At 33.5% G+C, this 72089-nt stretch overlaps 3 protein-coding genes and 1 long non-coding RNA gene across 5 annotated transcripts; 2 read left to right on the forward strand and 2 right to left on the reverse strand.

Moving 5' to 3' along the window:
- Positions 1–3125: 3125 nt before the first annotated feature.
- Positions 3126–4149, reverse strand: LOC129802011 (uncharacterized). Its single transcript, XM_055847544.1, has one exon. The coding sequence runs from the start codon at positions 4090–4092 to the stop codon at positions 3298–3300; it is 795 nt and encodes a 264-aa protein (XP_055703519.1). The 5' UTR covers positions 4093–4149; the 3' UTR covers positions 3126–3297.
- Positions 4150–25392: 21243 nt separating this feature from the next.
- Positions 25393–32257, reverse strand: LOC129802635 (uncharacterized). Its single transcript, XR_008751812.1, has 2 exons — positions 31945–32257; positions 25393–25708 (listed from the first exon to the last, which is right to left on the reverse strand). It is a non-coding gene; the product is annotated as an uncharacterized LOC129802635 (long non-coding RNA).
- A 507-nt stretch (positions 32258–32764) lies between these two features.
- On the forward strand, positions 32765–37074 carry LOC129802337 (protein Fer3). Of its 2 annotated transcripts, none has more exons than XM_055848073.1 (3): positions 32765–33166; positions 33231–33363; positions 36689–37074. In XM_055848073.1, the coding sequence occupies exons 1-3, from the start codon at positions 32878–32880 to the stop codon at positions 36930–36932; spliced, it is 666 nt and encodes a 221-aa protein (XP_055704048.1). In that variant the 5' UTR covers positions 32765–32877; the 3' UTR covers positions 36933–37074. The 2 variants fall into 2 exon arrangements, with proteins under 2 accessions (XP_055704048.1, XP_055704047.1); XM_055848072.1 differs by having other exon boundaries at positions 32792–33166; positions 33228–33363.
- An 8434-nt stretch (positions 37075–45508) lies between these two features.
- Positions 45509–52232, forward strand: LOC129802330 (inhibin beta B chain). The gene is made up of 4 exons (XM_055848064.1): positions 45509–45923; positions 49994–50572; positions 50696–51288; positions 51828–52232. Exons 2-4 carry the CDS (start codon positions 50161–50163, stop codon positions 51990–51992), a joined length of 1170 nt encoding a protein of 389 aa, XP_055704039.1. The 5' UTR covers positions 45509–45923; positions 49994–50160; the 3' UTR covers positions 51993–52232.
- Positions 52233–72089: the final 19857 nt, after the last annotated feature.

Genomic DNA, 72089 nt, shown 5'->3' on the forward strand with positions numbered 1-72089 from the left:
GAAGTGGAAATTTTCTTTTAAAATTGTGGTGGGCGAGAAAAATCTTTCGGGTGGTATGAAATAGCTTACAAAATTGTCAATTTTAAATGCAAAAGTCCTGGAAATAATTTCACTTTTCATACACTTCTCAGGTAATTTGAGAAAAAAAATATTTCCGGAACAAAAAGAGCTTGAAATTGATTGAACACCAAGAAATCAGAGGGAATGTTTTATAAATTTTAGACGATTGGATTAAGGTACAGAAACCCCATATTTCATGTTCAATTGTTTTTAATTAAGATTTTTGAGTGCACTTTTCACAAAATTTCTTAGATGGATTTACCGGTTTAAGAATCAGGAAACATCTGGCAGCAAAACAGAGTTAGTTAGTCAAAAATTAAAATTTTGACTAACTACATACTGAGATGCAAGGGATCCCTTCAACTTCAAGTCAGTCATAGAGAACCCAGATAACTTTCAGCTACCGGTTCATCACTGTCATTGTCATTAGATCGAAAAATAATGATCACTGTGTTATAAAACGTATAAGGTTCTAGTCGAGGAAATTCCTCTAGATCCTAAACCTGAAGCTTCGGCACATAAAGTACCTGCAACAATAACGAGGGCTAGGATTGTGTAGGAAGAAGACAACCATTAAAAAAAGCAAACTGGAAGTTCTTAGAAAAAGTCTAGCCGGACTCATTCAAATAAAAACAGAACGCCAGGCATAGAGAAGAGAAAGTGTGATGATTGAATGAGAAAAGCTTGGGAACTCCTTTGTGAACCCTACCTTTAACAACTTCTAAAAATAAGAAATGGATACATAAGGGTACAAAGGATCATTTCTCGCTAATACCAACGATTTTAACTGCTTGAACTCCAAGAGAGAGCAGTTTCCACAATCTTTGTTGAATTATAATATTTAGTGAATAAATTCAGTTCGGATTTCTAATTCATCAAAATTTTACCTTCTTCTAAAATAGTACATCTTTTCGAAGTATGACTGAATATAAGTATTTTTTGTAGAAATAAAAAAAAAATAAAGTTGTATTTATTGTGTTCCTAATGTATTAGCGTATTACCCTCGTTATACTGCCTCTGCATCCTTAAATTTTCTAATAAATTAAAAGATTTTCCATAGCTTTAATGCTTTTCAAACGAGTTTCAAAACGCAAATAAAGATTTCAAAGCACCTCGAGACCACCTTTGAAATCTTTATGAAAAATAAAGAATATTGAGGTTAGAATCACCTTGAATTTCTTGATGGGCGAAGAGCACTATAGCCAACGGCCGCAGCGATTCCACTGGATTTCCAGCAGCTTTTTCTGCCATGTCCGCTGATTTTACCGCTAAAAATCCGCGTGGAATTCCCTGGATTTTACCGCTCCAAATCCGCGTAAGTTTCCGAGATGGAATTTGACGCTAAATTTCTTCCTAGCGTTCCATGGATGTTTGCGGAACTTTGTATAGGACCGTCTAATAAGAAATGTCCGCGAGTTTCCATGGACTTTTCTCTGACGAATATTTCCACGGCTTTTCCTATGGATTATTAGCGTATAATCGGCAGTCAGCCCTTTAAAAATTTGGAAAAAATCCTCTTTATTTCCACGAAATTCTCCGTGGAAATTTCCATGCAACAGCCTTAGAGGCTTCCGTGGTTCAATATTCCGCAATTCCACGACTTTTCCAGTGGATTTTTTAAATATATTTTTCTTCAAAATAATTCCAAAAATTGATTAAAAATTTCGTGGAACTTTCATAGAGAATTTCCAGAAAAAAAAAACATCCAAAAATATGGACGATCAGTGCCAATTGGCAGCTTAGAACTTGGAGAGTGTTTCTCCAATTATTATACGAATACTCAATTATTCTGCTTTTGAATTGAAAATATTGCAACCATATCGTTCATTTGAGTATGTCTAGCTCGCAAGAATTATAGCGTTAGGGCGAAAAATAATTGCAGAATTTTCGCTCTTACTTTCATGGAGTCTTGGTCGGAAAAATATCAGAAAATATACTCAGAATATTCAATGGAAATTTTGAATCAATTTCCAGGGAATGCTCTCAGATATGTTGTAAGAAAATTCCTGGGACTTTTTTTTCCAGGAAATCCGCCCGTCAAATAATTTCGTCAGATATCTTTAAATTTTCTGTAGAAAATATCTACACCTCTGCCGAAAATCTGCCGAGAAATCTGTAGATATTCCTACGAATTTTATTTGGGCTTGGGACTAAATTCGTCAGAAATTTTTGCAGATTTTCTGACGAATCCTAGTGCATACTCTGACGAATTCTTGTAGATATTTTGCCGATTTTCTGTAGATTTTTCTACATTCCAGACTTTCCAAACAGCTGTGTCAGAAAAGATGGAATATTTTTCACTGAAGTTTGCAAAATTCTATAGAGTTATTCTTAGTGATATCACAGTGTTTATATAAAATAAAGAATTCTGCGACGTCGTGTTATAAGTCCAGAATAGTGAAGTGAAAACTTTAAGCAGAATGTCAACCTAAATTTCGTGTTTTTGTATCATTCAATTGGCGATTTTTAAGAAATTATTATTTTTGCTCGCAACTTTTTACTTATCTAAAATGTGTACTCGATAATGCTTGTTAAGCAGAGCATACCATTTTCTTTATAACTTCTACACAATATACCGTTAAAATTCAAAAAACCTCCGAGTAAAATCGGCAGATAGAGCAATGATTTGATGGGCACGCAAAAAAAAGCTGATAACTCCGCAGAATTCCAAGCAGAATATTAGCGTTAATTTCCACGGAAACTCTCGCGGAAAAATTGGAGAAAAAATTCCATGGATATTTCCGTTACTGTGAAACTTTGCGGCCGATCGGCTACAGTGTATACCAAAGCTTGAATTATTTTTATCCAAGCTAAAAATAAAGATATTTGACAGCTTTATTTTGAAATCTTATTTGCAGAATTCCAAATCTTTATATTTATCTTTATTTCTTTATATTTATCTTTATCTTTATTCGCAGAATAGAACCCATAGTGTGTGTAAAAGAAAATTGACATAATCTTTTGCTCCTTTTTATAATTTATAATCGTAAAGAAACAAAGCGATTGGTGTATGTAAAATATATTTTGTAATAAGGGACAAAATGAAGAGAAGAAAAACCATGTGCTTCAATTGTTACACAAATAAGATTTATTTTAGAAAATAAAATTATAAGGGAAAGAACATGATAATTTATGTAACAAATTTCATCACTTTTCTTCATCTGCCACTTGAGATCTTTTTGGTTTTTAGCAATGCTGCAGCTAAAAGTTTGAAAAAAAAAAATAAACATTTAGAATTTAGAGATACATGCCATTTACGAGGAAATCAGCATCATGGGCATATTGACTCTTTCCACCGCGTCGAATTCTTCGGCCAACAACGCGCATCCTGCAGCCCACAAGGATAGCAAGGGCTGCCATAACGATGATGCCCAATGTGAGGGACAGGACTGCACCACCCGGACGTTCGGCTTCACCATCGTGATCCACAAATTCCATCTCCAAATCATTGTGAATCATTTTGAGTTGCTCATGGAGTGGTTTATCGACATCTGTGACCTTGGTTGTCTTCTCTTTGGGGCCTTCTTTTGGCTTTTTATGCTTTCTATTCTTCTTTCTTGGGGCTGCTGTTGTTGTTCTCATTTCCACATCATCGTCTGACTCATCTTGATATTCACTGCCAGGGGCCTCTTCGCTATCATCCACTGTCTTGCTTTTTGGTTCTGTCCTCACTGGTTGCTTTGGACTCTCTTCTGGGTGATTTTTGGGCGGTTGTACCGGCATTAGTGGCACAATTGGCCAATCTGGACGCTGCTGCTGGAGCTCCACTTGAGTGGCTGTCAGTTGGGGCGATTGGGGAATTTGGGGTGCTGCTGGTGCCAAAATTGCAGGTGGCTGTTGAAGAACAGGTCCCTGATCCACAGATTGCTGTGGCCAGTCCATTGAATTTGCAGACATTTTCCCTCCATATCGATCTGGGAGCCAGGATTGCTGCTGTTGCATTTGTCCTCTTGCATAGGAATCGGGAATTTGAGGCCTCATAAAAGGCTCCTGAGGTGCTCCCCATTTGATATCCGCCTCCGGATAATGCATTGTTCCCCTGAACTTGAAGTCCACCTTTATGATTGAAGATTCTGCTATCACTATCTGCAAAAATAATTTAAAAGTCTATTTTAGAACAAAATTACTTCTTGATCTTTCAGATTTTTAAAATATTTGATTTTATAAATGCCTGCAAATTCGATTTAGAGTTCTAAGTAATTCAGTGTTGGATACAATTAAAATATCGCTCTTTGGAAATTACATGAGTATCAAATCAATCTTATGCCTGCTTCAGACAGGAGGTTTAGCCCAGTTTCCGAAGTAGTTAAGCCAGATAGATAAGCTTTAGTTCTGAAGCCCGTATTAGTATTTTTTAAGGAGAGAGTATCAAAGAACTTTATTTCTCTTCTATTTGTTACGGCGTTATCACACTTGCACATTAAAATTTTAATGTGAATCGCACATTAATTGTCGCTTGTGAGCGTCCAAATATGTTATTTGTGTCTTTGACTCACTTAATATTTGGGGTTTTTCTATTTATTGATAAAGAAGTGGACTTGGCCTGCAAAAATAAGTTTAAATTTGTCTAAAGCATAAATATTTTTCATATTAAAAAATTAAAGAGAAAATCGCATTAATTTTTCGCATTAATGCTATAATTCAATTCATGTCAAATTTTGCGAACCAAGTCTACCTTTTTATCAACAAATAGATCAAATTTTGAATATAAAATGATTCAAACACACAAATTACACATTTGGACTCTTACCAGCGACAATTAATATGAATCATATTAAAATTTTAATGTACAAGTGTGATAACACAGTTAGAGCACTAAACATCGAAACTATTTCATTTTTTTATGTCTTTTTCTACAAAAAGGCAAAATTTCCTTTAATGTCAAATAATAGCCCAATCTTTTTGCAATAAGAATAGCACAGGATCACTTCTAATTACTTAGTTCCTTGTTTCACAAAAATACCCACAGCAAAAGTATTTTTTTGCATCTTGAAAATTATTGCAGAAGCATGCATAAAAAGTGTTAAATTTTGGAAAGCAATTCATTGAGGAATATTGGAAAAATTTAAAGAAAAAAATTTATTAAATTCTATGTACATTAAATTCACAAAATGAAAAAAACTGTATGGGAAAGTGCTCTCCCTTCGTACGTTCATGCCTTCGAATGTGATTTTTTTTTTATTTTTCTTAAGAAACTTACACATAATTATCACGTAATTATCAATAATGGATCATAAACTAACTAATATTTATTAGGAATGTGTAGGTAAGTCTCTCATGAAAAATAAAAGAAAATTCACATTATTCGAAGGTATGAACCTTCGAAGAGAGAGAGTACTTTCCCCTATTGGTTTCCTGTAATTTCCAAAGACTAATATGTAGGCAGTGTAGGCATATAATGTATATTCCGTTTTAAGGACGATTCTACTTTATTTTCTAATTAATAAAATTTAATTCTATTGATTTACAGATAGAATAATTATAAGCAACGAGAACTCTTTCACTTTTTTTTTTTAATAAATTGCAGTTTTTGGTATTTAGAAATTTTAATTTGACCAATTATTTAAGATCCGCCTGCAAATAACTTCAGATCACGCCTCGTTATAATCCATAACGAAATAAAAAAAAGGAGTGTACAATCAGAAAAGTCCGATATTCTATTTTTTATTAAACTATTGGACCCTAGGTCATACACCAAACTTAAGAAAATAAAAATTAATCAATTTTATTTCGTCGAAAATACTTTAAAAAGTGTTGAATATTTTTTTATAAGGTACAGGCAAATTAACTATACATAATTCAAAGAAAAAGAGTGTACATTTTGAAGGATCTAACGGGACGAATTCGGTTCATTTCGAGTTCCTGACTGAAGTAGTGGAAAAGCTAGTGATATGCCTAGATCAGCTTATTGTAGGTGAGTTTCGTAACGTGAACTAACTCGGAATGCATGCAAATTCGATTTAGTGCCAAAGTTAGGGGACGCCATTCAGTTAATCTTGAATCAAATTCGTAAAATTATGCAAATTTTGTATTTAACAATTATGCCGAAATAATCATCAAAATCGGTTGAGCAAAAATCGAGATAATTGAGTTTATGTAACATGAAAATTGGTTTTTCGATTATGGCGCCCCTAGAGTTCAAACGAAGTTCAAATGTCCTAGAAAGTTGTAGCGTCAAATAGCTCAGGTCAGGGTTTATCGAGCGACTTAAAACATACTAAAACTTGAGCCCGATGCACAATGGAGTTTTTGATTTATTTCACTTAGAAAAATTGAAAAATTTTGTTTGTTAATAATGGTAATAATAGCGTCTCTAGCGATGCTTTTCCGAACTTCCAATGTCAAAAGAGGAGTGGCATTTCATGAGAGAAAATTGGAACCGGAGTTATGGCCATTTTAAGAAATTTTTGGACCCTTATAGCTCGGGTCAGGGGAGTCAGAGGATCTTAAGTTTGGTATTGATCGAAAGCTTTAAAGCCCAGCTGTAACATACTAAAATTTGAGCCCGATCAGTGCCATAGGGGCGGAGCCATTGAGAAAGCAAAAAAAGGAGGGTATTCAAAATGGGGATTGGGAAACCTCGTATTTTACATTTCGTATTTTACATCTTCGTATTGCACATTTCGTATTGCGGAAACTTCGTATTTCAGCACATTTCGTATTTTACCATTTCGTATTTTCACATTTCGTCTTTCATACATTTTGTACAAAAATTGAACATTTCGTCTGCCATACATTTCATACAAGCATATCAACCAATAAAATAATAGAATTGTAGTTTTATAAGGTCAAGGGCGCTATGCGCCTCGGGTCTAAGTTTGAAGTCGAACATCATACTTTTTAATTATTCATTTATTTAAAATTTTTATGTAAATTTCCAACTGTTTCAGCAAATATTTCAAATTTTACCACCAAGTCTGAGAAATATTGGTAAATGTTTACAATATGCTCTTAAAACCCATTTGAGCCTTTTATTCATAACTTTATCAAGACATTAGATGGAGATTTTATAAAAGGGGAAACGTGACCATTAAAATGGATTTTATAATAATTCCTTAAGTTTTTTTTTTGTAGATATATCTTGTGTAGCCGGGCTTTTGCCCTGAAAGATTCTTTATGGAGACCAAAGCTTTTCGCGGGCCAATTGCCCAGCACCGCCCAGGCTCTGTGCCTCCATCCGATCTCTTCCAGGCCATGTTACCGACTGACTGACAGTTATCTCTTGTCTTATCTCCTGTTATCCTGTTAACCAAGGCCAAGCTCACAGACGACGAGCAACCGAACCAGTAAAAGGCCTTGCTTGGAGCGGGAGGCGGGAAATATGAAGTTGCTGCGAACAGGGAAGGGATAGCCGAGCCATTGCCGCTCTGTATTATTATTAATGGATATGAGATGGAGGTAGTCCAAGTGAACATTTCGTCCTTTGACACCGTGTATTTTGATTTCGTTAAAACTATTAAAAATTGACTAGATTTCGAGCAAAAATCACTGAAGACTAATTGGACATGAATCACAGAACCAAGTTTTACCAATTTCGAAGCCCCATTTAATAACTTTGGCCCCATTTTCGAAGCAAAATATCGGAGTCCATTTGACATTTCGAAATTTAGGTTATGTTTCGTTCTTTTAGCGATTTTAATCATTTCTTGGACTGTTTTCACTAGTTTTTCATCACTATATGTTAAAAAATTACTTGTTTTAAGGAATTTGTGTGGTAGTTCCCCCGACACCTAAAGCTTAAAATCTCCCGCTTGTGGCATTCTTCCGTTTCGTGATGTTATCATCGCCGGCTAGCGCCGCTTGCTCGGTTCGATCCTCGCTCACCCTCAGTGTTAGTCGATCACTAGACAGCGAGAGAAGAAGACATTCTCTCCAAAAGTTCGAGAAAGGAGTTATCTTACTGCCCATTCAGTCAGATTAGTTTCGGGAACAAGCGAAGAGGGGTTGCGAGCAAGTGAGAGCAAGCCCCAGTTCTGCCTACACGGCGGGCAAAAGTGGATTTTACCTCCACATTTGAATGTTATTTTTTCACCAAAACTTAAGAAATTATCGAAAAACTAAGAAAATGTGGGAGCATTTCGCATGCAAACAACTGAGCATTCTCAAAGTCGCACACTAACGCAGCTATCATCAGCAGGCTGTCATACACGCTCACTTACCTATCCTTATTCAGAGCGGCAATGGCCGAGCTCAATTTCGCTATCAGGAGGAAAGTTTCTCTAACACTTAAAAATTTCTATTTTTTATCACATAAAACTGCAGCCTATTTATATATTACGTTTTTTTTGCCAAACATTTTTTTTAATGAAATCCGTACAAGAAAAAGTATGCGGCTGTCGAAAATTGCATTAAAGTAGTCGTAAACGACTATTCGAACCGATCTATAATTAAATTTTTGCGCGGAATTTCTCAAAATTTTCAGTTTTCACTATCTTAGCAATAAGATTTTTCTATATAAAGTAAAATTTACGAATTTTATTTTCTTTCAACTTCGTCGTATTCCACATTCAGATATGAAAAAAACCAAAGGCACGGAAACAAAAATATAGGAAAACAAAACGAAAGAACTAAAAAGAATATAAAATAAAAAAAAATAAAAACGACACGTCTGACACAGGGTAAGGGGACCAAGCATTGAGCCATTAATTAACGCCCTGGTTTAGGAACTATTTCAGCCCTAATCGGCAAGGTCTGAGCGGCCCCAGCAACGAAAGAGTTCCCTGTTCGACATTTCCCGACGGTCACGGCCTCCCAAATGTTCAGAAAGTGGTGGCCACCAAGGAGAACTATTGCTTCAACCGCGTTCGTTTTTTCCCACGCCGCCGCCGTAAGGATTTACATTGAAGCGAACCCTGTTCCGAACGCGTTTGCTGAATGGTGTTCAAACAGGGAACTTTCGTTGCTGGGGGTAGGCCCGAATTAAGGGCAATGGCTCGGCTATCCCTTCCCTGTTCGCAGCAACTTCATATTTCCCGCCTCCCGCTCCAAGCAAGGCCTTTTACTGGTTCGGTTGCTCGTCGTCTGTGAGCTTGGCCTTGGTTAACAGGATAACAGGAGATAAGACAAGAGATAACTGTCAGTCAGTCGGTAACATGGCCTGGAAGAGATCGGATGGAGGCACAGAGCCTGGGCGGTGAAAAAAGGGCGCGAAAAGCTTTGGTCTCCATAAAGAATCTTTCAGGGCAAAAGCCCGGCTACACAAGATATATCTACAAAAAAACTTAAGGAATTATTATAAAATCCATTTTAATGGTCACGTTTCCCTTTTATAAAATCTCCATCTAATGTCTTGATAAAGTTATGAATAAAAGGCTCAAATGGGTTTTAAGAGCATATTGTAAACATTTACCAATATTTCTCAGACTTGGTGGTAAAATTTGAAATATTTGCTGAAGCAGTTGGAAACTTACATAAAAATTTTAAATAAATGAATAATTAAAAAGCATGATGTTCGACTTCAAACTTAGACCCGAGGCGCATAGCGCCCTTGACCTTATAAAACTACAATTCTATTATTTTATTGGTTGATATGCTTGTATGAAATGTATGGCAGACGAAATGTTCAATTTTTGTACAAAATGTATGAAAGACGGAATGTGAAATACGAAATGGTAAAATACGAAATGTGCTGAAATACGAAGTTTCCGCAATACGAAATGTGCAATACGAAGATGTAAAATACGAAATGTAAAATACGAGGTTTCCGCGAACCAGTGCAGTAGTGGGCCAAAAAGTAAACTCTGACCAGTAGGAGGAAGTGGGGCTCTTTCAAAGTGGGGTCCTTTCAAAGTGGGACACCATTGAAATTGCGATTTTTCACTAATTTTTAAATAAAAATGAACCTTATCGTGATATAATTTAGCTGCACAAACAGATCGAGAATCTAAATTACGTTATGATATGGCTCAATTTAATTTAGAAACAGGAGAAAAATTCCAATTTCAAAGGTGCCTTACTTTCAAAGGTGCCCCACTTCCCTCTATACTGAACAACTAGAGCGAAGGAAGTCATCGTTTAAAGCGACCAAAATTTGTAAATAAAGAAAAAAAAGTTTGATCAGAACAATACCAGATCATATCTGTTGATCCATTAGATCTAAGGCTATTTCCTACCACCGGGAAAAAATATTTTTAACATACAAAAATGGTTCTTGATTTCTTAATTTTCTCTTTGCCTAGTATTCCACTACTTGGCATTTTTACCAATCTACTGCAGCTCTTCACATTTATTGGAATGATAGTCTACGAATTACGAACTTTTGCAAGGGGTTACTCAAAATCGAAAATTTGTGTCCATATTCCGTTTATTCCATGGCATTCCAATGTGATTCTAATGACTCCAAATGTGTGATTCTCTTAATAAATTCAATTCGGTACTCTGTGATTCTCAATTATTCCATTGTGTGATTCTATTTATCCCCGATATCTTTGACTTTATCGAATTTCAGATGTTGCTAAAAACGATCAAGATAATTTTTGAACAAAAGAAAGAGCTACAATGTCGCTATGGAACAGGTTTAGGAAATATGTAGCTAGAAAGCTTTTCACATCAGGCCTCAAAATAATCAAAATAGGGTTAGAATTTAATTTTTGAAAGAAAGTTATTGAAACTCTAAAAACAACATTATCGGTTCATTGTTGATCAAAATTTCCCGCCATTTTCTTCAAGGAAAAGCCTTAATTAAATTCTTGATTTTAAACACGTAAAAATATTTTTTTATCAGAATTTCCACTCGATTTTTTTGTGGAGTGTTTTCGTCTTTGAAAATAAGTTGATATCATAAAAAAAACGACTTGAAAATTAATTTATTGTGAACTTTTAACAGAAAGCTTGTCTAAATATTCTTAAGAAATTAAAAAAAACGGAAGGTGTTTTTAATCCTTTTTTCCTTAAAACATAAAAGCTATTATTTATTTTTAGAAATCAATTAAATCTGATTACGTGCTATCTGAACCACTTAAAATCATCAAAATCGGATTAAAATAAGATTGATTTTGATTTACAAGTATATAATGTTTAAAAGCTTTTTTGGTCTCTAAGAACATCGTTTTGGGATCCTCAAACTTAAAATGCAATTTCCTGGAACGGAAGGTTACTCAGATACATGAAAAAGCTTTTGTACCTTTTGTTTCAATCCTCCAAAATCGCTTAAATCGGCACAGTGATTTTCTCGAAAAACAGATTGTAAATGGATTCCCTTTTCCTTTTATTGATTTTTAATTAGGCTCAAAGTATAATAATTAAGCTTTTTTTTAAATTTTTACAGGATACTTTTGTTCTTGATATTGTTCTTGCGTTCGAAAAAAAAAACGATTTCTTTTGGGGATAGTTGTCCAATTACTACCTCGTCTTGTTGAAATCCTGACCGCATCCTTGACTCCAAATAGTGCCTCTTATCAGTCCTAAATAATAGGCACCTCAATCTATACAAAAGGGACAGATAATCCTAACCGGCTTATGTAGGTGAGATTCTTAACGTGATCTAACTCGGGGTGCATGCAAATTCGATTTGGAGCTGAAGTTGGGAGACGCCATTCAGTTATCTTGAATCAAATTCGTGAAATTATACAAATTTTGTATTTAAACCAAAATATCAAGTATTTGGATGAACTGACAGAAAAGTGTTATATGGGTGAAATGTAGACCAGAATGTTCTCTATAATTTTGCCGTAGAACTTGAACTCATCGATTACTCAGAAGCCAAGATAAGCGAGGTTTTTTGTTTCTTAACTCGTTTTTTCATCAAGAGTGCCCCAAGTAGTCATTTGTTGAACTTCAACTATATCAAAGAATTGTTGTATTTTGCGGGACTTTCCATTTAAACCCCTATTTTAAGTGTCTTGGTGGAGTAGAGGCAGTCAAATTGGCATCTGAGTGATTTCAAAGCGTTATTATTGGAAAAATCAATTTTTTCACACTTAAACGGCAAAATCGGAGTGATAGCGTAGTCTGAGTGGAAAATGATGTATGGACGAAATGTAGAGACAAATGTGCTCTACAATTATGTTGAAGTAATCATCAAAATCGGTTCAGCGACAGTCGAGATAATTGAGGTTATGTGATATTGAAATTAGTTTTTCGACTGTGGCGCCCCTGGTGTTGGTCCCACGAAGTTCAAATATTCTAGAAAGTTGTAGCATTTGGTGAGATCTTTCGTTTAAGCCCTCATTCATCAAAATCGGTCACATAGAACCGGAGATATGATTTTTTGAATTTCGTGAACTTTGACCCCTCATATCTCCGGTTCTATTGAAACCACAGCGCACATACACACCATTTTGGAAACGTCCTAGACTGGACTACAACATACTAAAATTTCATTAACTTGCACAATGGTGACTTTTTGAACTTCCATCTGAAAGTGCTCATTGAGACGAAACCAAAAAGGTAAAATTTAGGTCGCTATGTTAATTAGAACCGGAGATAGAGGCCGGTCAATGTTCGAACTTTGACCCCTTATAGCTCGGGTCAGGGGTTATGGATCGTCTTAAGGTTTTTTTTGTTTGATAGGTATAATCAACGGCTACAACATACTAAATTTTCAGCCCGATGCACAATGGAATTTTTGAGTTATTTAACTTTTAAGATTTAAAAATTTTCTTTTTAATAATAGCGCCCCTAGCGGTGATTTTATGAACTTGCGATGTTAGAAGGGGAAGTGGCATTTCACGAAAGCTTTCCAAAAAGCCCTCACTTTTTAAATTCTGACAATTAGAACCGGAGTTATGGCCATTTTAAGAAATATTTTTTGGACCCTTATAGCTCGGGTCAGGGGGGTCGGGGGACCTTAAGTTTGGTATTGATGGAAAGCTCTAAGGCCCAGCTATAACATACTAAAATTTGAGCCCGCTCGATGCCATAGGGGCGGAGCTATTGAGAAAACAAAAAAAGGTGGGTCTTCAAAATGGCGGAAGGAGGGGTGGGGGGTGGGGGGTCTATGCACCAAGTTGCAATTTTCACCCGATATATAACCTTTGCCGAAAACCGCAAGTCGATATCTTTTTTAGTTTAGGAGCTATTAAGCTCCAAAGAGCGGCCGGCCGGCCGGCCGGCCGGGAACGTAACTTAGCCACATATATATTCGTGATCAGGAAGTGCTGAAACACATTTTGGCCAAATTTGAGGTCGATCGGACGACATGAAATTTTGTTAGGATTATAGTAGGTGAGATTGTTAAGAATCTCACCTAATATTGAATATAGGACAAAATGTAGTGCCTCACAATTCACTATTTTGTTCTTGGTATACCGGGGGTCCCTCTTAATCACATTTGCTAACTGGGACTTTTACCATGTATCCGCCACGGGAGAAATCGTATTTCTTTTCTAATAAGACATATTCTACAATTGTTTTTTTTAGTTCAAAATGTGAAAAAATGTCCATTTATTAATCTTCTTTGAAAAATTAAAAAAAAATCCATAGAAATCTGTAATGTACTATGGCTTATCATTATCTATCGTGGAGTATTGATTAAGAATGAATATGTAATTTCATTTGATTCGAGTGATTCTTGAAGGAATATCATTTCAGATTCTATTAGAATCTTACGAATGATTCTGTGGATTCTATAGATTCGAACGAAAAAATGTGTCGGTATTCCAAATGTGAGTAACCCCTTGAACTTTTGGTTTGCTTTTAAATATAATATTTGTTATTGTAACGAGGACATTTTTTTTAAATACTAATTTTTTTAAAAACATTTAATGTCCCAAGAACAACACTGCACAACAAATTAACCGGCAAATAACCGGTTAATTGTCGGGTCTTCAGCATCATCCAGAGCTCAGCAAGCGCAAACAAAAGTCCTTCTCATTGGAAAGATCTACTGTTACTGCTAAAGACCTCACGGAATAGTTTCAGAATTGTCTTGGATATTCACAGAACACAATTGCATTAAACTTTTCCTTAAAATGAGCATCCAAGTTTGATCGAATTCAACGGAGTTAGAAAAAAGCATCGCAGTGAGGTTCTTGCGCATATATTAATATTACCGTAATTTTATTAATTTTCTTCAATATTATTGCTAAAATTCTTTTTCTATCATGATTCTAAATGAAACAGAGAATAATTCTATTGACTTAAAATGGGGAAAAATATTTCATCAGTCCAAAAACAAGCGTTAAAGTCGCACTCTAAAAGCATCGGGATTGCCTCTCTTTACTATACTTATCCTCTAAAAGACAATTAGGTCACCATTAACCCCTAAAAAGAAAATTCCAACGGCTGTCAAAAATTCAGAAAAAAATATATTTTACTGGCCCTTTAAGGACCATATCGTTCTTAAAGGGTTAAAAAAAATGCTCACAATCTACGTGCTGGATGCGTCTAAATTTATCGTCCATTTATATCCTTTTATTGCTCAAATCAGGGATTCAAATTCAAAAGCCATAGCGAATTCAAAATTGCCAAAATTGGTACAAAAACATATCCTCTACCTACAGTCACATTATTATTGTTTGACTTTGAAAATGTTTGAAATGTACGGTTTGAGGGTATTGTCGAAAAAAAAATAGAATATTTATTTCTGTATAATTCAAAAGGTGAATGTTTACCTACTTAAATAAATAGGGGATAGTAAAAAACAATTTCGACATGAATAATTGTTCTTTAGCATAAATGAAGTATTGATTTTGTTCAGTAATAGCCTTTTGAATAGGAAAAGCCACTCCAAAGCCAAGTCAAATTTATTCGAATATCAAGTCAAAAGTAGTTAAATTTCAATAAAATAAATGTTTCCTATGAACTTTGTTCACTTGCGCAACTCTTCGGTTTAGATTTTCTAACTTTTAACGGATTTTGGATAAGTTCTCTCTGATATGCCCTCGAATCGGTGCAGTAGAAACTGCAGCCGGAAAGAGCTCTCAAATCCGGAAGGTTAGTACTGAACGTAAGGATTCAGTGACATTTATCCAAAAAAATCCAGGAGAACAGAAGAATTATCCCTAGTAAGACGCAATACTTCTGGACAGTCCTCCGAAAAATGATAACAACATATTATACGTAAATAGTGAGTAAATAGTAAAATTTTGAAGTAAAGCTCAGTTTATTCTGTAAGAATGACAAAATATTGTTTATTTGAATAGTATTTCTAAAAAACAAAGTTATAATATTATTTAGCATAAATCTTAGATATCCTATTCAAAAGTACAAATATGTCCAAATCGGTAAAAATCCAAATAAGTCTCTGTAATACTGGATAAAAGATAAAGCATATTTTGTGAGCTTTCTATAGAGTTTGTTGTTTTAAAGTACAAAAAGTTTTAATTTGAAATTCAAAGTGTAAAATCTCATCCTCAGATGTTGTATCAAATTTCCATAATTTCTGGTTGGGCATAAAACTTTCAAAAACATTGTTTCTCTTTCAACTTCGAATACAACAAATTGGGAATTAGTAACTTTGCAAATTAGCACAAGATATCTGAAGCTTCTAGTAGATTTTACAAAAATTATGCAAATGTATAATTATCAAGCTGTAATATTATTTTGACTTGCTCTCATTCCTAATTATACTTTTATTTTGCCAATTTCCTAGTGTAATCCTTCAAAACAAGAAAATCCGACAAAAACAGAAAATATCGTTAACACTTGAATAATTGACATGAAAATGGATCAGTTTTTATGCTCCATTGAAACTATATGCAGAAAAAGTTTATCGACAAGTTTGTGTGACTCATTCATTGCATTAAACATGAAAAGATGAATCACCATGTATTTTATCCTTGTTCTGTGTTGAAGTTTGAAAAGTGATGCTGAAAAACTGCTGGCAATGGAGAGACATTTAGGGTGTATGTAGAGTCCTTTTATCAGCTGAAAAATGTCAAACTTTGTTGTCGTTCTTCTAAATTTCCTCAGCTATTATTGCCCTTTGATTCTCCAATCCATCGTCTCAGCATTTTTCCTTTTCATTGGCTCGCAATCAATAGCAGTGAATGGCTGAATGAAAGGAAAATGAACACAGGAAGTTGCACCCAGGATGAATGGGGATGAACGATGAGATGAATGAATGTGGTTAACTGTTGCTCTCCATCTTTTTCCTCCTGTGTGAACCCCCGTGATTAAAGGGGTTCTCTTCTGGACCGTCTTTTCCTCAGAATGAGATAGAAGGACCCAGTTGTACTGTACAATTAGTTCAGGATTGTATTGTCTGTTAAAAACTCCAAACAGTTAAGAACAGCGTGACTTGGAACTTAATTTTTTCTCGTCCGTACCCCACCCCTACAAAATCAATTTTTTTGGGATTGTTCGAAATCGCTGAAAGATTTATATTAATTCAATTAAATATTCTCTAATTAGTCAACATGTGTAACAGAGTATTATAATACATATCGATCTAAAAAAAATAACAAGAATTTAATATTAAAAGGAAAGTAATCTTAAAATAATTTAATTGATGTAAGGAAATCGTTGACAATTTCGTCTTTGACATTTTTAAAATTGTTAATTCCACTAATTTTGTGGTGTTCGGAAGGAAGAGACTTCCTCATCAGAATAGTCAGGATGGTTGCTGTACTAAAGAAGTCCTCAAGTATACACAGATGGAATATCTTCCGGAAAATTTAAGAAAAAATGTTCTTCCAAAAGCTGAGTTGAATTCCACTAAGAACATCACCTGTAGAAAAGCACTCCACATTTTGCTGTTTTAGAAATTTTCTATAAAAATCCAAAATCCAAATGCAAAAGGATCAATTTGAACCAGTGAATGCTCATAGTGTAAGCCCTGATGGGGCTCACCTAAACAAAAGTACAAACTTAGTGGGAAATGGAGAACTGAAGGTATCACCCATTTTTCACTTCATGAGAGTGAACCATCCATGGCGACTGATGCTTACTCACTGAAGACTGAGGACAATTATCTAAGAATAAAAGCCCCAAAGCAACCTTTCAGCACCCATAAGGATGGTAGGGGTTGGGCGGGTCAAAGGAATAAAGGATCAGGATTGGTAGGTTATGGCCGTCGACTGGGTTGACATGTGTCGAACAAGCCACGCGCTCTACAATAGTGTAGACACGTCTTATTGACTGAAAATTCTTATAGTTGCGATATGAAATAAAATAATTGAATTTTTGTGAGAAAATTTTGTTGTTGATAAGAAATTCAAATACATCATTTCTGGATAACGGTATATTTCATGGGTCCCGGTCAAAATCCCGAAAGCCAAAATCCCAAATTCTAAAAAGTGTCATAGTTACTCCCACGATTGCACCCGAGCTTGCTGGAGGCAAAGGGAAATCTTCTGTGTCTCGTAAGGATATTGGCTTTCGGGATTTTGGCTGCCACCGATATTTTATGATCCTATGGCGCTTAGGAGAATATTTCGAAGGATTTGAAAGAAGGAAAAATTTTTGAAGGATATTTAGAGATTTATGATGAAAATCTGGAAAATGAATTGATAGGGATATGGTTTGTTCCAGGAAAATTGTCCTTTAGTCCCAGAACTTTATGCATCCTTGAGTTATCCTGTAATACGAACGTTCTAGGATGTACTTTTATTGAGATTAGCCAAGTTTTTGTTTTTTAATATTACTATCAATTTCTTAAAGATCTACAAATTAAGATATTTCAGAAATTTGACGTGATGAACCATAACTTATGTCCATCATCATTAACCATATGTGTTTTCGTTCGGAGTATTTTAAAAATTCATCGTTCTTGGCAATTAAAAAATCTTTTCAAGAAAGTTATCATATTCCACGTCATTTTTAACATGTTTTTACATCAATTAAGGACAAAAATAAAAAAATAGTCAACAAAGATAATCTGGTAAATATAATCCTTTATGCTACGCTTTCCGTAAAGCTTTAGAATATAGAATAATTGGTAATTTTTGCATAACATCGTTTTATAAAATCTACACAAAAGTCTTGCATAATTAAATCAGGACTAGGAAATTTTTGCCTTAAATTTTTAATTTGGTACACTGAGAAAAAAAGGGGGTGCGATTAACTTTAACATTCAAACTTTAACACTTTTTAGGTGTAAAAATATATCAACATTTTTAATGTTAATTTTACACTTTTTTAAGTGTAAAATTAACTTAAATTAAAATTTTAAGAATATGTAAGTTAATTTTACACTTTTTTAAGTGTAAAATTAACATGAAAAAGAGTTAATTTAATCCCTAATACACCTAAAATGGGTAATATTTACACCGATTTCGGATCAATAATGCAGGGTAAAATTAACATTACCGGAATGTTATTTCAACTTTCTCGGATTTCTCTCAGTGTACACTGAGAAAAAAAAGAGGCTGCGATTAACTTTTTTTCGTCATAACTTCAACACTTTTTGGGTGTAAAAATATATCAACATTTTTAATGTTAATTTTACACCTTTTAAGGGTAAAATCAACATGAAAGAAGGGTACCTTTAACCCCTAATACACATAAAAAGGGTACTATTTACACCGTTTTCGGATCAATACTGCAGGGTAAAACTAACATTTCCGGAATGTTATTTTAACTTTTTCGGATTTCTCTCAGTACAGTAAAGGAATATCCTCTTTGTTTAGTGAATTATTATTTCTTTTATAAAAAATTATGTTCCAGTTTATGGTTTATCGAAACGAGGAATTATCCACCCCTAAATCAAACCCACAGGACAATAAACTCTACTCACATAAGTATATTTTCTTAGTTAATGTGTAGGAACAGTTCAGTTACTTCTTCCTGTATTCGTGGAAGGGAGATAGGAAAACTTTTTCTTCCGCATCGCTGAATTCAGTGTTTTCTGTGGTGACCTGAAGGAAATATTTATTAGATTCTCCTGTTCAGCCTTATTTGACGGAGAATACGGCTTCTAAATTAAATCACCCCACATTTAATTTATCTTCCTTCTCCACCTTCGCATCGTGGAGCCAAGTCTCCCTCAAGCCTGATAGAATGGGTCTCAGGGCTGACTCTTTGGGGAATTTATTACCGGGTAACGTATTGCTTTGTGCATTTCACCAAACTCAATTCAAACTATTCATTTCTCAATTAATTCCACACGAAGGAGCTCTGGGAATTTTTGAATATCTTTTCCACGAAGATACTGTTTCAAATAGTTTCTGAATGGCAATTAAATATTATTGGATTCTTTTATAGTCTTGAGAAAATTTTCTTAAGTCTCAACAGTGATGATATTTTCCCCAGTGCTCGAGGAAATTCTTCCTGGTTTTTCTCATAAAAGAAATTGACGTTATTACCCAGAAAATTGAACCTTCAATAGTCTCTATATAGTTTGAAGATTAGATAGTATAAAACAGCTGAATTAATACCGGGATATGTCTCATCCCACAAAGTTTGTTGGCTGGATCAGGAATGAGAACCACTCTCTATGTGTATAAGAAATTTTCCTAGTCTTTATGTAAAGCAAAGTATAATCCGTTTTGTTGAACATCACACAGTTTACTTGACGTACCATGACGAGCCATCAGCAGGAGTGTTTCTATCCTCACAACTGCTACGTCATTTAAATTATACGGAAGCCGACAATACGTTGCGCCAAATAATTCCCAAGGAGGAAATCTTCACTACCTCCATCCTACCCCATAGATAAACATCTCAGCATGCATTATGTATTAGATTTTAAAGCATGGATGACACAGAGGAGTGATACAGTGCAGATTGGAAGTGTTGGAGAGGTAGGACAAGTGTCATTTAATACCCTTCACACTCTTTCAGCTACTCCTCTAGTCCTGCTGTCTCGCGGATAAATAACGCATACACCGGGGGTGGTTTGGTACCCATTTCATAGAATTTAAATTGAAAATTTAACATCCTCGTAGCAATCAGTGGTGAATATTTAATGCATTCCTTACGATGCGCTTTCGCAAATTAAACTTGCATAAGATAAGAAATTTCTCAATATACTCAAACAAGAATTTTGGTTTTTTTTTTCATTTTTTTATGTAAATTAGTCGAGATAGTTTGCCAAATTAATCTTTAAATACACTATAAAATTTTAAACAACCTTAAATTTTGAATTTCGCCTCAATGAAAATGAAAACAATTATTCCATCAATGTAGTTAATATATAATTTATCAAAATTCATTGATAAAAGAGTTTATATATTTTATATTACTGGGAGCCTCAGTGAATCAATAGATAGAGTAGTATCTCTATAACTGCAAGGTTGCGAGTTCGCGTCTAGGCAACTGCAGATTTTTCAGCTGTTGTATTAATCTCGAATTCGTCCAGTGAATGAATGGAAAAGTAATGACAATGCATGGACAATGAATCGCCCAAAACAGCGAGGTTGGTACAAAAACGAGTTTCAACATGCAGAGTTCAGTTGAATACAAAATACTTATTCACTGCCTAGATCTACAATCCGAGGTAGGTCTACCGTGATATAAAGCGATACTGGGTGTATTAGAATGTACAGCGAGCAGGTTTTAGAGCGAGCAGATTTACCGCCTTAGGGGTTAAGTAGAATAAGAGAATGGAGAGTGCACAATAGGCCTAAATAAGTTGTCTGGGTGCAGTTGTTCCGGAAAGAAGCAATTTTATCCGTAAAAAAATCCTTAAAAATTTACAATTTAATTTCTTTAAAAATAAAAATTGGTAAATAGTGAAAAATTAGGGGAGAATTAAGAATTTGTGAACCGTAGATGCGATTAGGTTAAAGAAAGGTCAAACAAAAGTTTACGTATAGCAGAGAACAAAGTCACATCTAGAAGTGAAAAAATCCCTCTCGGCTACGAAACCATTTTATCTTTTACTGACCAATTTTAATTTTTTTTTCATTTACCAAATGTTCTAATTATTGACAAAAAAGTCTCTTTCTTTTATTAGGGGAAGTGCTCATAATTTTGGACAGTCTGCTTATAAGCATCGATATCCCAAGTTTGAAGTGCGATATTTTCAATACTAATTGACATTTCTTGTTACTCTCTTTTCAGAAGGATTGTTTAGAAACTTAGCAAGCTATTTATCGTCTTATTTTTATTAAAATTAGTTTTAATACGTTTAAAAATGAATTGATATGTAGAGGTGAATTTGACTCTTATTTTGGACAACTTGGTTATTAATTTTTACAACTTGTCTGTAAATTTGGACAGCTAATCCGCCTCAACAGGATGCCCATTGTTCTTCATTTCATGAACCAATCTTACCAAGTCCTCTTCCTGTTCATGTAAAAGAAACGTAGAATGTCACAAGAAGCCCAGAAACTTTCCATATCATTCATTAAAGTGAGTTGACTTCGGTACACCAAGTACGTGTGGATTCGCTCATTCCCTGACTTTTCCGGGAGCCTTTCAAGGCATTTCTCGCTACATCTCTTTCGTAGAGATGATGCTGCTTTGTTTCTCCAGGCATTTGTCCAACCTAGTCATCACAAAAGCTAAAACTTCACGAAATTTCGTGAGAAAAACACCTGTCCAAAATAAGAATCATCACCTCACTGGTGAATGTCTTAAAAAATTTCCCATTTTTCACACGAAAAATATAATTCACAAGGCAAATCTCACTTCAGGTCAAATGTACAAATCATCAGTAACGTGAATCAACACAATATTCAATGAATATTCAATAATATCACTCAAAAACAGCGAACAATCTTTGTTAGTACTTCACCAAAACTAAATAAGACTGAAGTAAGCCACGAAGTTCTGTCATATTTCTCGTAAGCAATTGCTCATACTGAATTTTCAACAAAGCAATTTCAACTCAAATCATATTCAAATTTTAACGTATTTAGTGTTAAAATCTTCCAAAAAGAACAAATATTTAGATAGAATTCATTATTCATCAAATATTGGAATAAAAATCCATCATTTTAATCAATTTATTTTTAGTGTCCAATGTTATCCTCAAAGTGTCCAAAATAAGAAACTGGACAAAATTATGAGCATTTCCCCTATAGCTTTTTATTAAAGAAAATATCATATTTTCCAAGAAAATGAGGTAAGCAGGTAAGCTCAGTGATTAAGCTCCGCCGAAGATTAACTTTACACTGAGAAAAACACAATGTGCGATTAACTTTTTTTCCTGATAACTTTAACACTTTTTAGGTGTAAAAATATACCAACATTTTTTAATGTTAATTTTACACCTTTTAAGGGTAAAATTAACATGAAAAAGGGTAACTTTAACCCATAATACACCTAAAAAGGGTAATATTTACACCGATTTGGGATCAATACTGCAGGGTAAAATTAACATTTCCGAAGTGTTATTTTAACTTTTTCGGATTTCTCTCAGTGTAGGTATTGTGCCTAATATTTGTTATTTTCTATATTTTTTGAATATGGGGAAAGCGCGCTATCTTCGGACGACTCAAGCTTCGAATAATTCATGGTTTTTGATATTTTTTTTAATGAATTTGACCCATTGTGTCAAAAACATCCCAGATACCTTCGTTGGTCAGAGGATTCTTCGTGCTTCCTCCAGAAATCACATAACTTTTGGGATTTTCTTGCATAGTTAGGGGAATTCTGTAATTTTTGCGTCATTGTCATAAGTCAATTCGAAATCTGACAAGAAATCAGAATTGCTAAAACTTTGTTCACAAAAGGAGTATCAAAATGTCTAGTATTGCGAAATTCTCTAATTTACAACTTAATGTTATATCCCCAAAGTAGTTTGCAACCTTTACATATTTAACGTTCGTTCGGGGTGCGATTCATGAACAAAAGCAATGTGCACACTTTCAGCATTCCTCAAAGTTTTCCATTGAGTAGCTTTTTTTTTACCGTTTTTCACTGTGTAGAATTTGCTCGCCTTTTTACTTATAATAATACCATTGAGTTGTTCTCTATTCATGAACCCCTCAATTTGTATTTTAGGTTATCTCTAAGGTAACTCTTTAATCAAGACTCCCTTCTTTTAGTTAATTACATGTCCAGGTCCACCAACGGCATGCAAATTACGGGGGTCAAAAGACTTAGGTTGAATAGAAATGTTCTGTATCCCATTTTCCCATTAATATCTCAATTCACAAATAGTAATCAGTGCTATACCTCTAAACAAGACATCAGGTATTACTACCTCAAGGCTCTTAAGTAATTCTTATTAATTAGATTACAAATTGGCTTCAATCGAATTATTGGCCAATTAAGTAGTTGTATTGTACCCTCCGCTGCAAATCCTGCCAAAGTAGCTTGAGAGCTTGAGAGTCATTTAGATGAGATTTTCAATGCTTGCAAGGGGTGTAAAGCGCAGGACATTAACGTAGTTAAAATAAATCTCATGCTTAAGCCCCGTGTTTATTTCCCCGTCGCAATTGTGTCTTTTTTACAAAATTGAACAGACTTGGATGTTCGTTACAACTCGTTCATTTTAAACAACATTTGTGTGTGGAGTGATAAAATATACACGAAGCAATTTGTATGCATGAGACTCTATGGAGCATGAGATAAACTTTGGAGGCAATGTAAGGCTCTATTAATTTGTATCTGCATCATCATCTTCACCCTCCTTGGTGCGCTTTCTCTGTTCAAATTATTGCACGAACACCAAAGAGAGAGCTATATACAAAATATCCTAATTTTTCTATATTTCAAGTGTTCCTCATTTTACTCCAGTGGGAGTGAAATTTTGTCGAAATTTGACGAATTATGTAGTGCTACTTAAGGTTTCTACATGGAGCACATTTCGTCAAAAATTGCTTTTTGAAGGAAATTGTCTGCAGTTCTATAGATAGAAATGCCAAAATTCTCTCGAAAAAGCAATTTTTGGCGAAAATTGCTTATAATGTTAGGAGGCCTTTAACCGACCAACCGTCTGTCGATTCGCTGAACGATCTATAAACGAAACGGTTTGAGATAATTAATTTGTTATCTTTCTAGAGCTACACATTTTAACATTTTAGCTTTGAAAATTTCGAATTTAACATTTTCACTTCACATTTCATAACTGAAAATTTCGATTTTGTAAATTTCATTTTTTAATAGGGATAGAAGCAAAAGTTCTAAAATCGAAAATTTCAAATTTGAATATTTTTCAAAAATGAAAGAAATATTTTTCTTATGGCCTCTACACATTGAGAGTAATTTTTGTCAAAAATTGCTTTTTTGAAGGAAATTCCCTGCAGACTTGTAGGTGGAAACGTCAAATTTCTGTCAAAAACGCAATTTTTGACGAAAATTGCTCTCAATGTGTAGACGCCTTTACAGAAAATATCTATATACTGATAAACTCAATTAAAGCGTATTTTTAATTAAGATAGGGAAAAACGATCTTCGACAAAGTCGTAGTGGAATAAATTTTCTTTTGAAATACGTATATTTGTTATTTTCTTCGCATTTTTGAGAGTGAAACATCACATGTTACCCTACACTGAGAGAAATCCGAAAAAGTTAAAATAACATTCAGGAAATGTTAATTTTACCCTGCAGTATTGATCCCAAATCGGTGTAAATATTACCCTTTTTAGGTGTATTAGGGGTTAAAGTAACCCTTTTCCATGTTAATTTTACTCTTAAAAAGGTGTAAAATTAACATTAAAAAATGTTGATATATTTTTACACCTACAAAGTGTTAAAAATATCAGGAAAAAAGGTTAATCGCACCCCATTTTTTCTCAGTGTATACTTTAATAATTTTGTCCCAGTAGTTTTGAAAATCTTCACAAAATCGGATTTTAGAACATTTTTTGAAAAGCCCATTGTCCCTATACATCTTATTTTCTCATTTTGGCTTTGGCAATTTTGTTTTAGAAAATTTAATTTGAGAAATACTCGTCATCGATTTGGTTTGTTTTGCCATTTTATCAATTTTAACAATTCGGCTTTGATTTATTTCACATTTTACATTTCTGTCTTTGGAAATTTCGTTTTAAAAGAACTCGAATTTGTTTGTACTATGATTTGCTCTTACTTAGACTTCTTATCCTAAAACATTGATGATAAACCATTTTTTCAAGGCATAGTATTGTAAATCATGAGTTCGAGCAATCAGCAAAGTGTGATGAACTCTACCACTTCTTTTCGTGCATTATATTTTACAACTCCATCATTTCCTCATTCATTACTCCTCATTTTGGCATTCCCATTTATTTATTCCTAGGTCGTCTTGCAAGGGTATGAACTATGGAACTTCTACACAGAATGTTTGGGTTGGAGGACATCTCTCCCCCTTTCAGGAATCGAGAGCAATTTTCAAGGAGTGCGAACACTGTGAAATGTAGGTCTATCAAAATTAGCATAAATTTGTCACCCTAATAAGTGAGTGAAATTTATGGGCGAAAGGAGGTTTTCACGTGCCACACTCAAAGCTCGGAACATCATCAACATATGACCGGGGATCTTGTAATTTGGTTACCGAATACACAACACAGGAATACACTCTGGGTGTACCAACAATATTGCGTACACCCAAAGTACACATGAATGGAAAACACAGCAGCTGCAAGTGACATTAATAAGGAAAACTGTCTTTATTCACTTCTTGTGGGAGCTCTTTGGGCGTCACCAATAAATATTGGTAGCTGTGTCTCCACCTCACCGCCAACCCCCTGGAAAACCTTTTGTACACATACACAACATGGGGCATTCAACTGGGTTTTGCTTCAATGTTCAATGGTTTTCTTGTTGCTGGACTTTGGTACCGTACATCTCTATCCGCTTTCATCCCAATATTGAGGCTTGTAGCATAACACTAAAGACCATCCAGAGATCCTTTGAACGAGCTAACTAATTAAGCACTGGATACATCGATGTTGAGCTAAAATTGAAGGAGATGATAACAGAATCTTAGTGAACTCATAGCAACTCTCAGAGCACATGATTCTAATTCCATTATTGCTTCTAATAGATTTTCCTATAGAAAAAAAAACTGAAAAGATCTCTTTGAAATCTTTGGAAAAATGCAGTTATTCGAACTTAACAGCAAACTGATATCGAAAAAAATATTTAAAAAATCTGTTTGAAGCCTTACTCAAATGTCCACTCTGTGGGAGATATGATAGAAAATATATAATATATTAATATTTGATATAATATCTAATACGGTAATAATATATTACGTATTTCAATATTCAGTCACTGACCGCTTTACTCCTGTGAATAAATATTGTATTTTATTTTATTTGTATTCCACAAAGAGAGTTAGGAGACTAAGACTTTGGTATAATCTTTAAAATAATACAATCCTATTCAAGCTGCATTGTAGAGATAGCCTAGCCTGTATTTTGTCCATGTGGATCAAAATTCCGAAAGGGCCAAGATCGTGAAAGCCAGAATTCCAAATGCCAAAATCCCGAATGGATCAAAATCCAGAATAACCAAAAAATTTAAAATAGCGGGATAGGCTAAAACCTGAAAAGTCAAAATGCGAATGGGCCGAAATCTGAAATTCGCCGAAATCCAAATTCCCAAATGGATCGAAATCCCTAAAAGCCAAAACTTAAAATATTAGTTTCTAGCTTGTTATAACCCATTCCTTACCATGGTATTATACATTATACGCAAATTGAGTGATTTTAGATGATTTATTCCTGGGCAATTTTTATTCGAATTGCTGTCGGGAATGGATTTTTTGTAACTTTATTTCTTCACTTACTTGGGAAAAATAGTCCAACAGAGATGGAAATACAATTTGTTATTGTTTTCTTACTTCGCGAAAGGTCATGCAAAATTTTTTCTCAAAATGGCGGCGGAAAATACGACATCCCGTTGAATTCGTTAAAATTGGCCTCCTTCCTCTTTCCTGATTTGAATTCTAGTTGCCAATTTGTTTTCTTGGATAGTTACTCTATCTAAACCAAAGAGTTTTTAATTAATTAATGTACAGAATTTAAAGTCGATGACCGTTAAAACATATGTTTGACAGGGGCTCCCCGCGCCCCCATAATAGATAGAAAAATTTTCTTTTCAAAAAATTCGTCTATTAATCTGTAAGAAACTAATCCCAAAATATCAACATTCTGTCTCAAGTATTTCTGACAGATTGACTGAATGGATTAATTATGAAAAATATTCTGTGTTACAGAAAATTATAGTTACGCTTTGGTGAGCAGAGGGAAATTTTCTGTGTTTTGCGAATTTATTATTTCACTTGATAAAATAAAAGGAAAAAGAGAGATCACGAGTTTGAACATTTTTCAAAGCTTTTTTTTTGTCGATTTGTAAGGTTTTAGATCACTTAGTGAGTGATCTAGTCGAAAGCAATGAAGGTGTTATATTGACTTCTCCATTGCTTCTTTGAAAATCGATGAAAAGAGCAAAAGCCTAGTCTGTTCGCTGTGATTATGTTCTTTACTTCAGCCTACCTCACGGAAGAAAACATAAGTAAAAAATGCATTTTCTTTGGCTTTTTAAACCGATCTTCGAGTGCTCTTTTTCTTACTGCGAATGTTCAGATTCTTAATTAAGGGAAATTAATCTAATATTAGAAAATTACCGCAATTGATCGCCATTCCGAAATTCAATATCTTCAGAAACAGGTTAAACCCTTAGTCTTTAATTCTTATTATATAACTGGAATACCACATGTTATGTCAGTTACTCTATAAGCCTGATAATATAAGTAATGGTGATATTCCAATAAAAACTGAACATGTCTTTTTTTAGCATTTTACTGTTCTCAAAGGCTTCTGCATTAACGACTTTTCTTTGGTTAATGTCAGATTATTTGGTGGTTCTACAAAGCCATGCGAACCGGGGAAAACAGTCAAGACAAGAATCAACATATGGAAAAGACAATAATGCAGAAGCATTTGAGAACAGTAAAGTGTTAAAAAAACACAAGTACCATAAGTCGGCGATAGACGCTCTCCATAAACGATCTGATAATAAGCAAATTAACTAAATACGATTAATCGATATTCAGGTAAAATAAAGTAAAGGAAAAGCCAATTACTTCACATATAGTGAAAATTATAATACAATATTTGGAGGAACAATCTATTAGGTATTATGTATACTTAAGTGCATGGGATTATTGCATCATCGGATGCTATTTTCCCCATCAATTTCCAAGAAATTGCCTCACATAACAAACACCATTATTACTCATCTCTTGCACAAGAAGATGCTTGTCGAGATCTTCGTCTACAAGTGGATGTCTCTTGTTGAGACAAAGATATGTAGTTTATCATAAATTAAACACTCCACCTTCGCCCCGGAAAAGGGTAAAAGACATGGCAAATGCTCAGAATACACTGACATTGGCGCTGTAAAGTTCAAAATGCACAAGTGGGTGTCATATTATGAATATAGAACTCATTATGCACTTTACTTAAATTACATCCAAGCGAGAAAAGTGTCTCCCATACCAACTTCCTGCTAACCAAAGAGACATGGAAGAAGGTGACTTGTATAGCCAAGGAATTATGGATAAGTTTCTTGTACCACTTTTTTTCTCGCCTTAATTAACATACGAATAGTGGCTCATTTGAGATATACAAAGTCCCTCCGCTTGTCTTCCTTATTGCTGCTTCCTTCATGAACAATTCACTTCCTCTGCATAAATTTGCCATTTGTCTCCTTCATTGATCCCACTTGGTTGGTTCTTGTCAGGAAAAGCATGATAATGCTTCCACTTTAGTCACAAAATCAAAAAGAGGAATGCTCAGTATTTAATTGATTACCTCTTTAAATCAAAGGTTATCTACATTTATTTGGTTTTGTTTATTTAAGATGTTTGTTTTGCATTCAAAACAATTCAATTTTTTTAGTTCTCTGTTTAAATTTAGTCTTCTTTTAACGTCTACTTTAAAATTTTAATCTGAGGAATTATTAGAAGACATAATCCTAGACCGTTGACATAATTACACATGGATAAAATATTCAAAATATACGTACATTTTATTCAAATCCGATTTTTTAGATATTCGAAAGTATAAATTTATCAAAGTGAAAGACTAAGTTGCAGAAGGATGTGCAAAATACTTTAAAGCACTGTCTTATACCCTAGATCCCCTAGATACACTTACGACTTAAACAGAGAGACGGCTTAACGTAATTAAAATCAAAAGCTAGTGCTAAGCCTAGATCAGCTTATTGTAGGTGAGATTCTTAACGTGAGCAAATTCGGATTGCATACAAATTAGATTTGGAACTTAAGATGAGTACAGGAACTTGGAATTAAATTTGCAAACAAATTCCAACCTTTTGCTTTAAATTAAAACATCTAGGATGAAAATGAACTGACAGAAAGATGATAGTGGAATATAGAACAGAGTCTTCTCTATAATTTTGTCCCAAAACTTGATCTTATCACTTGCTCGGTAGCCGAGATTATTCAATTTATTGGTTTTGAAACTTTTGACCACACTGGGCCTTTTTTCAATGTGACGAACTACAGCAATATCAAAGAATGATTGAATTTTGCAAGATTTTTTTTTAAAACCTTATTTTTAATAGCGTAGTCTAGTAAAAGCGGACATATCAGCACCTGCGTACTTACGAAGCGTTATTGTGGGAAAAAAATTTTTACACTAAAACGACAAAATTGGAGACATGGCATAATCTCAGCAAAAAAAAATGTTTGGACGAAATATAGATATACTCGTAAATGTCCTCTACAATTATTCCGAAGTAATCATCAAAAACGGTTCAGCAAGATTCGAGATAATTGTTTTTATATATATTATGATAATTGGTTTTTTGATTGTCAGCCTATAGCGTTGGTTGGACAAGTTTCAAATATTCTAGAACGTTACAGCGCTTTGCGAGACCTTTTATTAACGCCCTCACTCGTCAAAATCTGTCAAATAGAACCGGATATATGGCGTTTTTAATTTCGTGAAATTTGACCCCTCATATCTCCGGTTCTATTTTAACCACAGCAAATCCATGCCACTTTTTGTAAACTTCATATGCCAGACTCAAACACTCTAAAATTTGATTAACTTCCACAATTCCATTTTTTAGAAAAATGAGTTTGAATCTTTGTGATGTGATGACTTTTTAAACTTTCATCTGAAAGTCCACATCGAGACGAAACCAAAACCCAAATTCTAAGGCAAAAAGCTAATTAGAACCGGAGATAGAGGCGGTGAATTTTTGAACTTTGACCCCTTATAGATTGGGTCCGGAGTTACCGAACTAATAAGATTAATTCTAATCAATTAAACACGCATAACAAACACAATCAATTTTATTTATTATAAATATTATAGTCATTATTAAAATCTAATTTTATTTTATACTGAGCAAATTTTATTTTTTTACTGACCAAATTTGATTTTTTGCTGACCAAAATATAATACGCTGATAAAATTTGATTTTTTACTGACCAGATTCTTTATATTAACTGACCAAATTTTTATTTCGAACTGAAAAATTTAATTTATGTATATATATATATATAATAATATATATATAATAATAATAATATAAGAAAAATTAATTTAATGACCAAATTTTATTTAGTACTGACCAAATTTTATTTTTTACTGGCCAAATTTCATTTTTACTGACCAAATTTTATTTTTTACTGACCAAATTTAATTTTTTCCGATTTTTTAAAAAGTTTTTTACTGACCATATTTAATTCTTTACTGACCAAATTTAATTTTTTACTATCCAAATTTGATTTTTTACTGACCAAATTTGACTTTTTACCGACCAAACTTAATTTTTACTGATTTTTCAAATTTTTTTACTGACCAATTTAAAGTTTTTACTGACCAATTTGAATTTTTCACTGACCAAAAAGATCTTGCCATTTATAAATCGACACAAATCGGTCGAAAACCGGTAAACGGTAGGGAAGACTGGGGCAAAAAGTCACAAATCGAAAAATTCAAAATTCAATATCTTCCAAGGTAAAAAAGATAGCGGCTCAAATTTTTTTCTGTAGATAGCCTCCATAGACCTTCTTTAATGTCGTAAGTTTCTTAGAATTCGAACAAGGAATTTAGAAAATAAAAAATATAGAAATTTTTAGCCCTATTTTTGAAATATTTTCCTTGCAGAAGATAACAATTATTACCTACTTATTTTCCAAAATTGATGCACTGGTTAATATTTTCTAAATAATTTGGATTTTTTGAATACGAATCCGCTATCTATTTTAGAATTTCACAAAAGTTCTTTTCTCCTGAAATCCTTTTATTAAAAATGGCCACTTGGGGTAAAAAGTAACAAAAGGTATAGAGCAAAAAGTAACAAAAAGCGAAGCAATTTCTGATGTCTCACAACGAAAAGAAACGTCATTATCATATCTCGCCGTTTGTTGTTTGCATTGGTCAAACGATTTGCAGTCTTTTGTATGTTTTCTTTTTCTAAAATAGCTTGAAAAGCGCTTTCCTCGTTTTCTCACTTTTCTCGCAGAGAAAACGGTGTTTTACGAAGGTGTAGATGAATAAATTTTCCATGAAAATATGTCCTCTAGGTATTTTTTCAAATTTACGGAAGCCCGTATGGAAGCGAATCAAAGTATGATAATACCCCATGTCTGGTACTATTTGCCCCAGTATTTTTGAGAATAGTCACAAAATTACCTTTTAGAAATTGGCTCGATAAACGTATTTCCTTACAAAATAGAGGAAAATTACTTTCACAAAGTTGTAGATCGGTAAATTTTCCTATAAAACTACGCTAATTAGACATTTTTGAAGCGCTCGAGTAGCTTGTAAAAAAATAAAATATCCGTTTTATGACTTTTTGCCCCAGTCTCCCCTATAAAATATTTTTGAAATTTAGCAGTTAAATGACGAGTTCGAGTACTTCAAAAAGTCTGGGATGTTTTGCCACCCTTTTATTCTTATTATAAGAAAATGAGGGCTCTTTTTGAAAATCAAGCCTATCTTTCAAAGATTTCTCAAGTTGGGTCATGTGACAGAATCTTATTTATTCAGCTTCAATTTCAATATTAATTTCTATATACAGACATCATTGAGAGAAGATCGATCCTTTTGGAGATTCTGATTATTCTGATCATTCTAATGAAGTTTTATAAAATTACCTATATGATAACATGCTAACTTAAATCTCACAGGATTAAAGACAGACCTTTTGATCTCATCTCGACCAAGATTGTCCATGTCTCCCCTATTTGCATCTTGTTGGTCATATTAGACAAGCTTATTAGAAATTCATGCATCGACGAATCTATTGCATAACATCCTTCATATGCAGAAACCAATAGAAGTTGTATATTAAACTGAGCACAGTACAACATTAATTGAACTACCAAACTCAAAAGTCATGTGGATGGCATTCTGTTATGAGGATTCAGAGGAACCAAGATTTCCTCAAAATTGCGAAACAGAATCTTTTCAGAAAAATCTTCTCATTTGAAATAGAATATTTTTGGTTTGTCGCACATTGATCACTAAAATATATTATATATTGAAGTAAATCGAGGTATTCGAGGTGCTCGTGGTAATGACAAAACCTTAAGAATTTTAACATTTGTTCATACAATATTGTTTACAATATTCGTATAAACAATTGTAGCAATATCTCTTCGTCATTTTAATGAAGTGATACGATATTCTTGATATTTTTCACCGTGGAAATTAACGCTTGACGTATCACTGAAATATTATATGGTGGTTTTGTGTAGAAATTTTTGCAGAATTAGAATTATCATAGGAAAAATTTTTCCATGAAGGGTTAAAAAATATTGAGAACTTCCATAAATAATTTCAGAGAAAAATATAATACAAAAATATTGCGCATAAATTAAAATGTTGTTTAATTTCTCAATAAGCTGGAATTTATTGGATGATGTTGACACAAATAAAGAGAATTGTGGAGGAAGCGAGAGAGGTGAGGTGGGTGGAGTATAGGAAAATATGACACATTCCAGATCTTTGCATTATACCATTACGATGATGTGCAAGGTGTTGGCACCACCTTTTCCCAGTTATTTATTCGGGAGCAAGTGTTCAGAAAAGGTGTTTCGTGCTTCCTCTCTCACCTTTTTGTGTGATGTGAAATATGGGGACAAATTACATCTCCTACCAGCGCAGGGAGTTCGACAGCGAGGAGCCAGTTGTGCTTCTGGAGATCGGGAAGCGTCCAACAGTCCCACATCCGTTGCCACCACTTCCATCGTCCTACTGTCAATATTTCTTGACCGGTGGTCCATCAGGTGTCCGTCTACCACCCTCCTACACCACTTCACTCTATCCAACGTCCTCTTCTGCGCTTGAGACCCATCGCGATTGTCATCCGGCAGCCAATCTGCCCAGCGATTGGAAGGAGAGGGCTCAGCAGACGGAGAGAGGTTGGTATCAATATCAGGAAAGGCGACATGATTGACTGATTTATTTTTATCTTACCCCAAGTAGAATACAAGAAGTCGGCTTGCGATCGTGAGAGAACCAGGATGAGGGACATGAACAATGCCTACGATTTGTTAAGGAGCAAGTTGCCGGTGCCTAAGCCATCAGGGAAGAAGTATTCCAAGATTGAGTGCCTTAAGTGAGTATAAAGTCCATTGAGTGTTCTAAGTTTTAAAATGTGATGACTGATGACCGAGACTAAAGAAAAACAACTGGATGATTTCTCTAGTGATTTAAAACAAAACTAATAAATTATACCAATACTCTCTAAAAATTCCAAAGAAAACTCACATAAAACAGTAGCGGGAAGTAGGTCTCCTTTAAAATTGTGTATTTTCTCATACTTTTAAATGGAACTGGACCTAACAATATAATTTAGCTCCCTAAGTCAATTTGTGGAGCTAAATACGTCATCATAAGGTTCAGTTCTATTTAAAAATAGAAGAGAAATGTCTGATTTTAAAGGTGTCTCAATTCAAGGGTATCCAACTTCCCCCTATTGACTTGAACTGCTGAAATATTTTAGACTCATCGCGTTTTGTGATAGGTTGCCTCAAGTATCTAATCACTCGGGAATAAATGTGTAATTTTACAAAACACTATAAATATTCATTCATTATTATTATAAAATTTATCTTAAATGGAATATTTAGGGAAGGAGGGCATACCTTTAGAATTTAACCTATTTTCTTCATAACGATTCACTAGATTTTAATATAAAAATAAAATTACGTATAGATGTATAGTGCTCTACTAAATGGAATTTAATTCCGTCTCCCACTTTTCACTGATTATCTTTTAAACATATATATTTTTACAATAAATTTATATCACTTCGACAGATTTTGTTCAATAAAAAATTAACAAAACTTATTTGTAACACTTTGAGTTATTAACTATCAGTTCTCTGATACTAGAATACTTACACATAGTGATGCATGAGGTAGTGACCTTCCACCCCTATCAAAAATTTATATTTTGCTATAATTTTCCAAGTTGTACATTAAAAAAGGAGAAGTACAGCGATCTATCGTTTACAAAATGCTCGAACTCATGACTACGTTCTCTAATCTATTTAAACTTATTCATTAAGCACTCACAATGTCGCCCAAAAACACTTAGAAGAGATGCAATTGAATTTCGATTAAAAATTATATATCGGTTCATAACCGTTTCATATCGATTCATAAACAATTAGAACTAATACAGTCTTATCAGAAATTCCAATACCTTCCCACAGAGTCTAAACATACGCAATTCGGTTGAGAAATACGTTCCCTAGATTATTTTTAACCCTTGACTTCGAAAACCCGTTATAAAATATAGTTATCGGTTCATAACCAGTTCAGACTTGTCAGAAATTTTAAGACTTTTCCAATGAACCCTAAGGTCCTTGGCACACTAAGGACTTAAGCCGAGAGACGGCTTAGTGGAAAATGATAGAAATGTGGTTAAACCATTATTTCGAATATAATTACGCTAAGCCGTCTCTCGGCTAATCCTCAAGTCTGTCAAGGACCTAACATGACTCCATTTGCTTGAGAAGTACGCTCTGTAATAGAGACTTTTTAATTTTCGATTTTCGAAAACCGAAATGATTGAACGATATTTTCAGGTGAAAAAATATCTAAAATATATCCAATAAAGTAAAATATCTCACGATACGTTTTAGAGTAATCTAAAAAACAAAGTTTTCTAGGGGAATGAGAGTGGTAAGGATAAAATGAAGGGAATATTTTTCAAAACTTCGTATTCTCGATAAAGATTTTTGAATTTAAAGGGAACGTCTAAACGAGGGGATTTTAATTCGAAACCGCCATTTTGAAACAAAAGTCCCCGACCGAGCTTTAGACCGGTGCATTTTTGCCTATTTTTTGTTGCTTAAAACTTCCCTCTTTGAAAGCTCAAGCGGTTTCAAGCGGTTTTAAATCTTGTTTTTTTGTTTTTCAAGAGATGTTTCTCTCGTGAACTATTTTCAAAGTTATCAAGAGTCGAAAAGCTGGTGAAATAGGGACACGGTATCGACCACTCTACTGAATGCATCGTTTAATCTTCATTACCATTAGAATATGGTCAAATTATTAAATAGACATCATTGTGTAGTTTTGGAATTTGTCAGCTGAAAAGTGATATTCAACTAATTTCTAGCAACTTAGAGACCCTTACGTATATGAATAAAGTTGATTTATAGAGAAATAAAAACTTACGATATTTTCTTAATTTAGAAAGAATATTGGCATAAAATCCTGCGGTAGGACGATTTTGATATAGAGGATGGGTGCCCCATCTCCTCTTCCTTATAAAGTGTTAATCACCAGGCATATGAGTTTACCATTCTTTAAAAATTTCTTTGATTGTAAAACTCTGTGTGATTGACGTTCGAAATAAAATAGAAGGTCTTCCAGACTATCTATTTTAGTTAGTGCACATTTCGGAAAATTATAACAGAGAGTGGAGAAAATTTATATAAGGAACGAACCACTAGGGGAGATTTCCCGAGACTCACCGATGCATAGCACAGTGGGGTGCATTTCGAAATCCCCCCGTATAGAAGACGCAAAGTTTCAATTATTTTCAAGCTTACAAAGTGGAATGTCACTAATTTGATATTTAAATGACAAATTTCATTGAGTTTTCTTTAATCTTAAATCTAGTCAAGAGAATCTTTTAAGCCTTCAAACATGGAAAATTTTGAGGCAAGATTAGAATAGGTTAAACATTATTGCTCTTTTACTCATATAATTAGTGATTTTGACTCTCGATCTTTAACTTAAATTTCTAAAATTTCTTTATCACAGAACTGAAGTGTTTAACTCCAAATAAATACCCAATGTTTTTGAGTTTGATGGATCAACACCGGGGGTAGGGGAAAGTACTCTCTCTTCGAACGTTCATGCCTTGGAATAATGTGAATTTTCTTTTAGTTTTTCTAAGGGCCTTGACAGACCTGAGGATTAGCCGAGAGACGGCTTAGTGTAATTATACTCGACATAATGGTTAAACTTCATTTAGATCATTTTCCACTAAGTCGTCTCTCGGCTTAAGTCGTAAGTGTGTCTAGGGCATAAGAGACTTACACATTTCTATTAAATATTAGTTGGCTTTATCATCAATTGTTGATAATTCCGTGATAATTTAGTATAAATCACTTACGAAAAACAAAAGAAATTCACATTATTCGAAGGCATGAGCATTCGAAGGGTGAGCACTTCCCCTACATCAAACATGAAACCGGCTCAGATAATACTATACAAAAATACAAACATATAAAATAATAATTGTATTTATACACAAATTTTACTAAAAACGTCTGCATTATTCCCCTCAACTTCAACTTCAAATTAAATTTTCAACCATTCTGAATTAGTTCAAATTGCGAATCTCACCCACAATGAGTCGATGTAGTCTTATTATTGCGTTTGAAAACTGTTGCTTTTGTTAAAATTTATTTGTTTCTTCCGCAGACTTGCCATCAGTTACATTCAGTATCTGCAAAGTATACTAGAAAAACCGGATGATCCACAATTTTCCCCACCTGTACACACATCTACTGCCCAGTGTTACTATCCGCACGGCATCTCCACTTCTGAACTTCCGCCACCTCCAACCATTCTGCTGCCACCCCATCCACCCACAAATCCCACCGAGGTGCCCAACGTGTGGCAAGTGGGCACCAGTAGCAGCATGAATTTATATTATCACCCATAAATGGCGCTAATTAGTGAATTTTGGCATGGTGATAGTGGTTGAGTGCACAATTTTCCAACATTGAGCGCAAGTGGCAGTGAAACTATTATTTAATATGAGAATGAAATATAATAATATGCAATTACCGTTTATTCCATATGAAGATCAGTGTGTAAATTATTTGTGACTAATTTCGTTCAATTGTGTAAATTTATGTGTAATTTTTAAGCGGTGTGGGATGAAATGCAGTTTAATTAGTGGATACTGGATTTAGGATATTTTAGTTTTGCAATTAGATCGAATATTTACTAACAAAGAATTATTTGATGTAATTGACAAATTGATACTTTGGGTATAATGGAATGAAAATTAGATTTTTACAAAATGAAAAAAAAATATCATTGAGCATCCACGTAATGTCCCATAGACTTGTACATTTTCCATTTCTAATTAGTATATCTGCATTTCAAAGAATTCCTGTTAAATTTTTCCACTTCAGAAAACACCATGGGAAATTCTTCTCACATGAAAGAACTCTTGACAATATTAGCAGAAAATTTCATCAAGTTCTTTTTCCCGTACCAGATTCCCTTTCCTCTAGTTTTATTCCTTCATCCAAAAATTTCTTGTATATTTCTAGAGGGAGCAAAAAAATTGTTTTCCAACTGTTTTTCTTCCCCACCGAACCTCAAGAGCTTGGAGAATGGAATTGAATTATTAATGAATTTACTTTTGATCAATATGGAATTTCTCCACATAGAAATAGCTTTTTTCTTGTCCACACCATCTATTTGGTGGAAAATTGTGAATAATAGCATGAAGATTTCCCAATTATGGGCCGCCCCCAGTGCAAATTTCCACACAAATATTTAACGGTTATTCGATGAATGATTCATGCACTCAGTATGGCACCCTTCGTATATTTTCGCCAGATAGGAAAATGAGAACGAAAGTTTTGAAAATTCGCCGACTGCACGATAAAATTTGACCGAAGACAACACAAGTGAGACTTTCGAAATTCGAAAGATTTTTTGCAATCACAAAAATCATTCAAAAACGTTAATAACAGGTTTGCAGTAATGGCTCATTGAAATATCTTTTCGGTGGTTCTCGAAAGTGGAATTCGAATTCATATTTTTTGTTGCTTGAGGACAAATAAATATTTCCGTTTATATTTTATTTCAATGAATGACGCTATTTCAAATATTCGAACTGTAAGTTCCTCTTAAAAGAATTTGATAAGAATTGTCTTAAAATTTAAAATAGTAGAGCAAAAGATTTTACAGTACCCGGAACGCCATTGGAATCAATCACAAAACTTTTCGAAAATTCTTTCGAAAATAAAACAAGTTTCAAGGTAAGTTTGAAAGTCTTCAGCTTCACCGTTTCTTGTTCAAATATTTAACAGTTTAAATGGTTTATTCCGCTTCTCACACCAAATTGTTCAAATACTGGGGGAATAGTCCTTGAATTTCATAAATAGACGTCAAACTCTGCAAACAATGAATTGTAAATTCTATTAGAGAGCGACTAACAGTTATGCAAAGAAAATTACAGCGGGTTGCGTATATTGGTATTAACACAGAATTACACGATTTTATCTAGTATTGGAGTGTAATTTAAAAAAAAGTTATTTTTACAAGAACTCTCAAACATATGCAAATTTTCATACGGTACATTTACAAATACTGTACCGTAATTAGAAAAAGAAACTTTAGAAAACATAAAAAAAAATAAAATAAAATGTGCAATAATTTTAACTTAGAACCTAGGATAAAAACTGCTTTAAATTTTATAAATTGTGTCTTAGAAAACGGGAGGCAAAAACCACTCAAGCTATGCGAAGTGCTCGAACTCGTGACTTAAGATGCTATACCTCAAAAGTACTTTCTCATCATTTACCGGCTCTCAACCGATTTAATTCATAATTCATTTACCACTCTCCTCCAAAGTGAGGAATCTTAGTCTCATCTTCAATGATACTCTTACCTGGTCGGATCATATTGCAGAGATCTGTCACACGGCTTTTCTTACCTTGCGTACATTGCGGCGCTTTCAATCTTTTACGCCCCAGAACACTAGATTACTACTGGTTAGGGCATTGATTGTGCCCTTCTTCACCTATGGGTGTGAGCTGTTCTTTCGAACACACCATGACGCTCTAAATCGTCTGAGACTGGCATTTAACTCATATTTGCGTTATGTCTTTGGGCTTCGTAAATATGATCATATTTTGCATTTATCGACTCCATTCTCGGTCTTCCACTGCCCGGTTATCGCGATACCCATGTGGTGGATTTCATCTCCAGGCTTCTTTCGACTGGTAAACCGCGGTACCTCGCAGAGTTTGTGGTTGCTGGATCACCCTCCAGGTCTTCGTGTTTCCGTGTGCCCAGTTCAGGGAGTCGTTATTTCCGCAACTCCATTTTTGTGGAGGATGTCATACTCTGGAACACTTTGCCCAGAGAGCGAAAGAGGGAGCTTATCCTGAGTCATGTGGCCTCTTCAGAGTCCTAATCTACCTTACATTATTGTATTGGGCCAATTTTGTACAGAGGACAGTTTGTCCTATTTTAAATTAAATAAATTGACTTGAATTGAATTGAATTTAAAAGATAGCCTGAAATACCTTAGGAGTATTATATAACTAATTTTCGGATGAAAATTAGTTACCGGTTATGAACCGAATCATTACCGGTAATGAACTGATTGGAGCTAGTTCAGACTTTTCGAAAATTCCAAGACCTTTCCAACGAGTCTAAAAATTATACAATTCGATTGGAAAATAGTCTTTCTAGAGCCTTTTTAACCTTTGACCTTGAAGAACAGTTATTAGTATTCATTCAACGGTAGTTTTATATACGGGCGAATATTCGCCTGTTATCTCTAAATCATATCCAAAACTTAAAAAATCGCACGACGTGTTTGCAAGCTATCCTAAAAAACATAGTTTTGGAGGGTAAGAAGATGGGTGGGGTAAATGAAGGCATGTTACTGGTACTAGGAGCTTATGGGGTGTCCCCTGAAAGTTCCAAATCTCTACTTCTAAAAGTTTGAGCTAACGGCCAGATTACGCTAAAAAAAAATCAAAACCTTCAGATCTCCAAAATTCAACGCCTTAATTTTCCCCAACGCTTGATATGAAGTTAGTCACATTAGGCTTTGGATTTTATTTGGTTCTTTGGTGTCGTTTTAAGAGAATTTAATTAGCATTCTTTTGGTGAAATTCTTCTTTAAAATAATGACTTTTGAGTGAGTAATTACAAGAAGATGGAGAGCATACAAAGATTAATCGTTGGCAATTATCCCAAAATCCAAAAGCGAGCTATACTGAAATCACGAAATTGATCGGGAAGTGAACCCCACTCTACTCTTCGTAGGATTACAATTCGATTCTATAAACTCAAGACTGGCCCTCAGAATTCAGAATGAAATAGCCGAAAGCCTGAGATTCAGGACAAGAGAATGAAAAAGAAAGTGCTTGAGCTTTTCGAAAAGCAACTCAATCTTTCCAACCGTTATGTTAGCAAAAAGATGGGTACACCTTTGAGCTTGGTCCACAGAATCAAGAAAAGGAATTGTTTTATAAACCTACAAGGATCGCTGCTCCCCATCGGACCGACAAACACCGTCAAAGTGCTAAAAAAAAAAAAAGGTTGCGGAAACTCAACGATCATTTTTTCAGAGGACTTCAAGGCTTTAAGATCTTTAACCTGTCCTGAATTCCGGGAGATTGAGAAATACTAAGGAATTTTGAAGACAAATCTCAGAAAGAAGGGTCAGACAGCCGAAAACTTGCTGAATTTCGAGAAGAAGTAGAAGAAAACCATTCGATACCGTGGAGACGGGTTTGTAAAGTCCTTAATGAAGGGAATTAAGAAGAAGGTGCGAGAATTCGGCGAGCAGTCAATATTTGTTGAAGTCATGTTTGTCAATGTGTTATAAATAAATTTAGCACATTATAAGATTATATTTTTATAGCTAGTCTAATGCCTCAAAGTTTCAGAAAAGGCTATGCGTGAAATCCTTAAGGAACATAGAGGAAAAATTGAATTGTCCGAAGCTTGAGTCGTCCGAAGGTAGCGCGCTTTCCCCTACTGTTGTTAACATATGAGAGCCTTTTTTCGATGGAGAAAATTTTTCTTCGACACGCTTTATAACTCAAAATCAAGGGATTATACACCTGTCTCTGTGGAATTCGAGCAATAAAATTTACTGAAATTTTGAAATTATTTGATAAGAATCCGAATTCTTGTTTAGCTTGCTGTTCAATTTTCAAATTCATTACTGATTTGGCCTGTTATTTTCGGTAAATTAATCTATGAATGGTATGAATGTATATAAATCTATAATGTAAAACAGCAAAGCTAAATTTTCAAAATTGTGTAAAGAAAATTAAATATTGCTGGATTGATTGCATTATTGTTCTTCCTTCTGTAAACATCTAGCGTGTCAGCTTGTTGCAAAATGCATGAGGGCATTCATGAACTTTGTGGGTGTGAATGAGCCTTCTGATACTTTCCACCTCGTCCGTATGCTGTATAATCCCTATTGATGTTCTTCTGCTTTTTTTCCCCAACAAACTCGCCAAACTCGTGCAGAAAAACATACTTTAAGTCAATATTGTCTCTCTTTTCGCTTCGATATCCCGTATGATTTAGTTTTCAATTCAATTTGTTACCCAATTCAATTTTGGTATTATAATAAAATGTCAATAAAAAAGAAGGGGCCACATACGAAGCTTTTCCGCCACTGCCTGTGCTATTGGCCATATATCCGGCGAGGTTCTTTTTACCATTCCCAGACTACCATTCCTCTCCTTTTTCAACTGGAAAGTGAGGGTCGGATGCTGAACGCCAGAGAACGGATGCCGATGGATTTGAGAATGAGTTGGTGAGATGCTTTTGAAGCTGTAATGTTATACGTCAAGCGCAATAGTTGAAAATTTCATGAATTGAATTGAAAGTGCTTCCGAAAAATTATCCCTTTTCGGCTCTCCAACACCACATAACACTTCTCTGTGAGTGGAATTCAAGACATTCCTCTGCATCCCCTTCAAGCCAAAAACGGATCCAATCGTTCGGAGAAAATGCTCTTGGAGAATTTTTTTGTGTGTGGAAAATATTTGATGAATTATAGAGGATAGAAGGGGGATGCCGGATGGTGGGGTAAAAATGTAAAAATTGAACAAAGATTGAATTTCTTTCTGTGTCCCGCACCTGCCCAAAAATATTCTCCCATTTACCTTTTTCGCTCCACCGTCAAGCTTGAAAATTGTTAGTGAGACCTGTGTAAATTTACGTGCATGGTTTCGAGTGAAAAATCGACATATTCGTTCAGACAATCTCATGGAAAAGACGAGCAGATTTGTCAATATTGTGCACCATGATGAAAGAGGTTTTTCCATATGTGTGCACGCCTTTTCAATGGATCTACAAATAGAGAAGGTAATAGGAGTGTTCAAAACAACAAAAATCAAATGAAAATAGAAAATAAAGAGCATAGAAAACGTAAAATGAATGGTAAGAGTCAGATGGAAAATTTTCAAAAATTGTGAACGCGGTTTTTTTATACGAAAACAACTTTACAAAGGGGTAAACAACTTGCTAATCCTTAGAAAAAACTTTTTTTCTTCAATTAGTGGAGCTAAAAATATAATTCTAGTTTAAACATTTTATTTTATTATTCCAGTAATTCTAGCAATTAAAGAAATTTATTAATAGCAATAAAAGTATTTAAAAAAAAACAATTGAATAAAAAATATATAAAAAATAGAAATTGTTTGTCTTATTAAGAGATTCAGAGCTTAGGCTTATGCCCTAGACACACTCACGACTTAAGCCGAGAGACGACTTAGTGGAAAATAATGGAAATAAAGTTTGACCATTATTTCGAATATAGTTACGCTAAGCCGTCTCTCAGCTAATCCTGAAGTCTGTCAAGGCCCTTAGCCATATGCCTTTTTGCCTCTACACATTTTGAGAAATTTTTGTCAAAAATTGCTTTTTTTGAAGGAAATTCCCTGCAGCGTTGTAGGGGGAAACGTCAAATTTCTGTCAAAAACGCAATTTTTGACGAAAATTGCATCCAATGTGTAGACGCCTTTAAGCGCTATAATTTTTTGAAAAACAATATTTATAAGAAAACTTTTCCTTATGCTTCCTGCACATCTTTTAGATCGGTAAAATACCATGAAATCAAAATTCACGTCCCTTTCTTTCTTAAAAGATTTGCATAAGTCTGTCACACTCTTTCCGTTTCAAAATGGGACTGAACTAAATTTAATTTGGTGTGATGTTCAAAAGAAGAAAAAGAGTGCGCAAACTTATGCAACTTATACAAAAGTTTTAGGAAAGAAAGAATAAGAATTTTGACTTTATGAAATTTTCCTGGTCTACAAGGTGTGACGGAGCCATTAGCATTCATATTAAGTAGTTGACTTAGATCATGTAGATTCATTTTGAGGGCATCAAGTGGCGTCCATCCATATACCTCCATCAGCTTCTCTTCCGGCCCCAGCCTCAGCTTCAGCCGCTCCACCTTCCTCATTCATCATGTTCGCGCCGACTAGCTCGCTGCATCCTGGCCTCCATTTGGGCCCCTTATGACATTACTCTTTTACGTTTATCCCTTACGGGTTTTGTGTATTGAGCCAGCCAGTACTTCAGACTAACAAATTACTTATTATTTTTATTATTTATTGTGCTTTCACTCTAGTCCTTTTCAAATAATTTTATATTTTGCGTTTATGCGGCCACCGCCGTCTTAGCATTGAATTAAATGTTGAAAAATCAGTCCAATTGCTAGTTGTTAAAAAAAAACAAACTTTTTGGAACTGGGCTCAGGCTCTTGTACTGAAGACCGCTTCTCCAGTAGGATTTTATATCTTTCCAAGAACATTCAGTAATTTTAGAACAAAATAATATTAGTTTGTATTTACTAAATAATGAGAACGTATATCTGTTGCTCGTGTCCAAAAAGATGTAATCTTTTGAATTTAATTAAGATAATTAAGAGATTAATTTTCACTTTTAAAGACTGAATTGCCTTCAGCGATAAAAATCCTTTTTAAACCGTATTATTTAACTGGAAAAATTCTTAAGAATCTCACGTAATATTAACCTAACTCATGCCTTCCGGTTGGGCTAAAACTTTTTCCCATTCCGGATATTGACTTTCTGAATTTTTTCGTTCGGGATTTTAGTTTTCAGGATTTTGACCGGGACCCAAATCATATATATTTCAATACAAAACTTGTATTTATTTAAAAAAAAATGTATAGGGGAGACTGGGGCAAAAGTCACAAAACGGATATTTTATCTTTTTACAAACTACTCGAACGCCCCAGAAATTTCTAATTAGCGCAGTTTTATAGGAAATTTACCGCTCTACAACTTTGTGAAAGTCATTTTCTTACATTTTGTAAGAAAATACATTTATCGAGCCGTTTTATAAAACGTAATTTTGTGACCATTCTCAAAAATGCTGGGGCAAATAGTATCAGGCATGGGATGTTATCGCATTTCGTTTCGTTTTGTTACGGGATTCCGTAAATTAAAAAAAAAAAAATCCTAGATAACATATTTTCATAGGAAATTTATTCCTATACACCTTTGTAAAACACCGTTTTCTCTATCTGAACGATAAAAACGCGTTTCAAGCTATTTCAGAAAAAACACACAAAAGACTACAAATCGTTTGACCAATGCAAACAACAAGCGGCGACACATGGCATTGACGTCGTTTTTGCCGTCAGGCATGATAAATTGTTTCGGTTTTTCTTACTTTTTGCTCCATAGATTTTGTTACTTTTTACCCCAAGTGGTCATTCTTAATAAAAGGATTTATTGAGATAAAAATCTTTGAAAAATTCTAAAATAGATAGCGGCTTCGTATTCAAAGAATCCAAGTCATTTAGGAAATAATCATCAGTGTATAAATTTTGAATAATAAGTAGTTAATAATTGATATATTCTTCAAGGAAAATATTTCAAAAATAGGGCTAAAAATTTTGATATTTTTTGTTTTCTAAATTCCTTATTCGAATTCTGAGAAACATACAACATCGAAGCAGGTCTATGGAAGCTATGTATGGAAAAATATTTAAGCCGCTATCTTATTTATCTTGGAAGATACTGAATTTTGAAATTTTCGATTTGTGATTTTTTGCCCCGGTCTCCCCTATTATTCAGAATTATAGCATAACATCTCTCGACTTCATCTCGTAATTCAATTTGCATAGAATCGGATTTTTCTCACTTTAAGAATATCACTTACAATAAGGGGATGTAGGCTTATCACTCGCCTTCGTTACTCTACCCTCATGCTAATGGCAATTATGACCCAGTATCAGTGCTCAAAATGTCACCAAAAAGATGTTTTTTTTGTATATAATATAATGTTTCTGTACAAAATATATAATTTTTTAATGCTTGTTATTTTAGTTTTTGAACTTGAGCACAGTATCATTTGTTCTAGCCGTTATTTGAATTTAAAAAATTGAGCAACACTACATGCAATTATCTAACGCGGCTCACACTTCAAAGATCCATGCTTCTCCCGATAAGGCTTTCGTTTTCTGCTTGCGATCTCTCACCAGTCTCTTCCCATTTGGATCTCGCAGAGTCAAAAGCAAAATTTCATTTCTGGAAGCTATAGCAATCTTATCGGAGTGAAATTAATGGAGTAAAGTTGAAAGGACAGAAGTTATTATTCTTGAATATTAATATTATCGAAATTGTGAATTTATTATTGTGCGAAAGTATAAATAAATTAACTTTGGTGAAGGAGAAAATTATTGGTGATTTTTGTTACTTGGTAACGTGTGTTGCTGACACAGAGATCCATCCACGAGGTTCTTTTGAAGACTTTCAAACAAAGTTTTTCACCCAACAAGAACATTTGGCCTTTCATTGAGATTTCACAAAGAAGCAACAAGAGGATCAAAAATTAGCCAGTTAGCTCATCACTTGTGAGATAGGCAGAGAAAAGTAATATCTGATTGAATTGGTGGTAAGTGATTGATAATATCATATCAAACCCTTTGACATAAGCAAGGGATCGATTGATATCACATCACTCATTGTCTACCCTATTTTTTACGCTTCATTTTCATATGATCAATTTTTTATCAAAGTTTCCTCTTTCTCATTGGATTTCACAATTGTTTATTTGCTTATTAGACATTTGTTTAGTTTATTTTTGGTTATCGTAACTAATCTGCAAAATATTATTTTTTTGCGAAATTATCAGCCCCTGTTTTCCAAATGTTTTTCCACTGAATCCATTTTATATCATTGCGGGATTGAGAGAAAATGGAAAACCAGAGATTCCTGGCGAAAATCCAAAGCGGTTTTTTACTATTATTATTTCTGGTGTTGTTGCGTCCGTAAAATCGCTCATAAAATTTCCTTTGACTTTGTAACGTTCAACTGGGAAATGAAAAGATCAAAAAGCTCCAAATGATGTCGAAGGATGAAGGTTTGAGGAAAAAAAACACTCCATATCGGTCTCTGTTGCTCTGTGAATTTATGAAAATTGGACTGTAAATCGTTATACACAGGAGCTTTTACGCTCTCTCAGAAGTTATTTGTCTTCCTTCTTTGCCACCCACATTTTTCTAAAACAACCCAAAGAAAGTCATATGTTTGTTGAGAAAACTCTTTCAACAACAGTAACTATCTGGAAAGTATGTCATGGGGAAGGATCTATTTCAGTAAGTTTGATGAGAATCACAAAAAACATGAACTGAATGTCGAATTAAATTATCGTGGACATATCTTAATTTTTTAAAGAAAAAAATCTATGGAAATTGTGGTCAGTATTTTGGAAAAATTGTTCAGTAAATAAAAATTAATAATTCTGTAGATGAGAGCAGTAAAAAACAATATTTGTCAGTAAAATTTTAAATTTTTTCATTAAAAAATCATTAAACCTATAAGAAATTAGTATATGAATAAAATAATTATATTATACTAGAGAAAATAAAATATTTAAGCTTCATTTCCTTCTTGCCTAAACTTAACAAGTGATAATCGCCCCGAAAGTTCTAAACTGATCACTGATAAAATTAGTTTTACTTCACAAAATTGATTTTCTAGTTTTCTATTAGCAAAATTCGTATTATTCCGTCAAATTCTCGAACGTAACGAGTTACAACTAGCTACTGGCTACTCTCTATTCCCTTTGTTGATTTCCTGGTTAATCGGAAATTTAGCCATGGCCAAAACTAATTATTTCATACAACACTCCATTTTGTATTAATCCAACACTGAGAGAAATCCGAAAAAGTCAAATTAACATTCCGAAAATGTTAATTTTACCCTGTAGTCTTGATCCGAAAACGGTGTAAATATTACCCTCTTCAGGTATATTATGGGTTAAAGATACCCTTCTTTCATGTTGATTTTACCCTCAAAAGGTGTAAAATTAACATTAAAAAATGTTGATATATTTTTACACCGAAAAAGTGTTAAAGTTATGACGACAAAAAGTTAATCGCAGCCTCTATTTTTTCTCAGTGAACACACTTAACCCTTCTTTTAAGCAGTGTAGTAAAATTATCTTTACAAAATATATTGCCCGGTAACCAGTCAAAAACTTATCTAGTTAGACCCACGAATTTGGGCTCAGAATTAATTATTTTACTGAGAAAAGTCGAATTTTTACTGACGAAATTTGTTTTTCTTACTGTCTAAAATTGTTTTCTTTTGCTTTTTAAAATCCATTTTTAATTACAACATTTTGATTGTATTACATTCCAAATTCGATTCTTGAAAGACCAAAATTGCTGATTATGGCTCCGGCACACTTTTTAGATCGGGAAAATTCCATGAAATCAAAATTCACATCTTCTTTCTCACACGTTACGCATGTATCTGACTTATTCTTTTGCACTCCAAATTTGATTAAACTAAATTAAAATTGATTTGATATTTAAATGAAGAAGAAGAGTTCGAAACAGTAAGATAGACATATGCAAAACGTGTGACCGTGTGAGAAAAAAAGGGATGTGAATTTCGACTTCATGAAATTTTCCTGATCTAAAAGGTGTGCTGGAGCCATTAAAAACGATTTTATAATAGTCAAAATTGATTTTCTAGTGGGCACAATCAATTTTTTACTGATCAAAATTAACTTTCAACCGGTAAAAATTAATAGCTACTTAAAATTTTTAACTGACATGTAAGTTTTAAATTAAACAATATATAATATATATTATGAATGACTAATTACAAATTCCTACTTACCGATTTTATTTCATTTTTTTATTGATCAATTTTGTGTTTTTTAGTGACCAAATTTGAATTTTTTACTTACCATTTTTAACAAAATACTGATCAATTTGCTGTAACCTCTTTTAAGTTCAAATTTTCCATACTTTATAAGCTGTATAAAACAAAATCAATCAATCTCGTGAATTTGGGCATTCCGCAAATTCGATACGTATTGTCACCCCTTTCATCAAATTTTAATAAATTATTCCAGATTAACTAAGTATAAATAAATTATTCAATTAACTAAGTGTAATATAAAATGTATACATTTTATATTATAAAATGCAATGGTGTATGTTTTTCTTGGTATTTCACATCTTTTATAAAAGCACATGAACTTTCTTTATTTTTCTCCTTCTTATCTTTATTTACTTTATTCTGACTTTCTTAATTTCTTTATTTTTTTTGCTTTCCTTTTTTAAGTTTTGTCATACCAAAAGTAAGTTTGTAAGAAAGGAAACACCCTATGTTTTCTTTGTCAATAAAATTGATTTTAATTGAATTGAATTAAATGCAAACACAGTGCATTTTTTACTCATCCTAAACTTTTCATTAAGTTAAAATAATAAAGATACGATCAAAAACATATTGGCCTAATTCTGTTATTGGTGTAGATAGGAATACATCTGAAGCAAGAATTGTGGGTGGATTGACTTTAGATATGGATTCTTAGCTATCGCTCTAACCCCTGATCCCTGATGAGACCTCTACGCCTTTTTCTAGCAACATGGGTATTGGATTTCATCATCGTGAAAAATTTACATCTACCAACAGATGCCCAGTTTTTTTTTACTTTTTAATTTTTGATTTTGTTGGTTTTTTGTTTCAATATAAGAGAGTTCAAAGAGATGTACACCATTTGGAAGTGATACGGGAAATATTTAAAATATTCAACACAAATTATTCCTCAATCTTCTTTCAATCTCTATCTTCTCATTGCTATGGAATGTATCGCAAAAATATTGAACAGAATCGAACTAGGATTCTACTTGGTGCACTAAATTGGTATTGTTCTCATGAAAATTATTTGTTTTTTATTCACGGATAAGATAAGAAGTCTACATGTTTATGGAATTAAGTGCAGTGTTTTTAATGTTTATTGTGGTAAAGCTTTATTGGAAAAGTATACAAAATTAATTATTTAGTGACATAGCCCCTTAAGATAAATTGCTCTAGATCTGCAAGGCCGCCAGTCGCCTTATCGACTTGACTTTTTTTTTAGCAAAACTGTGAAAATCTAAAACTCATTTGTTTAGCAATTTTATTATCTTGTAACTGATATCGGGACCTTTTTAGAAAATTGTATAGACCGGTCTAGGTCAAGAGGTTGCCTAGATACTAAAGTATAGGCTACCACGCGATTTAGTTGTGTTGTGTACCAGATTTTAGGCAGATCATGCCTAGAGGATACTTCATGGTTTTTAGAAAGGGGTAAGTGTCGTACCCTGGTTGATCTTAAATTTAACCTCTCATGAGTCAAGTTGAACTTGTGTTAAATCATCGAATGAGTGAAATAGCATTATGAAACTGTCCCGCTTACGTAATTATCACTTACCTCTACACAAAATTTCCAAAATACTTCCTGTTTTAATCGAATAAATAAAGGATTCCGATAGGTTAAACCCTATGTAGCTTTAGTTTCCTCTCTGCCGTCGAAATCTTTAGCCAAACCTGGTTCAGTATTATTAAAAACAGAAGCGCTATTTTTCGCTAAAACCATTCTAATGTCTGATTCTAAAAAATTCAAAAGAGTTAAAAAACACAATTGAATTTTTAATTTTAACAGAATTAAAATTTCAACCATAGGTTTCAAGTACACCCCTGGGAATATGGTAGCATCGCATGAGGCAGTCAGCTGGGATGTTGATCATCTCGCGAGCGACCCTTGATCAGACAGTGTCTGTTGGGTGCATAATGGAATGTCCAGCCAATAAGTGTGTGGTATTGTGATTGAACCAAAGTGATTCTGTTGGATGCTCAATGGGCAAGTGAGGCAAACTAGGGTAAGGATGCAGTGTCTGTTGATCCTTTTCACCATCATCCTATGGATGGGAGCAACGTTTGCCCGCTATTCACCTGTACTCATGGACAACAGCCTCCATACAGAAGACATTGATGACATCATAAGTTGCCCTAGTTGTCAACACAATCTCCACAGTGATGATCTCCTTCAACTCAGAATAGAGTTTGTCAAGAATCAAATATTGCAGAAGTTGCGTCTTAAAGAGAGACCAAATGTATCACGTAGTTCTTTGCCTATGCCCATCATTGAGGGTATCATCATCAACAAAGATCAACTAGAAGACAGTGAAAATTCTTTAAATAGAAAGCATAGAGATGACTACTATGGCAAAACTACACAGAAGATAATTTTTTTAGATGAAGGTGAGAATTTAAAAAATAATCTTAGATCTTTAATCCAATTAATTCGATTTTGTTAAAGTTAAATGTTATGAACAAACCGGTTGTAATAGACTGATAGTTTGATTCTATCTCTTCCTTTAATAGATCATCGACTGTGCAGCCGAGATGCCCAATGTTTCTCCTTCCAGATTCCGAGTGACGTTCATGCCGATGAAGTAGAATCGGCCAATCTCTGGCTGTATAAACTACCAGATCCCATGGATTCCCATAATCAGACATTTGTCATCAGTGAATTGGCTCACTGGGATCCAGCTAGAAAATTTCCCAAACGCAGCCCTCTGGCCATCCATGAGACACCTGTGGGAGAAGGCTGGGTTCGGGTTGGTCTTCAATGGGCAACACGTCGTTGGGTTGAACATCGTGAATGGCGCCATGTTCTCCATGTTTCTTGCAAGACATGCTCAGGTGCATCAGTTGTAGCTGGTAGTGTGCCCCGGCAACCCTTTATTGTGGTTGATGTGAGCTCAAACGGGGGCGGAAAGCGGGTTAGACGAAATATTAACTGTAGCGCGGGAGTTACGGATTGTTGCCGTGAGAGGCTGTATGTGAACTTTGCTGATATCGAATGGGATGACTGGATCATCTACCCACCAGGCTATCATGCTTACTTTTGCCGCGGATCCTGTACATCCGTGGCCACAATTGCCCAGGGATCCCAACATAATTATGTTCTCAGAGTAAGTTTAAATATTTCTTTCTAAGTATTTAAAAAACGTGTTTTTTCATCAAACTCTATGGAAATCCATTATTTGATTTTTTTTAAATTGAGAAATCAACTGATAATAGCATTTATTGAATTTTCTAATTATATAAGACGTCCCTGAAGATAAACATTTTTTTTGCCATAAATCAATGAAGTGAAGAGAAAAATTAATTGAGGAAAAAAGGGTTTGTGTTTAACCTATGAATATTTATTAATGCCTTTGATTTATCTTTTTTTTCGTCACTAGAGGGCATTTTTTGTAAAACAACTGCCTATTTACATTTTATTTTTTTTACATATATTTTTCATATTTCGATAAAATTTTTAAAAAGAATGTAATTTGAATTTATGATCAAATATCACGCTATCTTCGCTAATCCTCTGAAAAACAAGAATTCTTTGTCAGTAAAACAAGAGAATGAGTAACCCCTCGAAAGTTTTTTTTAATAGTTTTACTTTCAACTTTTATGTTATTTATACAATTTCCTTCTTTTCATGTTTTAACTCCATCAGAAATACATGATGCGCAATTATCAACAATCTCGAACTCTCCGGATGACAACGTGCTGCACAGCCACAGAATTTTCAGCCTTGCAGCTTTTCTATCTGGACAGCAACAATACGGCCACCCAAAAGGTTTTGCCTAATATGATTGTGGAGGGATGTGGATGTATGTAGAGTACCTTGTGCTCTCTTACCCCTAAATCTAATTTACTATGTATTTAATGTCGCACAAAAAATTACTTTTGTTTTGAAAAATGTTTTCGAAACGAAATGTGAGGGTAGGTCAGATGACTACAGCTAGGTTTCACTTATTCTCACAAAAAATTCAAAAACATACTTACAAAACATAAGATATTGTGCGTTGCTCGCAATAATGTAAAATAAAGAGATTATATTTATTGTTAGAAAAAAAAACAACTAAACTGTCGTTATTTTTATCAATTCCTAATTCTAAATTTTGCAATTCTTACAACGTAAAAACGTAAAATAAAGGTTATGTTAATTACACTTAAGGCGACGTCCATAGGATGTCTTGGAAAAATTTAAGCTTTGTTCTTGAAGCCAGAGTCCGAGAAAATATTCTTAATTGTTACCTGCATATACCTATACCTTCCTTTTGATTTAAAGTCCACATAGACTCAGGCGTACCCTTGAGAATATCTAGCTTGTAAACGAGAATGGGCAAAAATGTGTGGGAGCTGGTCCAACATATCACTGGAAATCGGAATTAACAAATTTTGCAGGTATTTGGAAAATAATTTAAAAAGTTACCAATATCCAAGTTAAAAAGACCTATCATTATTTAGAATATTATCAATATTCTTTTGAAAATTACTTTTTTTACTTTATTTCTTGAAAACGATTTATTAGATCCAAATGAAATTCATCTCAATATTTATGTACGTTCTAAGCTTTAAACATATACAGTAAAGTCTTCCGAATCCGAACGCTAGTATGAATGATATTTCTAATCTCCCAAATACAAATACAAAAACCTCCAAAATGCAAAATTTATATGAGATTAAACTCTCCTTTATATCAAATACCCTTATTTCCACACAAATCTTCGTTATTACATATTTCCTTTCATTTAAAAAAAAATCAGGAAGTAGCAGAGGAATATGATTTTCAACCATCCGAAACACAAATTTTTTAACATAACCCTGTATTCAACATTTTGAATTCAACCGTCACGTCGCATCCTTCAAATTTGAGAGATTTAGATTTCAGAAAATTTTACTGTATTTTTAGATTGAACCTGTGACTGCTTCCTCTGGTAGCTCTCCATTCAAATTACTTGCTCCTTAAAGACATTGAGCATTCAGTGCAACAAAATTTGAACTTTTTTGTATGATGAAATACAATCGGTATTTTCAAAGTCTTTGGACTCCCTTGGATATACCTGACAAAGAAACTTATAATCAATCATGTCAAATTTCTTATATATTTAAATTTGAAGATTTTTATGTAATTGACAAAATATTAAGTGAAATTTGCCATTTTTCGTAAAAACGGTTGTTTGTAAGTTTTCGATAAAAGACGAATTCTCACATTTTAATTTTACCAAATTCCTCAATTTTACTTTTTACGCCAATATCACCATGCCGAACAAAAAACTAAGTTATACCACAGTGGAAGTCCAATATGTGATATTAAGAGAAAGATGCGAGACGAAGTAATTCCACTGACGACTGATTTATATCGATCATGTCTTTTCATCTCTCTCTCTCTCTATCGATCGATGTATATCCATATCGAAATTTTTTAATTGTGTTTCTTATCAATCATCCTCGTCACTACTTTATTTCTACATGAAAACCCTAACAACTGGTGTTTCTTAATTTTTTGTTGTTAAAGAATAATTTCTATAGCCGGACTCAAGGAACATTTTCGTAAAATAAGTTCTATCCCTATCTCTTGATTTTCTCTATGATTTTTCTGATTTTTGTCATAAATCCTTTTAAATTCTTTAATTCTACAGTAAAGACTACCTATAACATGTTTTCTTCTTTACGAAAATACTTTCCTTCGAAAAGGGGATAGGGTTACTTAAGATCATAAGGCCCAAATTAAAAAAATCCATTGAAAGTTTTAATAAAAAAAAAATTAGAAAATAATGACTTTATGAGAATATTTTTTCTCTGAAGTTACTACAGTCTGAATAACAATATCCATTAGTATACTCTGCGATCTTCAGTGATCTTAACCGTTTTTTTCCTGTTAATCCTATATTTTTTAAGAATTTGAAGAACCTTTTCAAGAATTGATGAAGAAAATCTAAACAACTCAAATGGTTGTTTCTAAGAAAACCTTTCTAAATTCAACCTAGTTCTAGTCCTTGTTCTACAACTTAGTGTTTGTTTACCTTTACGCGAATTGTCCTTTAACACAAATTACGTGACATAATCCGTTATTGTAAAAAAAACAACAAGTTTTGCGATAGTATGTTTAACTCTCTACTGCAAAAAGTTACCACCTTTGCCCATATCTATTCAACAATATTCTTCTAAATAATTTGTGTCGTAAAATTGGACCATTTTGCCCATTTTTCTTTGACGGTGGAGGGGGTAGAGAAAATTTATTCAAGGAATCTTAAACTCTAAGTGTATGATGGTGTGGGTTGATCATTTACCGCCAAACTAATTTAACACAGAAGCTATAAAAATTGAAGAACGTTACTTTGATGTGCGTAAACTATTGAAAAAATAAGTGTGATTTTAAATTTAATTTAAAAATGAAACTCTATACAAAAATTATTCATATTGATGTGTCTCAAATTCCCCATGGTTTAATTCCAGTAGGACTAAGCAATGGTGTAAGTTGTTAAACCAAGAAATATTTAATAGAATATTGGAAAATATCAGCAATTCCTTTTTGGAGGATATGTAACTCTTTTAGCTATTGCGCCATCTAAAAAATTGATAAACTATGAATGGTCTCATGTAAAATGTTTTTCAAACTTTACACATGATAACCCATGAGATTGACGACGTTGAATGAGCTAATCCATGGGAAAGTAAATATAGTAGTAATAAAAGTTGATCGGACAAATTATGTGAAGCCGAGTCCATGTCTTCACATGGCGTCATAGTCAATGGTGTGATTTTTATGGTGTATATGTAGTTTGTCAGTGAAATCCCATCAAATTGGTTAACCTCACTGCTACTTAATCCACATAATTTGTAGTCCCCAGATCCGGGAAATGGAGAATATGGACCGAATTGTCGTGGGGTTGGCTTGGGAAAGTTCCGGAGCAAAAAAAAATATAATTCATAACATGTTATCAGGTCAAAATCCCACATGTTGGAACACTAAACCCGGCGCCTCCACTGGGACTTTGTCGCCCTTATCACAGCTGCCAGACCGTTTCACCCCCCATTACATCTGACGTCCTTCTCGACGAGAGTTCCACCCACGACTCCTCGATTCCTGCTTCTGCAAACTATGCGATATGACCACAATCATTGGAGCATTAAATATCTGTGCACCAATTTCACCACAAAAGTCACAAAGTCGGGGTATGATGTTGATGTTTTTTTTTTGCATGGGAAAAGGGACACCCACTTTGGATATAATTCTCTTCCAAATGGAAACATTATGGACTGCAAGATACTTCTCCCTAATTCTCTCTTTTTTTTTAGACTACCTGACCCTTCGCTCCCGTCAACACAACAACTAGCACAGAGGATCAATCCACCAGAATGGTGAAATTTATAGATATCTTTTTTTATAGCAATTGTATCCTGAACAAGACGCAAGCTTTACAAATTTTAGCTTTACTTGGTTAGACTACAATTATTTTTCACGTTAAAATTCAGATTAATCTTAAACATAAATTCTTCTCTCTTTGTGTTAAAAATAATTTAAATTGATAGACTCTCGTTTATTTAGTGATTAAAAATTTTGATCCGCAAAAACATGTTTAAATCTACTAAAATAACACAAATTATAAATAAAGTGGTAGTTCAAGAATTATAAAATGTAGTTGTTCATTGATTAAAAATAAATAATTCGAATTGAACAATTTAACATGTCAAAATTGTTTATTAATTCAGTTTTTTGAAGTCAAACAAGTGCCCTTTTCATCCCAGTTGTTCCCAATTTATTTGTGGTCAAAAAATAGAATAAAAAATGCACTAGATTAGTGATAAACGTGATAAATCAATCGAAAGTGGCCTACAAGTAATGGGAGTACTTTTCTGAGTTCAGTTAGTCTCCACTTGGAATACTTTCATACAGATTTTCAAAAAAAACTGTATGAGAGTTGCTACAAGATACTCGAACTTGTTTGCTTACAACGTTTTCTTCTGGCTTTAGAGATCATTCTACATAACAGGTAAGTGGTTAATAAATTACCTTTTTGGGTATTACAAATTCTTTCGTTATCTTCTTTAACCAAAAGCTCTGTAAAAACCTTCGAACATTTCATACTTTTCCCATCTTCCTTTAATGAATCTGACCAATCTATGACAATATATTTTATTAGCTAGTATTTTGTCAGACATTTCCTGGAAAAAATATAAAAATAAATAAAAAACAACAAATAAAAAAATTAAAAATATTTGTTTTAAATGTGAAAAATTCGAAAAGTGATATATTTGATTTCATGTTTGAACTTCTACGTTGTCCATATGTATCAGTTACTTTCAGTTTGTTGTGAAAAATATCAACTTAGAGACATTTTCTAATATTCAAGTTTTTATTGCAATTTTTCAAAACAATTTCAAATGTTCTTGGTACATATTATGTACATATCACAAATGTTTATTAACTCGTGCAATAAATTTGGTTGTAAAATTCGAAATTAGGTTAAAATTTTTCGAACATCTACACTCTAAAAAAATGTTGAAAATTCAGCAACACTTTTGTTGCAAGGGAAGGACCAACACTTTTGTTGCTCTTTTTGAAGAGTTTTGTTGCAGATTTTCCAACAATTCTGTTGCAGATTTTCCAACAATTTTGTTGCAGATTTTCCAACAATTTTGTTACAGATTTTCTAACAATTTTGTTGCTGATTTTCCAACAATTTTGTTGCTGATTTTCAAACAATTCTGTAACTGATTTTCCAACATTTTTGTTGCTGATGTTTCAACAGTTTTTTTGCTGAATTTAGCAGCATTTTATTGGAAATAATAAAAATCCGATTTTTCTTTTAAATTTCTTTTATTATTTTTTTTTAGTATTCAACATAGTTTTTTTTACATACTATGTACCACACAGAATCAATCACATTTGCGCAAAATAATTCTTTGTACTCTACTTCATTAAATTTTACAAAAGTTCTCTCTTTTGAATATATTATATTAAACGCCTGTACATATTCATCAAAATCAAAATAATTAATAGTAAATTTCTACCACTTTCTTTCTTGAAAATAAAATGTTATATTTAACGACTGACCTAATACTTTTAGAACTTTTAGACGACTTAACTGCAGTTCTGGCCGTTCTGGCTATGCAGTGAAATTTGAGCAATATATAAAATTAAGTGTTACAACGACACTCATTTGGTTTTTCTGGTGACACTCACTTTTCTCTCAGTGTGACATATTAAGTGAAATATATGTATTTCCAAATGAAGAAAGCTTTATGAATTTTCATGATTATTCTCCATCAAATTATTTAATCTTTTATAATCAACTCTGCAGGGAGACTAATGTAGACAAAGAGACACATGCAATGGTGGCCAAAAACTAAAAAAAAGGAAATAGAAAGAAAATAAGAGGTGAGAGAGTGAGAGAAAAGTAAAACTTTAATAAAGCACACGACACCAACAAAAGTTTCTGTACTATCGATTTTTCTGCTGACATTCTACCACTGTGCCCCTCACCGTAAGGAAGGTCTCCCTCTTACCCTAGGCTTGTATTTGGGGGAGTCCTTCGGAAAGAAATACATTGGAGGACGTGCCTGTTCCATAAAAAGCTTTATCGACAAAAATTTGGTGTATAGGCATTTTTATGTGGTCATTTTCCGCCAGCAGAAAACTTTATATTTTATGCAAACGGTGGGCAAATAAAGTCAAAATGTGGTCGACCCAACAGTCGTGGTTGGGTTTTCGAATACACAGAATTTGTGATGAATATACTCTGCAATGGAAAATTGAGATGCAAAGCCAGCAATAATATTTTATGCCACTTCTGAAACTCACTCCCAATTGGTGCACAAATAGCGGGGAAAATTGCCCCAATTACCACCCTAAGTGCCAATCCCCCTATTTGCTAGGAAAATGTTAAATGTGAGTTTTGGAAGGTAAAGTCGAGTGGGATAATTTTCTAACGAGATCTTTAGGTAAACATCTTCATGAAGGGGATACTGATGATTCACGAGGAGCTCGCCTCATTTGGCAGACACTTTTCAAATATCAAATCAAATTTATTTCAACTTCATGTCAAAGTTCTCCACCCTGCAATGTCAAAGTTCAAGAAGATGTCAAAATTACTTAGAAAAGGTGAAATTTCACCTTCATCTCTTCTTATGACTTGCTAGTTTTCATGGAAGAATACTGAAGTTTTTTTTTGTAGAAAATATAAATAAATCAATTTCAGAAGAATAATAAATCGTCAAGGAAATCATTTGAGTAACGAATTCAACTTGAAAATCTTAGCTTAGCTGCATTTCTGCAGAATTCTTTCACAAATTCATAAAAATTCTGTACTAGATATATTCTACTGATATTAAATATACATTTCATTTCGAAAAGGTACACTGGAAAAAATCTGCATTGTACTTTTCACAAAGTGGTTATTAGAGAAATTTGAGATGAAACCAGTTTCGTCAAAATCGAGTCGATCCGCAAAATCCCGAATTGGTCAAAATCCCGAAAAACCTAAGTCCAGAAAAGCCAAAGCCCGATTAGCTAAAATGATGTAAGCCACAATCCCGAAAATCCAAAACCAGAAGAGTCAAAAACCTGAAAAGGCAAAGTCCCGAAAGACAAAAATTTTGCTCTCGGAAAGTTTTGGCTTTCGGAATTTTGACCGGAACTCGCTAAAACATATCTTAAACAGAAAAGAATTTTAGGGACAGGTCTAGTTATTCAAGAAATACAAAAGTTTCTGGAGAGGAAGGAGAGGGGTGGAAAGAAAAAGATTATAGTGTCTTTTGGATATTTTGGAAACTAAAAAATTTTTTTAAAGAAATCTGACGAGTAGGAGCAAAACCAACAACAGTTTCTTAATCACGAAACTCAATTCAGTCAAACGTACCAAGTGAAATTTGTGAGCCAAAAAAAAGTTGTCACATTGTTGCATAGATTAATGAATTTATATTTACAAAACGCTGTTTTATTTATTTACTTTTTTTATATTTATTCAGGAATTATATTCATTCAGAGACGTAGTTCAGTAATCCTGAAATTCGTATTGCTTTGAAATTTTCACACAACAAAACTGAGGTTATACTGTGTCTTTTGGTGAGATTAAAAGAAAATCACTTATTAAAGCAGTTCCCATCGAGTCAAACAGGGAATTTTCAACGATACAACGAGTAGGGGAATCTATAGGTATGGTTCGCACAGAGTGAATCTTCAAACGATACGAATTTTCTCTTTGTTTCCAAAGAGCTGACCTACCATTTCTCATCTCGTTTCACGAGCTTAATAATGATCTATCTTATGGCTAAGAAATTACGAACTAGCTCCTTGCAAACAAAGAGAAAATTTGCATTGTTTGAAAGTTTACTTTGTGCGAACCAGGCCAACATTCCCCTAACTAAACAGTTTCAAATAAGCCATTCCATAAGCTCATAACCAGAGTCGGTTGCGATCACAGTTACAGTTTCATTTTCCAGAAGTGTCTCTGCTGTAAGACAAATAAATTTCATAAATTACCGCAAAACCATCTTGAAGTAGAAAATTGTTCAAGAAGGGGGTATTTTTAAAAAAAATCATTAATATTTTAATTATTTTAATTTTACCAAAACGGATACAAATTAGGCCCTTTGACTTTAAATAATCCAAGTTGACGAAATAATCGGTGAAAGGTGTCGATTTTTTAATGTTCAGTTGGGTTTACTACAAAACATATCTGAAAATCCCGAAAATGAATGAAATCGCTTGTGACAATATTTTACAAAGTTAGAAAAACCTCATTTTGATTTATTTTAGAGGGATACGGAATGCATCAATGGGGAGGGGAGATTAGCTTAGAGATTATATCGTTTTAGGAAAATCAGCGAAATCCGTAAGTCGATATCTCTTACCGTTTGAATTTTATATGGGTCAAAAGACTTAAAAAAGCAAGAAAACAGTATAGTCATTCGAGGAGAGTTGGAACAGTGGGAGAGATGGACCACTTCGCCTTCTGCCTACATCCTATGCACGATCTTCACCTCATTTGGTCTTTTTATGCCCTTCAACATTCTAATGAAAACCCCCAAGTTACAGCGTTCTACCTTTAAAATTGTACGAGAAAATTGAAATTGAATTTTTTGGATGTCTGAAAAATGGCCAAACATTTTTATTTCGCCATAAGAACACGTGTATTTGGGGGATGAGGACAGATGGAACTTAATAGTTTTGGCAACATTTCCGGTGTGAATTGTGGTTAATGTTCTTCAAAATATTTTCAAGTAAATCTTAGAAATTATTTTCCCTAAATTTCTGGTAAGACTGACTTGATATATTCAACGAAATTGCCATCGAAGTATATGAGACACATATTCCACAAAATAAATCATTTATACTGAAAAAATATAATAGACTCCAATAAATTCAATGAAATAGTGTTTATGTCTAAAATCACTTCCCTCCTATTCTAAATTAATAAAATAAACTATAAATATTTTGCTAAAACTAGGGGTGTTCCATCTCACCCTCATGCTTTTGGCACTCAAAAAGTTGCTTTTTGAGTGCCTCAAAATGCAACTTTTTTTAAATCCTATTTTTCGAAGTGACTATTTTCATCTAGGCATTTCTAATATTGATATCTCAAATTTAGAGTCTTCAAATGATAAACCAGTGAGATTCGTCTTTGTCTCGCATTCAAAACGTATCCGCAATATTGAATATAAAAAAGGTGTTCCATCTCTCCTCGAATGACTATATATTTAAAATAGAGCTATTACAATTACTTTACCGATCCATCACCGATTGTGACTGATGTAGTCTGGTTCAGAATTAAAAGATCTTTCAAAAAATCCAAATTTGATGAAATCCGTTGGAAATGCCCTCCAGGGTAATAAACTTTTGACCTTGAATGAATTCCTCTTAACCTGAATTGTCAACTAAAAAAGCGATGAAGGTGAGGGAAACGCCCGCAGTAATTCTGCTGAAATTCCGCAAAAATTCTGCAGAAATTCCGCAGAAATTTCGCAGATATTCCGCTGAAATTCCTTAGAAATTCTGCGAAAATTCCTCAGAACAAATTTATGCGGAACAATTTTAGGAATTTTAGTGATCTAACTTACAATTATTTCAACGCAGAATTTCCGCGGAAATTTCACAACAATTTCAAAAGCATCCTTAAAATTTTAAGTCCATTTATGGCACTATATTTACACAAAATGTACTTTACGTTCAAAATATTAAAATTTAATTTCCAATTTTCAAACAAATTTTAGTATATAGGGTGAAAGAAATGAAATACTACTACACTAAGAAGCTGTTAAAGGAGTTAAACAGTTATTCTGAGGCTCCTGAGGGTGTTATGATTAGTCGAATATTATCAGCATCATTTCTTTATTTTTTTTATAACGAAACGAACACTTATTGACACTTGAAAAAGAAAATGAAGATGCCTTCTTTGGCTTTCGAAAACCGGTATTCGAATGTCTTTCCTCATGCCGGCTGAAGCTGAAAGCGGTGAGATTGACAGGATTACCTAGTCGATGGATCAGATTAAGCTATAGAGTTAGCCAGAGAGGCAAGACTTTTGTACCATTTAAAAAAACACCAGCTGTGTGTATATTTGGCGATCAATAAGAAGCTCGAGGAAGTATTTTTAGATATTTCAAAGCATCGGCCTTATGGATCTTGATCGTCTTGATGTTGCTCCGTCGAAGTAATTGTGTAAAAACCTACAACTTAAATTCGACTAAAATATGATTGGTTTCCTTTATTTTCGAAAATGTACGTAACTAAAAAGTTGACTTCTACAGTTTTTTTCTTGTTTTTTTTGTTAATTTCTTATAAAATGGCATATTAAATAAATACACAGATTTGTTATAAAGTGAAATTAGGACTTCCAGACAAGACAAATTTTCGGACAAAATACTTCGGAAGTTCTGACCTTGGTATTAATTTACTAATAAAATAGTAATTATGCTATTCTAGAAAATATTTTAAAAATTATTATAATTAATTTTATAAGAAACTTTAAAACGCTGTTCGAATTCTAAATTCGTCCTAAATTCCGCCTTGACCGAAACTTCAAATTTTACTATTGTTGTTTACAATATACCTAATTTTACCATTCAATTTTATTCTGAGCATCAATAAATATAAACTTGTAAGTTTGTAAAGTGTTAAAGATTTTTTTAGTCTGAGAATTGCAGAAATGCAACTTTTCCTTTGAACAATTTCCATGCACTTCAACTGAAATAGACACTTTATTCTTTTCACGAATGACAGGAAATTCTTTCTGACTTTTCATTTCAATGCTAGAACAAAGAAAAACAAGAAAACGGAGAAGAAGACAGAAAGCACAAAAGTGAGATTGGTGCGAAGAAGGAAAAGTTTGCAGATTTAATTATTTGTTGTGCTAGGTGAATATTTGTAGAGAAACAAATCCTCAGTGAGATGAAAAGAAAATGGCTCTGTAGAACAAGTGACTGTACACGTGAGCAGAAATTCACGTTTTCTCACGTGGAATTCCATTGCTGATTCAATTTTCATGCTCGTACTGCAAGCTCGGATGAAATTGTGTTTTTCAGCCAGAAAAGAAACAAAGAATAAAAATGACAAAGAAAATAATAAAGTCGCTGTATACTTCGAAAAAAAAAATTTTAAAATGAATACTTTTTTTATAATACTCGCCATAAATTGACAAATACTCTTTCGTATAGAGCGGAGCCAATACTTATGGACAGCTGGCAGTAAATAAAGACATTTAGGCTTCGTATTCGCACACACTCTGGCTTCGAACATTTTATATTTCTTTAATTCTTCACATATTTTTTTAATTAATCTAACTTATTTTTCCAGGAAATGTATAGAAGTGCATAAGAGATATCGACTTCTGATCTTCGATGACCCCCCTTCCCCTATTAATCAACATTGTTTCCAGTATCTTTTTGTTATTCTACGGTTCTTAACATAGCATTTAACAATCTCAAAATGTCCAAATAACAAATAAAATTTATATAAAATATTTTTGGATCCATGGTAAAATCTGAAATTGAAAATCAAAACTAAAGCACGTTTAAAAAAGTGATTATGTTTGAAATATGCAAGTGCAACGATGACTGCAGGTGCACCTCGAATGTTCTGTATTCTAAATACGTGTCCTAGTTTGCTATAGCCATTTTTTTTATAACGAAGTTGAACATCATTGAATTCCAACACGTCTAGAATTTTGAAAAAGAGTACGAATGGTGAAAATAGGGATAAAGTTCTTTTAGTGCAATCCATCACAGAAACCCCCTGAATCATGATCAATTGGCAATTTTCAGGTTCGAATTTATCAATTATCGGTTCATGGGAAACCTTCACATGAATGATGTACAACTTTAAAGTTTTCCCTGACCCATTTTGCTGTGGCTTCCATATCAACACCACAAGGGAGTATCCAAGGAAATTGATATTACTTCGACTTCTCCCGATATAAATTCAATATTTTGAGAAATTTCATTAAATATTAATGTAATGTATTGATAGTATATGATATATCGGTAGGAAAGCAACATATCAAACTTCGACATTTGCTTGTTGAATTTTTAATTGTAATTTAGCAAACAATAGTGCTTCATGAATGTGAACATTGGATATGTTGTTCAAGATTTCTCCATCAGCTACTGTTATTAAATCTATTTAGCAGTCAGGTGGATAACATGAGGTGGTACAAAATAATAATTCCTCAGCAGAATATTTCCCAATTAATAAAGCGAAAGGGTGTGCTTATTTACTATGAGGATGGGGAGCTAAAAGAGTCTGATTGCTGAAGGGTGTTTCACTTTATGCAAATTCAGTTTATCCATCGTGATTTGTGTGCATATACGTATTCAATTCAGTGAATATCAGCTATTACTGATCATTTACAAATAAACCATGAATTTATACTTGAAATGGATTCAATAAGAGAGCTCACATGCAGCCCCTTCCATACTATATTATGTCCATGCAATATTCGATATTCGCCCTAGTATAATTTTCATATTATGATTGTCAAACATTTGATATCCAATCTACCTATTTGCGATAATTGTTTGTGAAATGTGAATTCACATTAATTCCCCATGGATTCACCGTTTCCAATTCAGTTGTGTCATGTATGGATATGATCCAAGAATATCAAGTATATTGATGCGATGTGTAACAAACTGTAACAATATTTGCTTTTTGAATTCGCGATTCATTTCACACACCAGAGATGCCCCTCTTATTATTTCCCTTTACCCCCAGCCCCCAAGCTTTGCACACAAACCGGCTGGTGGATATACCACTAAAGTCCACAATGTGCAGTAGAATTTACTAAGTAAATAAAACATGAACATCCTGTAAAGTCGAATTAGGCATCATACGCTTTTCCACAAAACTTGCATTAATTCATACTTACATTCTTCCTTTGACATTTAAGTGTTTCCAACGTTTAGTAATAGTTTTATTTAAAGCCCCTGTACAAGAAAATTATTTCGGTTAAAAGAGTTGTTTAGTAATTCAACTTAAATTTAAAAAAAAAATCGTGTAATGATTCACACCTGATTGAAACTGTATAGCAATCCACTTGAAAATTCCGTAGAAGTTATTATTTAAATCATATCAAGAGATTTATTTACTCGTTTAGTATAATACTCTAATTTGAAAAATTACTCATTCCATTTAGGGGGTTTCCTGAAATACAAAGTAAAGTAAAATTGATTATTTTACTTGGCAAAATCGAAAGATCAACTATCTGATCCACTAAACTAAACACACTTACTTAAGTGTGACACTTTTATGATAAAATGGATTTTCGCATCTTTTGATGCCAAATATTTATATTATTATTCTTACACAAAATACCTTTTTTAGGATGAAAGGAACGTCTATTGTCACTTTAAGAACTCGTGTCAGCACCTATTGACACCCTACTCTGTAATATTTAGAATACGAAATTTGAACATCTCTGTTTATAGTAAAAGGTATATTACAGAAAAAACGTTATATTACTTATATTTTATTAGATACATTAAATAATTTTCAACATTTTGACAAAAGTGTCAATAGGGGTTCCCTGTCGAACAGACTTTCCTCCGACTCTAAATTCTTTTCAATATTTTTTTTTCTAGACAATGATCTAAACAGAGAGATTAAAAAAAATGTTAATAGTCTAGGTTGAATTTTGGATATTTTTTAGAACTAAAGCCGTAACTCTTCAACATAAAACTTTGACCACTAATTGGTAGGGATTCCCTTATTTATTTTTCATTATATTCTACCTAGTAAAAATACAAAATTATACTAATTTCACTAATTAATTTGTGAATTTTAATAAGATCTTTTGAAACACTAATAGTATATTAAAGAAACGAATATTGTAATGAAACTGTTAGCGTTTTTTCTTTCACCATTTGAATCGAACTGGAATGTCAGAACTTACAAACAAGTAGTAAATATAATTTAAAATTTTGGAAATGGTGAAAAAAAGCTTTGAATAAGGTAAGGAGATTTATAAAATAGACGTCTCAGTTTGTTTACTCGTAAAAAAAATAATTAAATGATGACATACAATGTTTGTTTCTATGAGAGTTTCTTGATTCATATTTTCTTCTGAATACTATTTTTTTTAAATACATGTTCTTCGTAAAAAAAATTAAACAATGACGCTTGCAGAGAAATTTCTTATGTATAAGTTATTCAGATTAATATAAAAAATCAGCCTTCTAATACAAATTATTGAAATTGAGATTTTATTTTCAGTTTAATTAAAATGCAATTACGATATCCAAAAAAGCGAAAAATAATAATTCAACCGTTGAAGGAAATTTAAATTATATTTTAGTAGTTTTTTTTTTAAATTCAAACGTCGGAAGTGCTTGGAAAGCTTAGAAGTGCAGGAAGTGCTGGAAATCACGTATGGCACTTCCGCAAGTGTGGAAGTCTTTGACGTTTTCCATACAAATTTAGGAAGTGCTGGAAGTGGTGTACACGATTTTTCGACTAATCTCCCTTGGGTAGAGCACTCGCTCTATGATGCTAGTGTCCCGGGTTCGAATCCCCTTTAGGTCACCAAGAATTTTTCTGTTGTTAAAGGTGTTCGAATTGCATCCAGTGAGCTTCACTGCACTTGATTCCACGGGCATGGGACTGACAACCTCAGCCCGTAGAGAGAAAAAATAATACAGTCGAGTTCCTCAAATTTGAACTCTTCAAATTTGAACGACGAGTTTGTTGAGTTCAAAATGTACATTTTGAGGTTATGTGGAGAAAGTTTTGCTTGGAGTCTGAATTACAACTATTTTTCTCTGTTGTTTCCTCATTATTATCGTATTATATTAACTTCCGCAACAAATTCTATATATTTCACAATGAATTATATTGATATAGGGGAAGTGCTCATAATTTTGGACAGTCTGCTTATAAGCATCGAAATTCCAAGTTTGAAGTGCGATATTTTCTATACTAATTGACATTTCTTGTTACTCTCTTTTCAGAAGGGTTGTTTAGAAACTTAGCAAGCTATTTATCGTCTTATTTTTATTAAAATTAGTTTTAATACGTTTAAAAATGAATTGATAAGTAGAGGTGACCTTGGCTCTTATTTTGGACAACTTGTTTATTAATTTGTCCAACTTGACTGTAAATTTGGACAGCTAATCCGCCTCAATAGGATGCCCATTGTTCTTCATTTGATGAACCAATCTTACCAAGTCCTCTTCCTGTTCATGTAAGGGAAACGTAGAATGTCACAAGAAGCCCGGAAACTTTCCATATCATTCATTAAAGTGAGTTGACTTCGGTGCTCCAAGTACATGCGGATTCGCTCATTCCCTGACCTTTCCGGGAGCCTTTCAAGGCATTTCTCGCTACATCTCTTTCGTAGAAATGATGCTCCTTTGTTTCTCCAGGCATTTGTCCAACCTAGTCATCACAAAAGCTAAAACTTCACGAAATTTCGTGAGAAAAACACCTGTCCAAAATAAGAATCATCACCTCACTGGTGAATGTCTTAAAAAATTTTCCATTTTTCACACGAAAAATATAATTCACAAGGCAAATCTCACTTCAGGTCAAATGTACAAATCATCAGTAACGTGAATCAACACAATATTCAATGAATATTCAATAATATCACTCAAAAACAGCGAACAAACTTTGTTAGTACTTCACCAAAACTAAATAAGACTGAAGTAAGCCACGAAGTTCTGTCATATTTCTCGTAAGCAATTGCTCACACTGAATTTTCAACAAAACAATTTCAACTCAAATCATATTCAAAATTTAACGTATTTAGTGTTGAAATCTTCCAAAAAGAACAAATATTTAGATAGAATTCATTATTCATCAAATATTGGAATAAAAATCCATCATTTTAATCAATTTATTTTTAGTGTCCAATGTTATCCTCAAAGTGTCCAAAATAAGAAACTGGACAAAATTATGAGCATTTCCCCTATTCACTAAAGTTATTTATCTTAATTTAGGGAAAATGCATTTCACATCAATTCCGTTACGTTTTTGAAAATATCGTTCAAATTTGAGGAGTGAAAAATGTCATCTAACCCCCCAAATGTCAAATTTGAGGAACTCTACTGTAATGCATGTCTAGAAATCCCCTTGTAGGAAAGCCTTGTTCCTTCATGGAATATTGTGCCAGCATTATTATTATATATTATTATACAATGAGAAATATAGGAATATTATATACATTATATAGGAATAGTAATGTATATATATTATAAAATATAATGAATATTTTAATTATAAAATGGATGGAATCTATTTCTTATTAGGAAACTATTCATATGTAAATTAATGCCATAATAGTTTTCTAGCATTACGAGTTACTTAATGAATATTTTAATTTCATAAGTATTTACATTAAAGTATTTCTAGTGTATTGTATACGCACGCTATATTAACTCTATCAAATCTCTTGAAAAATAGAAATCTGTATTATTGACATATTTCTGCATGTCTCATAAGTTGTTACTGAATTGTGAAAAAGAAAAATGCTCATTTTATTCATTGGATAGCAATATTCTTGTGTATGGATTCAGCAGAAAATTTAGATCTCGCTCTTTCAATGTCATCAATATTTGTGAATATTGTGAATTGGTAAAGAATTCTCACATATGATAATATTTTATTCCCATTGGCAGACATCATCCGCACATTTTCTCACCACCCATATATTTTGCCTGGTATCCCGCACCCCAAACCCAGCTCCATGTCAGAAGATTCAATTCCACAGTCCGAACAGAAACCCCTTTTGCCAGGGTTACTCACCAAACCATTCCAGACCAGAGGGTATAATTCACTCGCGATGGGTTTTGGTGGAGTTTGGGAATGGGTGGTGACCCAAGTGCCACCCACTGGGGCTCGTTTTCCACTATTGTCAAAACCTTTGCTGGGAGCCAGATGAAAAATTAGGGTCTCGGCACCGCTCTCGATTTTCAATATAATATGCATGCTGATCGCATGTGTGATGTATATGTGGATAAGTGATGGTAAATGGTTGTGTGAAATTGGAATGGATCCCAAATGAAAAAAATAAATCTTCACCACTTCTCGCTACCCTCCCCTAAGCATGTTTTCCCACCCCATCTGTGCACTCTGGACTTTGAGACCTACCCAAACCCCTAACCCAGCTGTACACACATTCACTCACCAGCCAAGTGAAATGTATAGGAAATTGTGTAATACACTTAAATCATTTATTTAAGATGGGGGCATGGTCGGGGGTGGATTCAGCAAAATAGAATATTGAAAGTCGTTTGCTGTACAAATAGAAAATAGAATTTGTAGTGTTGAATGTAAATTTTCCTGGTTCTGGGAGAAGAAGATGCTCGAGCCACAATCCATTTTCACCAACATTTCTTTTTCTTTCCACTCCTTTTCCTCTTCTTTTTTTCCTTTTCCTCTTTTCGGTTGGAAAGTATTCAATAAATTCAGAATCTGTCAAAATAAATAAAATTATCACAAGAAAACTGTAAATAATTTTCAGTTCAATTTTTCAATGTCCATGACAATATTTGCAATTTTTTGTTTATTCTGTTTTTATTGAAAAAGATAAATCCACTTTCAACCACCACCATTGTTTTTTATAAACTAGTTGTTTAATTTTTTTTATATTTTCAGATGTGTTCATTTTTTTCTCACTTTAGTGTGATTTGGGTAAAGACCGAAAAAGTAAGATGACGAACAAGGTACTGAATTAGGTACCTCCGGTCGGTTAAAGGAATCACTCTACGAGATCGAGTTCGTTCGTTAGGAGCTAGTGATCGAGAAACTATTTTGTCGTATTAAGAGATTACAACCTCGATAGTATGGTCGTTCAGAGCGTAAATGAATAAAGAGTTCCCAGAAAATCCATGCGAGCTAATGTGAAAGAGGCAGACCCAGCACAAGGTGGTTGAAACAAAATCCGGATGATGCCTTAAATCGACTTGGCATAGACTAGGCCCCAAGGGTCATAAGCCTTCAGTTGTTAGGGGCCACAACTGAACTGACTTTGTTTAGTCCGGTAAAATAATTCCGGTTTGCAATAATTTTTAGTTTTTATGCGATGATGACCCAAGGTCTCTCACGAATGCCATTTTGGGACAAAAGCATCAGGACATAACCAGATTAAACAGCAAGCATAATTTTACAATCAAATTTCGGTGTAAAAGTACCTTTCTACACGGAAAAGCAACACTGTTAGTGGCAAAAATCTCTTGTGGCCTCTAACAACTGAAGGCTTATGACCCTTGGGGTACATTAAGAAGCATGTATGGCAGATATACTGACTAATTTGACAATTATCTGATAGAACCTAGTCAGTTTTCTTAGTTCTTAAGATCCACCCCCACCAAGACTTTAATTTTTCCCTTATTTTTGTGAGTTAAACATTTTTCCTGGTAAAAATTAATGTAAAACTTTAGACAATGGAACTTAATTTATTAATTATAGTTAAAAATGAAATTATTAAAAGATATTAAGCTAAATTTGGCCAAAAATAAATACCCTAGCGCTCAATTTATTGACTGGAATTATACTTATTTAAACCTTAAAAAACAAAATTCTATTACATTTCTAAAAATACTTAGAATAAAAAATCAAAATTTTGATTTTTTTATGCTGGCATGAAAAGACGTTATGGTCTACGTATGAATTTTTTTCAACATTTCTGTTTTTGTTGAGTTTCTTTAAGGATTAATGGGTGGAATTATACTTATTTCCACCACTGTATCTAAATAATATTTATCTGTTACATGGTAAAAATCTGCTTAAAAATTTCTAGACCTTGTCACTAAATCCGATTTTGATTAAATCATTGCGAAAATAAACCTTCTAAACTGATTTAACTTCGATCTTGACTAAGAAAATATTGAATTGGAGTACATTATAACCAACATTTTTGAAAACAACCATTTATAAAGGAAGGGCGTGGGATCACTGAAGACAGAAGTTGATATCGCTTAATTTCTTGGGCTGTCTAGGTCTAATACTAAAGTCTAAAACTTCAAACCTTCAGAATCCCAAGATTTTGAAGGTAAAGAAATAATATATCTTGCTATTGACGATTTAACTTCTATAGGTCTTTAAAATTGGAAACTCATCAAAATAGATTTTTACTGATTTAATTTTTTTTTATTACTCAAAAAATACATTGTCATTTTTTAAATACATCTTGTTGGACGTTAGATATATGTATATATTAAAATAAACAGAGCAGTGACTCTTTAATTTGTTAAAGTCGAAAATCAATTTTCTCATGGATCTCCTTTTTTAAATTTTCAATCAATTAGAATTATAATTCGCAGAGAAATAATAGCATAGGATGATACCAATTAAAAGCTAACCATATTCTGATGGTATTTTGTTATATCGCCATTCACAAACAATGTGACATATTCATTGTGCAAAATGTACAAATCCAAGCTGAAAAAGCTAATTTTGACAATGTTGGAATTCTCTAATTATCTCCAATCTCTCTGGCATTATCCGAAAAAGTTTCGTCTATAAAGTGCAGGGCTGCGACAGAAAAAAAGGGTCTAAAATGAGACTGTGCCATGAATAAACTTTGTAAATGTTCATTTTCTGTGCCGATCACGTCATTTTACAGTCTGCATCGCTGACAATGGAATTTAAAATGCATTCATTTGAGGGATTTCATGCTTTCACCATGATGGTACTCGGGAAAAAGCTTACAAATAGCTGTGATTTATTGTACGCCCCCAAGTTTCAATGTCACTCCTTTTCGACTAACAATAGAGTTATGTGGCTTCAATTCACCCTCACGTTTTCCAACACGAGCAGCATAGCTCACGGCTTTTTCCATATCTAGCTGGGAATATATAGCAAAGGCAGCACCATTAATTGACCATAATTCCGATTATTTGCCATGGCTGATACCTATTAAAATCATACACTTGACTTTCATATCAAATGAGTGTCGATGATATTTATGTAATCCATTTACTTCCCAAATGAAATATTTGCGCAGATTGACCCCAGTAATAAATTTCAATAAATTTTGCAATATTTGACTTTCCTTTCCCAAAATATTTCTCTTTTTACTTTTCCTACAATTTTCTATTAATTATTGTTTATTAAATGTATTTACCACCCCATTGTGCTGATGAGGATGAATTTATTCGCCAAATATTTTAATCGAAATTCACAGGGTGCTTCAGCGCTGCTCACAAATTCCTTGCAAAAAACTTAACTTTTTAAAGAATACTTTCCTTTGAATTATATTATACTAGGAAACTCAGTAAAATATCATTACTTTGAGACAATCATGTCCATATTAATGTCGTTAAGGTATAAAGCGTGCAGACGAAAATATTTCCCATTTGAACAAAGGCTCCCAAATACCACAGTTATGTATTAAAAAAAAAAACAAGTATTTCTAAAATAAAAATATTTTTATTGGGATATTTCTAGATTTTCAATTTTTTGGTTTTTTTTAATCCAATGGTTTATCGCCGA

Source organism: Phlebotomus papatasi, chromosome 2, assembly GCF_024763615.1.
Source record: "Phlebotomus papatasi isolate M1 chromosome 2, Ppap_2.1, whole genome shotgun sequence".
NCBI classification, from domain to species: Eukaryota; Metazoa; Arthropoda; class Insecta; order Diptera; family Psychodidae; genus Phlebotomus; species Phlebotomus papatasi.

Excerpts from the sequence above, each read along its gene's own strand:
- LOC129802330 (XM_055848064.1), top strand. The coding sequence starts at position 50,161 with ATGCTCAATGGGCAAGTGAGGCAAACTAGGGTAAGGATGCAGTGTCTG. Across the intron at positions 50,573-50,695 it reads GATAATTTTTTTAGATGAAG|ATCATCGACTGTGCAGCCGA; the intron begins GTGAGAATTTAA and ends TTCCTTTAATAG. Across the intron at positions 51,289-51,827 it reads AACATAATTATGTTCTCAGA|AAATACATGATGCGCAATTA; the intron begins GTAAGTTTAAAT and ends TAACTCCATCAG.
- LOC129802337 (XM_055848072.1), top strand. The coding sequence starts at position 32,878 with ATGGGGACAAATTACATCTCCTACCAGCGCAGGGAGTTCGACAGCGAG. Across the intron at positions 33,167-33,227 it reads GGCTCAGCAGACGGAGAGAG|TAGAATACAAGAAGTCGGCT; the intron begins GTTGGTATCAAT and ends TCTTACCCCAAG. Across the intron at positions 33,364-36,688 it reads TCCAAGATTGAGTGCCTTAA|ACTTGCCATCAGTTACATTC; the intron begins GTGAGTATAAAG and ends TTTCTTCCGCAG.
- LOC129802011 (XM_055847544.1), bottom strand. The coding sequence starts at position 4,092 with ATGCATTATCCGGAGGCGGATATCAAATGGGGAGCACCTCAGGAGCCT.